The sequence below is a fragment of the Argiope bruennichi genome, chromosome 7, assembly GCF_947563725.1.
Source record: "Argiope bruennichi chromosome 7, qqArgBrue1.1, whole genome shotgun sequence".
NCBI classification, from domain to species: domain Eukaryota; kingdom Metazoa; phylum Arthropoda; class Arachnida; order Araneae; family Araneidae; genus Argiope; species Argiope bruennichi.
Window position 1 is genome coordinate 29,981,988 of NC_079157.1, and position 72,089 is coordinate 30,054,076.

A 72,089-nucleotide genomic window follows, 5' to 3' on the forward strand; every position below is an offset into this window, starting at 1 on the left:
AACAGCGAGTGGGGAACTTGTGCGTCCAGTGCAACGTTTATACCCCTTGGAATTAGACCATGACGATCCTGTGGGTGCGAGAAAAAACGAACCGGTTGCTTCGTATGAAGAAATCGAAATCCCGAGCTCGGAAAATAACGACTATGAAACAAAAACTAGAAGTGGAAGAAAAGTGGTTAAACCTTCACGTTTTAACTAACTTTTAAACTTTATTATGTACTTTTCAAATATGTGCATTTCATGTTTTGATTTCTAAATATTTTGAATGCAATATTTTGTTAATTTTGATTTTGTAACCTCCTAATTTAAAAATCAAAAGGTGGGAGGATGTCACGAGCGCCTTTGGCTAAAAACTAATTTTAACTTTAATCATACTAGAGCTATAACTTGCTTTTACAACTCTAAAATCAGAATTAACTGCGCGCGAAACCAATGTATGTTTTTGTATATGGCAACTAAATATAAATATAGCATGTAAATAGAATTGTAATTTAGATAGATAATAAAATGGAGTCGGATTAATAACGAGTGGATTATTTCACATTACGATCCCACATCTTTGAATCTTATTAGCGGAGAAACGACTGAATGAAATGAAATTCAGGTAGAGTCTCAACAATATTCAATTACATAAAAGTATTAAAATGTAACTCCCTGCAAATGTTTTGGAGGATATAAGTTTTTTTTAATACTGGTTTTATTTAAATTAGGATTTATTTTTCTAGTTATTAAGAAATCATATTATATATAGTTTCATGTTCATACTTGCAGCTTCCTCAGTATATTTCAAAATATAAATATTCTTGAAAGATTAATATAATGGTCTTTTAAAAGATGTTCAGAATATTCACAATATTGCAGCCTGTTACTGACATTCTGAATATAGGAAATGAATAAATCTCTTATTTTTAAAAAATGAAACTACTAAATTTTCCAGTTAATAACTGAAAAAGAAGTGATACTGAACTAATATATTTTACAAATATAGAAAGCCTGAATGTTCAACATGTCACATGTTCTATTTCTAGTAGCACCAATACGTTTCCATGTGAAAACTTTTTTAAAGATGGTTAGTGGAATTTGGCTTCATTCTATTTAGTTGTAGATGCCTCGAAATGGGGAAAGTTATTTTATGGTCACCCTGTAGTTTAATTACACAAAATTTTTGAAATATGGCAAAATGAAGTTTTAAAAGTAAAAATTGGAGCAAAATAATTATAGTTAGGAAAGAATTAATTTTACCTGCTAAATCATGCAGCAGTTATTTTTTTCATGTTTAGGAGTATGGAATATAATATCCTGAAAATTCTACAATTAAATAATGAGCTAATATTGAATTTTGAATTAAGCAATAACACTTGGAAAAATAGAAATATAGTCAAGTATCAAATTCTTATTGGTTTAACAGTATAATATAAACAAATTAACATATGAAATAAAAACTAAAGAAAATAAATAATATATAGCACTGTATTACAAAATTTTTTGACTAAACTTTAATAAGTTAATGTCATAACTAGGCAGTTTTTAGAGTGATGAAAAATATAACGTATCGATTGTTAGCTTTATACAGCTATAAAATGTAAATAAATGTGTTCATGGTAATTTTTTTCAGATTGTTGTTCTGTGACATAAAATCATATTTACAGTGTTTGGGAATAAAGTAATCGTGTTATCTTCCTTTTGTGAATAATTGCAATACTTATTAATTTATTTGAAAAATCTTGGTTGGTTTCATTATAAGAGTCATAAAAAGAAATAGTTATAATATATATAATCCTTATCATGAGAAAGGTTTTATTTGATTTGTCAAAATTTTTCTCATCTAAATCTTAATGCTTTTCTTATTAAAATGATAGTGCAAGTTTACACATTACTAAAGTTTCTACTATTTTAATAACAAAACAATGACAAAATAAGATTCTCATCTTACTGTTTATCAAATAAAATACAAAGATATCCTTACCAAATATGAAATCATGATAAAAAGAATTAAATAATGATTAGCAAGTTCACTTGAATCATAACAAGGAAAACTAAAAGCTAAATTTAGAAGAGCCTACAGAAGCAAACTGTTTTTTGAGATGTAATCTAAATGACATTGCTCACAAATGGTAAAATGTTTAGTATGTAATAAAGTTAAATATAATAAAAACGCAAGACATATTTATTACAAAAACATTGTGTAATGAAACAAACAGAAAATGGATTAATAAAGGACAAGGGAATACTATGCAATATTGAAACATGGCATTGTTTTCATATTTGTTATAGTCTGTTCCATCATTCTGTTATGCATTTCATAGTATATATATTCATATTTGTCACATCAGGTGACCAGTTTGTTCATCAGGAACATTGGTTGTATTTGTTTTTAGATAAATTGTTTAGATATAACTTCATATCAATGAGTCTATCAAATAGTTTAGCATTAAAATTGTGATTTTAACTGACTTACTTAAATATTCTTATTTACTCTGTGTATTGTGATCATAAACTTTTCTGATTGAGACTGTTACTTGACATCATGGCGCTGTTGAAAATGTAAATAACCCTTTCATCTATCTTCTAAATTAGAGGTATTGTAACTTCCCTTTTTCTATTTGTTTTATAAATTGCTCAGATATTAAATATAATACTTCTTTACTTGATTTTCAATAATAGGCGTAAACCATGCGATTAATTACATGATAAAAAAAATGAAAACGATTTGGATTTCAGGGTAATAATGTAACATTAAATGTAGGGGGGGATATTTTTAAAAAAAGCAAATATTCGTTCTACAATTCAATTGATATAATTAAAAAAATTTCAAACAAAATTTCAATTCAATTGATATAATTAAAAAAATTTCAAACAATGTAAAATTTATGTTTGTGCAGTGATATTTTCAGAAATTATCGTGGAAAAACAGTGAATTTCAGCTTAAAATATTATTTAAAATTTCCAAAAAATCGGTCCAAGGTGCACACATCCACCATTCTACATATGTGTCACATTTGATACATGTAGGTCAAATATTTGGCTTGTAGAGCACCAAAACACACACATTCAACTTTATTATTAGTATATAAATATATTTGTTCCACTTTTTTTTATAATTAAATGTTTCGTTATTCGTTCGTTGAAGCAAGTTAGGTATGGAGTGGATTAAAAAATGATTTCGTTTTTATCCTTATAATGTATTAAAATAAAATAGTTAAATATAATAATACTAAAAAAATATGCAAGTGATACCATAAATGAGTTTTTTTTTATTGGTTAGATAATACAGACTAAGATATTTACATAAATACTACAGACAACAACTCTGTGCACGATGACTTGCAATTCTATTATTTGGTTAAATGTTACAAACTGTATTTTGGTTTATATATTATAATTATGCTAAATAAACTAGTGAATCTGTAGAACTTCAGCTCTCAAGAATTGAATAAATTTGATGATAGTTAATGGATATTTTATAAACTTTCTATAGCAAACAACTTTTTTTTTATTATCTTTATTGAATATAGAATAAAAAATGAAATAGTTTCTTTACTTAATATACAAATGAATCTAAATTTTTCAAGGCAGATTTTTTAAAAATTTCAAATGCAATTTAGTTTCTCCATTGGTATATTGTATCTAATTATTAAACAATATAGCATTGTAGTTTTATTAGAAACAAAGAATTTTTCAAAAGCATACAATATATTTCATCAATTGATGAACTTATTGTGCTATTTGACTATAAGAGGCAGAAAAAAAAAAAACTTAACACAAATTAAAAAAATATAATGAAAATAGTTATTTCCATTTTTTTATTAGTATTTATATAAAAATATGTTCTTTTCTATGAGAAGAAATATTATATTTCTATAATTTTATATTATTTATTTTATTGTTTTACAATAAAGAAAATAATAAACACAAAATAAAGTTGGATGGACACTCTAGAAGCAAAGTAAACAGAATGAAAGTAATTTGATTAAAACTTGTTTTTAAATATTTACATAACAGCTCATTTTTGTGAGGCAGTTAAGAAAATAATATATTTGTTTTCATTAGGTTTGCTTCGAAATCATTAAAGAAACCAAAATATGAATGATAAGCATAGATAATGTACTCTCAATTAGCATTGGAACCATTGTGCATTATATATGTAATTTTCATAATTGTGCTATAGGTATAGGAAAAATATTTATTCACTTAAAATATAGAAATGTTACAGTGTTAAAGAATATAGTAAAAATATTTACAGATTGGTTACAGAAGGCTGCACTTAGCTGAATGCCTGCTAAAAATGTCTTTGGTAAGTGGTTAGTGATTAAAAAACATAACTATAATTTGTTATTTATTTTACTGAATTATATAGGTAATTCTCATAATTTATAAGACTAACAATGAAAAACATTTATACATGAATATTTGACCGAGTTAGTCCAACAAACATTGATATTGCATAATAGGAGATGCTTTGGATGTAGAATATTTTACTATATAACTTTCAAAAACCAAATAATAAAAACAGCAAATTATTTAGCATGTAACTAAATTGAAATACTAATATGAAAAAAAATTTTTGTCTATTGAATTGATATATTTGGCTCTAATTTACAATGTAAAATTTTAATGAAAGGAATTAACATTATCAAGAGGGTTTTGCAATGAATAGACACATATTAAATGCACAAACTACATATAAAATACTAAGCAAAATGTGTAAACTTTATTAAGAATGAGAACAACGCATAATATAAAAAAAAAATATTACAACTGAAAAACATAGATACCATAATTACAATTTCAGGATCAATAAAGTAAAGAAAGCGACAAGAAGGAAAAATTTACCTAAGTATTTTAAACACTAGTATATCTTCTCACAAATCATGTGATGTGTCGCATTTTATCGTTAAAAAACGTTCCAAGATTCAAATTGCCAATACTACAATTGATTTTGAATAATCAGTTATTGAATACTTTCTACATTCTAAAAGAGACACTATGAATCTATGTGTGCAATATTTTACTTGGATTTTTTCTTTTTAAAAAGAATTTATCATTGCATAATTATTTTTAGAAACTATATAACTGCAACTTTCTAATGGAAAATAAATGTAAAACATATGAAGTTCCCAAATAATGTCTTAAATTGTGTTTTTATGATATGAGAACATGATACAGTTTTGGGAATGAAATTTTTATTTCAGAAAAAAATTGGTCAGCTATATCTTTAAATTGGGACTGCAGAAAATGCAAAATATCAGAACACATTCTAAATCCATTCCAAATTTATTCTGTTTGAGTTTTATATTCTGAATTAACAACATTCTAATCATATTATAGAAAATACTTCTACAGAAAGATTATATCAGGAAGCATATTCTATTTAAAGTATATATATTTCAGATGCTTCAATTTGTCAATGCCTTTTGTGACTATCTATGGTTTAAAAAATCCAAATTTTAGTTTATATTACAAAATTGAAATGTTCTCATGTCAAATTTTAAATTTAAAAATAGCAGTATACATTTTTTTTTTCCGTTCATGGTAACATATTAAGACAAATAGAAATAGGAAATTTAGGAATTATAAAAAAATAGACATACACTGTTCTGGGAATGAAAAGGCAAATATAACCATTGGCAGAATATTTTTTTTTCTCAGACTATAAAGATATTAGATCCATACAATCATATAATAGGCACATCTTTTTTACTTACTGCAGAAATAGTACATGTTAGATGTAAATGAAAAATATGTTTCCATATTATTGAGAAATTTTTCTGTAAAGGAATGTTATCATATTACAATTAAATTTTTTTCAAAATCAGTAAATTACCAGTTTTGAAGATGATGTATTAATGGAAACATTCGTCGGGTCAAAAGTACTTTTAAATGATTTCAAGATTCATTAATATCAGGAAATTCAGAACCCTATAAAAACAGAATTAGTAATAATAATAAAAAAAACAGTAGAAAACAAGTAAAAGCCACCTGAAAATGAATTGTCTGAAATATTGCTTTTGGTAAAATAAATGGTATTTGTATTAAATATCCATTGAATAAGATGAAGGTCACTGAAAAATATATTTTAAGCTAATATGTCAACACCTTGCTTGGAAAACGCATCCTTCCACTCCAGCGGAAAACGATTCAATTGAAGCGGGATAAGCGTTGAGCTACAACTCAACATTTAAAAGACAACGTTTATCCCTGATGCCCCTCTCGGTCAACGTCCCTACCTGTCGAAAGTATGGTTTGGGATGGATTCGCCCATCCCTTAGGGATAGACGTTGCGATTGAGACGCTAGTAGAAAATTTTCAAGTACCCATTTCGTTCTCTCGCTATCCGCTTCTGGAATAAACAGCCTTTTTTTTTTTACCGATGTTAGAAGATGGTGTTTGGATTGAACTTCTGTTTCTTAAAGTTGAAATAATTGTAAGTAAGTTTTAATTGATTCATAACTCTTTTTTATTTTGAAAGAGTTTATTTTTTTAAGGAATAAAACTTCCTTTTATATGGCTAAAATATGTTAGTTATTGTAAGGAAATTTAGGTTTGTTCTGCAGCTTAGCTGTATTTAAAATTAATACTTGCTTCTACCGTAAATAAAAAACTCGTCAAGTATTGTTTGCACTTTTTTTTTTGAGAATGTAATATATATATAATCAATGCTCAATCAATTCAAATGATGTTGTAAATGAAACTATTGCAAATTTCCTTTTAAGATTTATAATTAAATGAAATTATTCGCAATTAAAATATATCATATGGGCATGGAATAGTGGAGAAAAGAATAATTGATAGTTGGTTTTCCTACGCCATGGTATTGAAATTTTTTCTCATGCTGTTGTTTTGAATTCATGTTGTATGTTATTTTTAATTTATAATTATATTGCTTACTTATTTCATATTTTTAACCGTGCTACATAGATTTCAACATGTAAAATCCTGGAATGATTAGTACATGCATTTTTTTACAAAATCAATTTGGAGCATTATATTAACTGAAAAAGTCGATTTTACAAAATATTTTCAAGATTACCATGATTCTATTTAGGGAATAATTTAATTCTTCAGTTCTTTTAACTGTTATGTGTACATTAACATTATTTCTGAAATGTTTTTTTGTAGGTTATATATTTATTTTGAGTTGGTTCATCTGTTTTTCTCTTAATATATCCATTAAATGAATTCCACTCCACTTCTTTCCTCCTAAAAAAAATGAAATAGTTTAACCATTAAAAAATGCTATTCTAATTCTATTATATTATTAAAATTCAGAATCATTTAATAAATATGAGAAGAAATGATATAAAATGTTTTTAATGTTTAATAAACTTTTCTAAGTCATAATTATAACATTTAATCATTAATCAATATAATATTTAATAATTTGAACTACATAAATTATGAGTTTTTTGTATTAATTACAAATGAGAATTTTGAATATATATACTAATTAAAACTTGTTCATTTCATTTAATAATAGAATATTTTCTTCTATTATTAGGCATCAATCTTGTTTATCAAAAATAATAAAATTGATTTTTATAAAACTATTTTTTTATAAGCAATTAGATACTTTTGATTTTATGCACTAATTATAAAAATTGGTTTACAATTTTCAAATGTCACTTATATAAAATTCAAATTTAAAAAAATGAACAAAAATAAAGATATTGCTCAAAAAGAATAAAAGAAAATTTTGGCAAACTATTTATTCATAAAATGGTAATGCAAAATCTGAGATGTATCATCAACACATACCTGTTTATTACCAATAATGAGCATTCAAATGCTAATACAATCTTAGGCTTAATGTGTAGCTGCAATCAAAAAGTTACAACTCAGAAAATTCTGTTAATGAAAGAAAATATAATGTATTGAGTATTTACATGAATGTCAGAGATATTATATATTTTGCTTTGTGTTATCCAATGGTAAAGTAGAAATATTTGCATGAATTTTTAACTAAAAAATTATTTAAGAATCCAAAACAGGCGAAAGTTCTCACTGGTCTGCTATAAGAAACTGACTGACGACAGCAGAAAGTAATTCATTGCTTATTCTCGAATAGTAATGGAAGAAGGAGTTAGTGTTCCATGCCACTAAAACAAATGTATTGTTTCCTGAGAAGCCCCTATAGTGTCGTGTTTCATTCTAAGATATGCTAAATAAAATGTGAGAACTGCAATAAAAATTTCTAGAATTATATTTCGCAAGAAAGTACCCCAAAATAATTTACATGTTGATGCTTTCAATGGAAATTGAACCAAAAATCTCTGAAGTAGAATATTTCTATTCTGTTATATTAATTAAGAAACATAACATTTTCTTTATGATAAAGAACCTAATTTAGATAAAAGTTATTTATCTAAATCTATTATTATTATTAAAAGTTAAGTTTAGTCAGAGGAAATAATTGGTGAGAAATGTAAATGTATGTTTAAGTGTGGAGAGATTTTTTTTTTTATATCTGGACTTGATTTTTATAATATATAGATAATGATATCTTTTGTTAATTTTTCAGCACTGTATATTTACTTCAAAGCTTTTATTGTAATACTTTTCTGCTTTATCCTCTTTATAATAAGTACATTTTTATTCAAATGGAAATATTATTTTTCTTCAAATATTACTTCTGTTTGAAAATTGTTAATATACATTGCAGGACACTTTTTTCTTAGCTCCTAAAAGTTAAATTTTTATACAAGATGAAGTCAATATTTTTTAAGAAATTATAAATGCTATATTATTAAAAATTAAGCTCTTGCTGTTTATAACTATTTTAATTTTAAAAGATTTCAAAAATTAAAAAGTATTATTTCAAAATGAAAAGGAAATACGTAGATTGTTATTTGTCCTTATAACTGATCTCAAGGTATATTTTTGAAATACTTTTGTAATTAATTCTTATGGAGAACATTCCTTATATATTTATACTTTCTAAAATATTAATCAAGAAAAATTGTGAACTTATAACAAATATTCTGGCTGTTAATAAGAAATGTGTTCTTATTCTGTATGCAAATCAGAAACTCAGCTATTTCATAGTAAATTAGGCAACATAAATAATTAAATGGGGACGTTGCAATACTCGCCTTATAACTAATTTATTTACTTTAATATTTTTTTTCTTCATTATTGAGATGCATATGTTCTATATATAGAGTTTGTGATGTCAGGGAACCTTTGAGACAAAACATTTGTGCATTTGTTTCACTTTCTAAAATATGATGAAAGGGCAAAAAGATGTTCTGCCCTGTATGTCATTTATTTATTTCCTTTAGCCATTCTTGATGTTAAGGAGCAAACAAAATAATACATTTTGCGCTTGCACCAATAACAATCAATACATGTCTGGCAGCTCACTTCCTTATTTTAAATTATTTATCTGCTTTAATTGCCCATTCATTCATCCCCCCCCCCATCTCCTTATTACAGGCATCCCATTTGTGATGTGTATAATGATTCTTTCTTGGGGAAGGGGAAAAAACTTGCCTAATAATTCTATAAATTTTGAAAGAAAATCACAAGTCATATTTCAATTGTTTAATGAAATAGAAAAATACTTTCTTGTTTATTTAGAGTCCTTGTTGTAAGAAAATGTTTTGAGCCTTTTTTGTTGTTGTTGTTGAGATTTAAAAGTTAATTTTAAAGTTTAGAAGTTAGTTATGATAGAAGTGTGTTTTCTTTTTTATTTTTGAACAGAAATGAAAGTTAATGATTAATTACAATGTTTAACAAATTCTTTGGAAGGGGAAGCAAATGATTATTATATTTAGCATTTAGCTAGAATTTTTAAAATATTTTTTGAAAATGATGAAAATTATTATTTACCTTGACAAAGAAATTTTATTTAATTAATAGATTTTTAATGTGTAATTTACATTTTGTTAGGCAAAAAAAAGTATTTTGTTTTTGTTTGTAGGAGAATTTTTAAAATTACCATCTAATTTAGAAGCTGTTTTTCTAATTTCTGTCTTCTCTAGACTTTTATTGACTTAGCATGTTCCATGGTCTTCCAATATAACAAATTACAATACAATTCACTTAAAATACTAAGATTTTAGATAAATAAAGGAATTAATTCTGAAAGTGAAATTTCGCTCTTTATATGTTTCAAATTTCTGATAAATGACACACTAAGAATTTTGACTCCAGTAATGTTGTGTGGGTAGTACTAGTAACTACCCACACAACTAGTGAAAACTATCCCCAACACAACCCAAGTGTAAAATCAACTAAAAAAAATTCATAATAAAAAATAATGGTCTATCAAACTGGAGATTCCATCTTTGCAATTGTGAAACAAGTGAACTTAAATAAAAGAGTATAAACATATTTAACTATTTTGATTTTAGTTTTTTTAAATGCTTTTTTTAGTTTCAAATCTTAAATATATATATATATTTATTTATTTAGATTTTGTGTGTGTGAATTTACAGCTTCTAAATTAGATAGATGCTTATTTCATGAGTAATTACTCGCTAAAACCAGTTTTCAAAACTGTAATTACAAATAATATTCTGAGTTGTGTAATTTAGCTAATTTCAAAAGTCCAACTGTTATTTTGCAGAAAATGATTATCTTTTCGCATACATATGAGTTATTTCCCAAAGTGGAGCATTGATTCCATCTTTCAAAACTCCTAGGAATGATTCCTCTAAACAGTATTGTTTTGAGCTCATAGAATTCCTCCGCACCCCACCTCTCACGGCTTTTTCCATATTACTAGTAAAGGTTATTGTTAAGAGCTCAATTTCTACTACTACTAAAAGCTACGCTAATTAAAAATCAATCGGTTATCAGTATCTAAAATTACTGCAACACAAAAATGATTTTTCCACCATCTTAAAATTCAAAAAATTATAGTTTTTAATGTTGCCAGTTTTGTGCTATACATATTTTTTATAAAGTTAAAAACTGTTTAATAATATTATCAAGCACATTTTACTGCAATAATTTTCATGGTTTTAAGTGGTTTTCAAAGCATTGCCATTATTCTTTTGGAGCTTCCATAAACTATGTTTTCTTTCTTTTTTTTTTTTTTATTTATTCAAGCCATAAACAAGAAGATTTTGTAGATTGTTTTTGCATGTCTTTTAGTGTTTTAGTTTTTGCATGTGTAATTTAGTGTTTTTAGTTTTAGTTTAGTTTTTTTAGTTGTGTTTTTAGTTTGTTCTTTTGGAGCTTCCATCCATAGTTTTACTTTGAAAGTTAATCATAAATATGCCTTCAGTATATATCGATGAAGTATGTTTTCTTTCTTATTATATTTATTTAAGACTAGCCGCCTTTGGCGACCAGCCGGTTCGCCAATCTTAATGTTCGTTTAAATTTTAATAATTAAATAGGTTGAATCGGAGTTTAACCCTCTTCTTTGCCAAGTTGCGATAACGCGCCAAAGCTGGCAATCTTTATTATGCACTATAATTGAACATCTGCTCCTTTGCTTTTGAACATTTCGCAAGGCCATTGTTGGCGATTTTTAAAAATTGCGCTAGCAGGGGGTTAAACTCCGATCGTACCATTAAATATTTTACGCAATTCCAACTTTAATAGATTCTTCACAAAATATTTTAAAACTTCAAATTTTGATAGTCATATAATTCACTCATAATATTATAAAGGCATGTTTTTGCATGTCTTTAATTTTTAGATTAGTTAAATAGTAGAGTTTATCCGATAATATCACAGTTTAGAGTGAAAGATAAATCAGTTTGAAATAATTCATATTTTTGAAAAATTTTCAGTTTTTTTCTTGTGCCAATGGTACATTTAATTATATAGGATATATATCCATTTAATGTGAAGAGTTTTTCTCTACTATTTATTTGTTGAATGAGTTTAATTAAATTAAACCCGTATAGCTCTAACGAAACTCACTGTATTTTACGGGATGTAGCATTTGTTCTAAAATTGTCAAATTTGATGCAAGCATATTTGATGAATGATAAATATATATATTTTCCCTCCTTTTTTTAATACGTAATTTACCAAATATTTACTATTTTTATGCAATAATTTGGTAAAACAGTTTATACCAAATGTTTTGTTTTTATTATATCAGTCAAAAGTACATTTTCTCTGCTCCCAGTTTAAAAAAGCATTTAGTAACAAATTTAAAAGAGAAATCATATCCTTGTGATGTCTGCACTAAGAGTTTTTATCAAATGGGAAGTTTGATAAGGCATTTGCAGACCCATTTGAAAGAAAAACCGTATGTCTGTGATTATCTGCAATAGAGTACTGTTTAGGTTAAGAACATTTTTAAGAGAATTTTGATGACCCAAATGAGAGAAAATTTGAATATGTTTTTTTTTTAATTCGTAAATATTTTTTTTTAAGTTGTAAAATTAAGTTACTCTTTATTGAAGCAGAAAAATACAGCGTAGTTGTAGTTTATAAAATGTTTAATGTATTTTTTTTTTTTTCTTTAAGTCACGAAGTAGATTGTGAATAACTTTTCTTAATCTCGTTGGGGGCCATGATCACATATCGGTAATCACTCTATTCTCCCTTCACGGCCCACGGCGAGATATTTATTTGGTATGTTTTATTAAATTTTTAAACAAAACTAAATGACTGAAATTTTATACAACTTTCATTTGTAACTTTGTATAATTTTTGTTTCCGTGGGTATAGTTGAAAGCTGAATGTTTGGCTGTTTCATTCATTCATTTTATGTTGTAGTCTTTATTTTAATAAATATTAAGTAGTAGTATATTACATACATTATTTGTAAAATTGAAGTCATTATATGAAAACGATGATTTTATGTTTGCAAAAGTCTGACTGATTTTTATTTATTCACACCAAAAATCCCGCATGTCAATGACTTTAGTAAAGTGTTTTTTTAACAGAGAAATTTGAGTAACTGTTACTTATGTATAAAAAAAATAAGAGAAATGAAGCTCATGAGACTTATATTGTGTAGCAAGTGGAAAGTACGCTTTTTGGAACTCTACTTGATTGCTCCCTGCTGAATAATCTAAAAACTAAATTACTGTCTATTTCGAAATCAGTTTTTTTCCTGAAGTACAATGGAGCAATCATATAGGTAAGATCAGATTATAGGAGTTTTTAAGCAATGCACCTTGGATACCCCTATTTCCTTCTCTAACTTTCGTAACTAAATATTTTTGTTTATTTTCTACATACATACTTTCAAATAGGAAATTTTTGCATTTTGAAATAGCAAAACTTTTAATTATGATTTACTTTTTGGAGATTTGATTGCAATATTTTGCGTCTGAAACAATTCAAAATGTGAATTCTAAAGTAATTTTATTTAAAAGTATAAAGAAATTATCACTCTTTTAAATTAATCTAAATTATATTTAATCAGAAAATAATATTTTTAAATGCAATAAAATATTATTAATTTAAAACTTGCACAAAATTATTAATTTGGAAAATAGATCGAATAGCATTCCGAAATTTAAACGATACTTGATTTTAATTTTAATTATTTTGAATACGTTGTCTTTGTAATTTGAACGAAAACATGCTATTAAAATATTTAGAAAACATCGCAAATCTACCGGAAGTTGTCTACCCAAAACTTTCTATTACACTCTGATAAAAATATTATCCACAAAATGCCATCCATATGGTTATATACAATAGCTCCGAAATATTAGTTTTGACGTGAATTGTCAATTTTTTTTTTGTCTGTCGTGTCATTTTTGTCTAATTATATTGACCTTATCATGCAGTTAATAGTATCCGAAAATTGTTTTTTTTAAGCGTTTCTCCCAATCGATTGAAACAAATCTCTGACACAAAATTACCCCTACAGTTACAAAATCTTATACCAATTTTGATATATTTAAATGAGTGGATTTTGAGTTACAAAATTTACATATTCCTGAAGGACAAGGTCGACAGACGATCAACACTTTGTTGAATTTGGTTCAGAATTTGATGTCTTCTATACCATAGACGTTAATTCTGTTTGCCGAATTTTATCTATCTAGCTTTCTTCGTTTTGTAGTTATAGTGTTAAGTTATATTCTGACAGACGGACTTCCTCTGCACAGATGTTGCTCATCATTTGATAAAAATCTACAAATGTGGTTTCAAGACTGTAGACCAAATCTTACTTTTCTAGATCAAAGCTTTTTTGAGTTTTCTTTGTCACAGAAGGACGGTGGACATTTTTAAAAATGTGTTTTCCTAACTCAAGGAAGTCGAAAATGTAGAGATAAAATTTTGAAACTTCTTAGACGTACTTTGAAACCTGAATATCTATTTTTTCCCCCTCCGATATATTGAATTCCGATATATTTTCTCCCTCCGATATACAAGTAATGACGTAACATGAAGTATAATACTGAGTGAGTTCATGGAATTAGAGTACACTGAAAGAAATAAAAACGATGTCGTATAACAACCGAAATTTTTATTGTACTTTGTTTCATAATAATAAATATTCTATGTATCTAGCATTAGCTGTAAATAAAACATTTTTTTTTCTTTGCATTAGAATTTATTATATTTTTTTTCATCATTTAATTCATAAAATCGATAAAACATTTCTTCATCTGCTACTCAGTTAAGCTTTAAAATCTTGTTTTGTATTTAATAATCAGTTTAGTAACAGCAAAAACAAAAAAATATATCAAGCCTTTATGAATACATTTTATCGTATTTTTCACCTAAACAAGATTTAGTTGCTGATTACTTATTTATATTTTTGAAAAAAATATTTCAATTTAGAATTCTAGCTGGGACTTTACAAATGCTAAATACTTTAAAAGTTATTGATGGGTGCAAACCTGATTTCAAATGCTGCAGCAAAAAATACAAATCAACTCCAGAAATGAAAATGAAATTGCTGCAAAGTTACAAAGGCGAATTCGAAACTTTCCAGAACTTTCTGTGGTGTGAACTTAGCATTTTTACTGAACTTGCTGTGAGTATATGTAATTTTGACGCATTTTTGCTGACAAATTGAACCCAAAATTTGGCATGGAACTAAACATTGTATTAACAAGATCCCATATCAAATTTCATTAACTGAAATGATTGCGTTTCCATGCATTTGAAATTACAGACCGACAGACGACCAACCGTTTGACACATGGTTCAAAATGTGATAAAAATCTGTATTTTAATTGCTAAATATGTGTACTAAATTTTATTTATTTAGCTCTTTACATTTTGTGTTTTTCACTTACACTCACACATCCGTATTTCCTCTGAATAGATTTCATTCAAAATTTCACAGAAATCTAAAAATTTGGGTCATAAATCGATACACAAAATTTCATCTTTCTAGCTCAAAACTTTCGTGAGTTATCGCGTTCATAAACAGGCATAATGCATAACAAAACTTATTGGAGTCTAAAACCTAGACATGCGTCAAAATCTCGAATTCGAATTTTTTTCATGATTACAATACTTCTTCTATACTTCGTAGGAAGGGAAAATATATAATCATACTGAGCCTTTCGTCTGACATTGCCGAATTCAATATTGATATATCTTCTTCTTGCACATAAGGTCATTTTTTACAAAAATTTGCTTGTCTTTACACATTGCTTAACATTTCTCACCTTTAACATTAACCTTTTTTCAACTTTACTTAACATTTCTCACCTCTAATAGCACTGGTAATTCCTGTAAATACTAGCTGCGTTAAAGAAATATCTACTGATACATTTGATGAAGAAACATTAAATATTTGACTTATGTTAAAGTATAAGAGGATTGGGCGAGATGATTAACGTGAATTTTCTAAGAAATTTTCTTTGAAGGAGATTTGACGAAATTGTTGCTCTGTTAATCATCTGAGAATAAATTTCTTAATATATGAAATTTTGGCTGAAATACAGATCATATTTGATGTTTCCATTTTATTAAAAAGTATTAACCCGAATGTATTAAGTGATTGGATTTGAAAGCATTTTTCTTTTTAATTTCTTAATACTTTGTTTTTCTAATCTTTTTATTTTACTGGCTAAGTAGATGTTACGAATTTGCTTCTTTATAATTTTGTATTAACGGAGCTTCAGATGTCGCCACGGTTAAATATTGGCGCAGTTCTATTGACCCCAACATCCATCATTAAGACTCAACAGGTTTTTTCTGAAGTTTCGCTGACGAAACTGCACTTAAATTTTAATTTCCGGGAAATTGAAATACCCCTACCCCTTAAATTAAAAGGCCTTTTTTTTAACTGCAGTGTGAAAAAACAAAACACTTGTAACTTTTGTGTGTGTGTGTGTGCTTTTTTATCTTAAATATAAAATATTAATTTAATCAATGTATTAATTGGCATTTTCACAAAAATATTTAATTTTTGTGCAGTCTGTCAAAAAAGTATCTGAATGCTATTCTTTCTTCCGAAACTAATTATTATATAATAAAACTGTAAATGCTTGTCGTTGTAGAAATATCTTCACTATAAGTAAATGGAAGGGGTCGTCTTCAAAATTAGATTTACACAAACTCAATTTTTCCAAACACTCAATTTTCAAATATATATTTAAATTCTCCAAATTAAAGCAGCTTGAATATATAAAACATTTTGTAATTTCAAGTAAATGGTTAATGAGTGAAACAAAATTTTATTTTTTAATTCCTTGTATTCCTTATCAGAGACCCATATGACAACCTTTTTGTCTTTTTAAAATCTGTAGGATTTTATTCCTTGATTTGAACTCATTGTCATGGTTTCGTTCATTTTAATAGAAACTGTTTTTTTAAACTTTGAACTAGAAATAAGTTTCTTTCGCGCAGTATAACCTTCAGATTGTTTCTTGAGCCATAAAACATCAAACCAAACAAACAAACCAAAAAAAAAAAGCTTTATCAACTTGATAGCATTCCCTAACAACGCTGCAAAACGATCGGTTCTCAACTGCAAAATGTCGTGTCAGTTGCTGAATTGTATTGATAACTAGATGCCACTTTACTGTTTTTGTTGTTTTTTCATTCTTGCTCACTGGCTACATTGAAGAAAATAAAGGATTTTATGTCTTATCTACTCAAATAAAAGTGGTTTCTGTAATCTTTTATAATAGAATATTTTTTAATAGTCATCTTTAAGAATGCTACTTAAAATCCATTATCCTTGTTAAGCAAGAAAAAATAATGCACAACAATAATAAATATCACCATTTCACTCCTAGTCATCAACATTGACACTGCAAGTCTAAACATAGGATAGGCCATAATATAATTTTTCACTTTTTCATCATAATTTTCTTTCAACAATGACGTAAACGCGCAGTCATTTTGTCTTTATGTCTTGCTAGGCATCCATAACCCTTTTGTCCTACTTCTACTACGCCACTGATACTATTAAAATTCATACAAATGCAAAATAAGCTTCATATTAAGTTTGGATCAGAGCTATTTTAAAGGCGCATATTTTTAGACATTTTTACTCTCCCGTATACATACATACGAGAAAGTAATATAATTCGTCAAAAACGCTTTGAACTCGACAGTTGAAATTTGGTATACGGTTTTTACACCAACTTTTCTGGTTTCTATTAAATTATGAGTAAAATTTGTTCAGAGAAAGTTCTTCTGTCCAACTGTTCGAATATAAGTTAACATAAAAGCTACCAAACGAAGAGGACTAGATAGATGAGCTTCGGTATGCACATTTGACATCTATATGGTGAAACCTGTCAAAATTTGAACCATATCCAACAATGGATTGATTGTCTATCGGTCTGCACTTTCAGAAATATGTAAACGCGATAGTTCAAAACACCAATGACTAAAATTTTTGTAGTTTGGTATGGGATTTTATTTATTAGAAGTGAAATCTTTTGTTGAATTTTTGTTTCAATCGTTTGAGAAAAATGTGTCTAACGGCTTGCCAGGTATTTATCGTCAAGGATGACACGATAAATTCAGTAAAAATGCTGAAGTCACGAAGTTAATATTTCGTAACTATATCTTGACTTGAGACTGAGCGAGAAAGTTTTGTAAAGATCACTCGCCCTTTTCTTTTACAATTAACTCAGTCATTAAGTACTGTTGCTGATTGTTATTAAGATATTATGTTTTTTCATATGTAAATTAGATAAGAAAGAAAGAGGAGTTGTGCTTAAGTGGGTTTCTAGCTATTTAATTTGGACCCATGTAATTTATTATTCATTTTAGAAAATTTTTCATCAAATTGCTCTTAAGAATCTATCTTATATGAAATTCAGCGCAGAAAAATGAAAAGTTAGAATTGCTTATAATTTTTTCATTTTATTTAACATTAATCACTTTCGACGCCAGCTAGTTCACTGAAGATATTGGTTGTATATTTATAACAAGTAAATCTTCAGATATATTTTGTCCATGTTTCCGCCAAATTGGCAGGCATTAAAATCGTGTTATTTTAGTTATCTTACTTATGTTCTCTTCATTTTGTACATGACCCTTTCTTTGGAGAGCAGTCCCGTAATCTCGTAGCGCTGTTGAAAACGTAATGATGCGATTCCTCTATCATCTAAATATTGCGGTTGTGTAACTTTATTTGTCTTGTTAACCACATGGTTATTGAATAATCCTTTCTATTTATCTTTTAATAAATGTAGGAAATCAAGTGATTAAAGGTTTGATGAAAAAATGGAAACAATTTAAATTTCAGTGCAGTTATGTAATCCACTGTTGGAAATGAGACAAAACGATACTTTTGGAAATTTACCAAAATATGGAAAAATTTTGCATGCATTCTTAAATTATTATCATTTATTAAATTGTATTCGTGAAAATTATTGCAAGGAAACGACAAGATTGAGTTTAATTTTTAATTCATTAAATTTTTTCGAAAAAAATGTTGCTATGTACACATTGGCAAATTTGATAGTTGTACTCAAAATGGTGTAACCTGTAGAGCGCCAATATGCATATCTTCATTTTTATTATTAGTAGAGATAACGATTTTTTTTTAATTACCATTTCAAATTTTGATATAGTGCACTTCGCTTTTCTTTAATTGCGTTTTCTAGAAATACTTCAGAGTCGGATTTTATCAGAATCGTTCCTGAGAATGCGGGGTCAGCGAATTGCATTACAATATAGGGACTAACAGTTCTCATTATTAAACAAAATTTTGTCATTCTCCCTCCATAACTTGCAAAAATATAAACAGCTCAAAAATGATTTTTACGTTATTTTAGTAATTGTAACTAGTTTCAGTGTTCAAATTTTTTAATACATTTTTCATCAATGAAAAAATATTTTAAGCTTATTTTTCAATAATTTCACACTCTTGTAAAGAAATTCATATATTTTTTTTATTGTTGCTATAAATATTTTATTCTGGATTTTTCCTCCATTCTTAAAGATTAAAACATGAAGATATGGCTTATTTTCCTTAACGAGTAATGATTTGTTTAAAGTTTGCTTTTAATAAACTTCTTGAATTTACAGATATGCTGTAAATTCAAACAGTATTATTCAACAGTTGAATTTGCAGCGAAGCTTTATCGCCATAAGTAACAATGGTGAAAAGTTTATGAAATGTGTTCATTTTTATTGCCCATTTTTGTAAAATAATTAGATGCGACAACAACAAAAAAAAAAGAAATCCGTTCTTCATATTTTTCGTTCTTAATAATTTTATATTTAACTTGATTAAATTTGTTGAATAATCCTCTGAGATATTATATAAATTATTAAAAATATTGTATTGAATAATTCTGTTTGCTATATTCATATTTTTAAAAACTTGTTTGGTTTCCGGAAATTTTTTTCTGTTAATTGAAGTGTAATCATTTCCGTTTCATCTTCAAATTCAAATTTTATGGGAGATGATAGAAAATTATTGAAATGAATAATACAATTTAAAGAGCGGTGTATGCCTTCTAAAATGGTGTCGGTTATTTGACTGTCAAAATTTGAAGCTCAAAAATATTTATGTTGGCTTTTAAGATCTCGTTGTCTAAAATATTTCATTAAAGATTTTTAGTGACCATTAATCCCGTTGAACCTGTTGGTTGCCAAAAGTGGTTAGAACTTAATAAAATGGTTTTTATAAAATGCTGTTCAATATTTGTATTCACATTCACTTTATATTATACATATATGCATATTATAAATAATTTTTTGATTTTTTAAACTTTTTTTTATTATTAATCAAAAATATGAGGTGCACTAACATCGTAAATAAATTTCAGTTCTACGATTAAACAAAATATAATAATTATGTAAATTCAAATGATGTATAGAAGTTTTTATTTCGTTACAAAATGGTAATGAGTAAATTTTATATAGTACGATATTACAAACTATTGGTTTTTCTTTAAAGCTGAGATTTTTTTAGATTTATGCTTCATATTAAATGAATAAAAATGATAGAAATAATTGCTTCTACATACATAGCATGAAAAAGAAATTGCCATTTACCATGGTGTGAGTATTTAATTAATATTTTATCATTTTTATTCTACTGATCTGGCACATATATGCATGAAAGAGATTTATTTAGTGGGCTAGTAGTAGAGTATAAGGAAGCGACAGATTTTGTATGAACTTTTATTTCATTGTACCCAAAGTATTGAGAGAAAACATCAATCAATTTAAGATATCTGAATACTTTGCATATCATTGATGAATATTATAAGTATTTTCTTTCAGATGATAATTATAATTTCATAAAGACACTTGTTCGAATATAAACACTTCCTCAGAAATATATCAAACTAATCACCTTTCGCGACTATCTGGCTCGTACAGAATATTGACTGTGTTTCGTCCCAATTTAATATTTTATGCATTACTTTATGTTTATAATATTCTCAACGCAATATTTTTAAGTATCGAATTATTGCAGACATTATTTTAGTTTAATTATATCGATGTCCCGTTTTTAAAGCAACACTAGGGCTATTTTGGGACGGACCTCGTAATTGTGAATCGCGGTCATCTGACCGCGATGACAGCTGAGCTGCCACTCCCACTCCAAACCCCCTCAGGGGCTCACCTTCTTTAGGTGAGTACGGGTGTCCCAATCCCGAGGTACCCAGGGATCTTTACTCCCTTTCAGTTCGCTCTCCTCTACGCCTTCTGCTTTCTGCTGTCTTTCTTTCCCTCGACGGCAAGCGAGGGAGCTCTCCATGAGAAGCTGTCGCCGCTCTGTTTGCTTCCTGCTTCTCATGGACAGCCAAAACCCCACGTGTTGGCCGTGCGTGGCGACCCATTTGAAAGACGGGTGGTGTACTGTGGTCCCCTGTGCATCAATCGGCTGGTAGCTAGTCACCTGAGTGGCTAGTCTGCTATTGATCAAACGAAGGGGCTACTCCTTGGGCTTGGCGTTAAGGGTGGTCACTGTCCCCGGGGGTAGCTCCCAGCGTATAGGTACCAGTTAGCATTATGGTAAGTGCTGAGGCTAGGAACATCTAGAGCCAGTTACTGCCATCCCTTGTAGTTCTCCATGGTGGGCGATGCCGCTGGGCCTGAACCCCCATCAATATCGTATGGGCCGCAAAAACTTTTCTCCCTTCAGTGGGCATCTCGTAGCACCAAAACAATCTGAAAAACCATTTGATACTTTTTTTATTGTCAAGCGAATTTCAACTGAAAAAGAAACTTTCCATTCCGTTTCACCATTTTTGGTAGAAAAATCTTTAACTGGAAGCATTGGAGAAGTTGCATCTGTTCGGAAGCTTCGATCGGGTGACTTACTCGTCGAAGTGTCATCACGACAACAGTCTAATAAAATTTTAAAATTAAAATCTTTTGGACAAATACCGGTTTTTATTACTCCCCATAGCTCTATGAATTCCTCGAAAGGGGTTATTACCTGCGGGGAGTTATTTAATGTTACTTTGGAGGAAATTACCGAGAAGTTGAAAAATCAGGGAGTGACACATGTCCGTCGCATAGCAATCCGGCGTGATGGACAGCTACTTAATACGAAGCACTTAATTCTAACGTTTCACTCACCAAAACTGCCAGATTCAATTAAGGCCGGCTACTTGAAATTACCCGTAAGACCTTACATACCAAATCCTCTTAAGATGCTTCAAGTGCCAGCGTTTTGGCCACTCAAAGACTAACTGCCGCGGGACTTTGACTTGCGCCCGTTGCACAGTAGCTGGCCACGAGAGCACTGACTGCAAATCAAAAGAAGCCTGTGTGAATTGTAAACTGAATCATACATCTTTCTCACGATCTTGCCCTAAATGAAAAGTTGAGAAAGAAACTATAACAACTAAAGTGAAAAAAGATATAACATATCCCGAGGCCAGACGTTTGGTATTAGGACAAATGCCAAAGGAAGGTCGAACGTATGCTTCTGTAACAAAGATACCCCTTGCAACTTCTAGTACACAAACCAAACATGTTGTCATAGTCTCTACTGACTCTGATTCAGATCAACTCTCCAGTCCTAAAAAAGAAAATTCTGCCACAAAATTGAAGAAGAAAAAGGTATCCAAATCACAAAAAGCTTTAACCTTGAAGCTTTCTAAAAAAGGCAACCAGCTAGGGGCATTAAAATCAAGGCGTTCTCTAGCTCTTGATCTAGGCAAAGCTGGTCTTGCTACTAAAGATTTACCCTCATTGTTTGGAAATCCATCTACCACCGAGCTTTTAAAAATCCATCCTTCAGATGAGGACGATTTCCAAATGAGTTGCGAATTATCAGCAACTTCCATTACTGGTATTGACAAAACCCCTCCTCCTGTTAATTAATGGTTTTTTTCGCTTCGTGGAATTGTCGCGGCATTTGGACAAAGCTAACTGACATCAAAGCTCTCATTAATAAATCAAATCCTGTTTGCGTAGCTCTTCAAGAGACATTTTTGAAACCAAATATTCACTTCAAATTAAGAGGTTATAATTGTGCAAGGAAGGATAACGAAACTGGTGCATCATTCTCTGGTGGAGTGTGCATTTTAACCTCCAACTTTTATCCCAGTACTATCCTTAATCTACGCACTAACTTGCAAGCTGTGGCTGTGCAGATTCATGTCAAATCCTTAGTCACGGTCTGTTGCCTTTACTTGCCTCCAAATGAGGTTATTTCGCAGGACGATTTGAATACTTTGGTTGATCAGCTTCCAACTCCTTTCATTTTGCTTGGTGATTTTAACGGGCATAGTACTTTGTGGGGTTCGGATAGCACTAACTCCCGTGGGCGACAGATAGAACAATTCATTTCTGATAACTGTCTCTGTCTGCTCAATAACAACGAAAAGACATACTTCCATGAACCCACTCGTACTTTCCATTCCCTTGACCTCGCTATTTCCTCTCCGGCGATTTTTCCATTATTGAATTTGGCAGTTGAAAGCGATTTACATAATAGTGATCATTTTCCTCTTGTCATCTCTCATGATGATAATAGTAATTTGGTGCAAAGCCCACCAACATACATTTTCCAAAAAGCAGATTGGGCTACATTTACTAAGCTTGCATTGATTACAGAAGAAATGATTTCATTTGCAGATATTAGTGAGGCTGTCCAAAATGTCACTGATTGCATTATTAAGGCCGCTGATGCTTCAATTCCAAAGCGTACCCCTCTTCCACGCAAATTTCGCAAACCATGGTGGAATGATGAATGTCGTAATGCTTATAAGGAACAAAGAAAATGTTGGGGTATTTTCCGCAGGTATCCTACCACGGAAAATCTTGTTGCATTTAAAAGAGCAAGAGCAAATGCTCGTCGAATTCGGCGCCGCAGTCAAAAAGAATCTTGGCAAAGTTTTATATCCACCATCACTTCCAATACATCTAGTGCACAGTTGTGGAAGAAAGTTAAAGCGGCAAACGGAATTTATAAAGAATTCGCTTTCCCCATCTTAAATACAGAAACGGCTTCATATTCCTCGCCACTTGATATTGCAAATGTTATTGGAGAAACCTTCGCTGATGTTTCAAGCTCTGTTCCTAATAATCCGACTTTTCGTGCGATTAAGAGACAAGCTGAACAAGTGCCTTTGAAGTTTAGAACCCGCAGGGTCCTCTCTTATAACTATAACTTTAAGATAGTGGAATTAAGGAACGCTCCTTCTCATATACGAGATACTAGACCAGGTGTCGACGGGATTACCTACAGTATGCTTCGACATTTAGACGAAACCTCTCTTTTGCACCTCCTGCACTTGTTTAACAGAATCTGGAGTGAGCAAACTTTTCCTGAACAATGGTATGAAGCCATTGTGATACCTATCCTTAAACCTGGAAAGGTTCCTACCAATCCCTCAAACTATAGGCCAATTGCTTTAACTAGTTGTCTCTGTAAAACGCTCGAACGCATGGTAAATGCCCGTTTACTCTATGAACTGGAGAAAAATGGGTATATCTCACCTTTCCAAAGTGGTTTCCGTCGAGGACGTTCTACCAATGACAACTTGGTTATGCTTGAATCTCAAATTCGAAATGCATTCGTCCGGAGAAACCATCTAGTTTCTATATTCTTCGATATAGAAAACGCGTACGATCGTACGTGGCGGTATGGTATCCTCCGTACTTTAGGTGATTTTGGTTTTAAAGGTAACTTGCCAGTTTTTATTCAAAATGTTTTAAAATTTCGTACATTTCGAGTCCGTATTGGTAATACATTTTCTCATCATTTTATTCAAAGTGAGGGTGTTCCTCAGGGAAGTGTTTTGAGTGTCACCATTTTTATTCTCCATATAAGCCAAATTATTCATGTTTTACCATCATCCGTTTGTGGAACACTATATGTGGATGATCTACAAGTCTCCTGCCAGGGGTCTAATATGGTTTTAATAGAGCGACAACTTCAGAGGGCTGTTAACAAACTAATTTCATGGTGTGATGAGAATGGATACACGCTTTCCCCTGAAAAGAGCCGCTGTGTACACTTTTGTCGGAAACGGAGTCTCCATCCTGATCCTGTAATACAAATTCGAGGTGTTGATATTCGAGTCGTTGAGGAAGTACGTTTCTTAGGGGTCATATTTGACCGGAAACTCGCTTTCCTTTCGCATGTTCTTCATCTGCGAAAGAGGTGTGAAAAATCCCTCAACATCCTAAAAGTTCTCTCGACTACAAGATGGGGGGCAGATCGAACATCTTTACTTCGTATCTATCAGTCTGTTATTCTGTCGAGAATTGATTATGGATGCGAAATATATGGTACAGCTCGTTCTGGTGTTCTCCGAAATTTAGACACAGTACACAACAGTGCTTTGCGTATATGTTCTGGAGCTTTTCGTACATCACCAGTTCATAGCTTGAATGTGATCTGTCATCAACTTCCACTTTATCTGAGACGGAAAAAATTATCTGAACTATATTTTTTCCGTATTGTATCTTCTATCAATCACCCTATTCGTAGAATTAATTTACCCATTGGCCTGGGACGATTATATAATGCACGTCCTTCTAATATCCTACCTTTTCGTGAAAGGGTAAAAAGAGCTTTTGCTGATGTAAATATTTTAAATCTGCAGATTCATAATACTACTGCTCTTGCTTTGCCACCCTGGGATGTCCCAGAAATATATCTTAACCCTTTTCTCACCTATGACAAGTCTACCACTTCATCTATTGTCTTTCAACAACTTTTTCTATATCACCGCAATGAATACTCTACGCACATTCCTGTTTTTACGGATGGCTCAAAGACAGCTTATCATGTGGGTTGTGCTGTCGTCATTGCTGAGGACACAAGCAGTTTTCAATTGAGTACTTTGTGTTCGGTTTTAACTGCTGAACTAATGGCAATTATGATTGCTCTTGAAAATATTTCTAATCTTAGTGACCATAAATTCTGCATTTATTCTGATAGTATGAGTGCTCTGGAGGCCCTCAGCCATCCTCATACTAAAACACATCCACTAGCTATAGATATCCTACATCTTTGGAGAAATTTGCAAACTCGGAATTACCAAATTTTATTTTGTTGGTTGCCAGGCCACGCTGGCATTTTTGGCAATGAATCTGCCGATGCTGCAGTAAAGGCAGCATCCACTTCTCTACAACGAGCTATTCCATACAGAGATTTAAAAAAATATATTTCTCAACGTATTTTTTATTTATGGAAAGAATCATGGGATTTGCAGATTTCTAATAAGCTGCATTCTATTCAGCCTGACATCACTTTGTGGCCGGTAGTTCCAGTACGCGAGTTGGACGTCAAATTGACTCGGCTTCGCATTGGCCATACTCGCCTCACACATAAACATCTTCTATTTGGTAAGCGATGTCCAGTCTGTAATGCGTGTGATGTTAATTTAACTGTCATTCATATTTTATCGGAACGTCCAATTTTTAATTCTCATCGATTACATTTATTCGGTACATCATCTTCAAACATTCGTGACTTGGTGGGAGAACATCCCCATCCAAATATTTTTACTTTCTTGAAAGAAATTGGTTTTTTCCATGTTATTTAACTAGTAAAATTTTATCTCCACATTTCTTGGTTTTGCAAATTTTACTTTAACTTTTTAGAACTCCACTGAATATTTTTTATATTTAACCATATGTTTGGCGCAGCTTAGCCAGATTTGGCTCTTGTGCCACAAAATCCAAAATAACTCACTAACTCCCACTCCAAACACCACACCAGCGGGAGGACGTTTGGCCTCGCTGGATTTACCGTGCATCAAACCCGCTTACATGATAGTTCTTCGGTCGATTCTGGTCTCAAACCTGAAGCCCTCCGGTTCCAAAGAAGAGATCTTACCACCGCAGCCATCACAGCCGTGTTATTTCGGAAATATTGTCCTGTTCTGTTTTTTGTGTATAAAGTTCTAAGTAGTCATATTGTTGTTAAATTTGGCTCCATTTGTTTTCTAACATTTGATACTGTAACTTCACTTAGTTATTTCTTAAGCACTTTACTCAAATATTAAAATCTTTCTTTCTGATATTTCAACTATGAAATCACACGATTATATAGTTGATGAAACAGTGAAAACGATTTGAGATTTTTTGCAACAAAATGTATTAATAAATATTAGATTTAAAAAAAAGAAGCTATTTTGACTAAACCACCAAAAAAAAATGTCAATATTCAGGGGAAAACAATTGCACAGTAAACAAACTGGCATTGTGGAAGAAAATTTTTATATTATAATTAAAAAATATTATATAAATCAATTTAACAGAATAATATTGTCGAAAGTTTTCAGGAAAAATATCGAAATTTTGTTTTATTTTCAATTAATTAAAATTTTTAAAAAACATTATTTGGTTGCACATTCTAACCTGACAAACAATATTTCTGTGATATATTGTTTCCCTTGAACAAACAATTTATCTAGTGGCACGCCAGACACACATGCGCGTTCTCTTTTATTGTAATTAGATATAAGTACTGCAGTTAATTTTTTTCTAATGAAACTGAATGTTAGTAACTTAAAGGGTGCATTATTTCTTCTACAGCTACCAAATTTCTTTCAGTGTTTCTTTTTTTATTTATTTATCTCTCCCTCTGCGCGCGTGTAAGCGTGTGTGTGTGTGTGTGTGTTTAACTACATTAAAATCTGCTATTTTTTAGGATTATCTTAACAAAATGTAATTTTTCAACAAGTTTCTTTACTTTTGTTTAAAATTCAATAGCTTAATATTTACATTAATTCAATTAAATGCATAATCTAATTTTAATGTTTTTAAAGGGAATTTTTAATAAACTATACTATGAGGCATTGCCTTCTTGAGGTGAGATCCAATTGAATTTTATTTATTTTATTGTTATTATTATTTTCATATATATACAAACATTTATAATTAAGATGTGAAAGTATTGTGCGTTATATGTATAGCACACATTACAAAAAATTAATTGCATATTACGTTGAGTGCTAAAAAGTAGATTGCGTAGTATGTTATACACATAATACATATTTGAATAAATTGTAATACATTATTAAAATATTTTTATTTAATGTTTGTTGTATTGAAATGTTATTTTTGAAGATTTAAATTCGGGTGTAAATATTAATAAAATTTTCTTTTTTCAGGTTATGGAAGCAACGGAAACAGCAAAAATATTGCTTATAAATCATAAACAATAAAAGCAAGTAGTCCTCTGAAAAATTAAAAAAATATAATCTGTCCATTCTTGTAAAATTCAAGCAGCATATCACAGCAGATCTAATTTTTGTTGCAAAAGATTTTCTAAGAAGCACACTTTAATAAGGCATTTTCTAGCGCCCGTGAAAGAAAAGCAAATTTTTGGATCATACAATATAAAATATTTTTTAATCTGTGCACTCAAATTTGGAATATATGCAAGCTTACGGAAAAATTCTGCAAAATGTGTAGCAAAGTCTTTTCTTTGCAGAAATATATGATGCCACAAATATTGACGGATATTAAAGAGAAATCATTTGTTTGTGATGTGCGCAACAAATGTTTCTCTCTCCCAGGAAATTTAAAGAAACATTTACGGATTAATACGAAAGAGAAACTGTATGTTTATGAGATTTGCAATAAAGCGTTTTCTCTGCCAAGCAATTTAATGATACATATAAGGATCCATACGAAAGAGAAACCGTATGTTTGTGAGATTTGCAGTGAAGCTTTTTCTCAAAAAAGAAATTTAATGAGCCATTTACGCACGCATACGAAAGAGAAACCGTATGTGTGTGAGATTTGCAGTGAAGCTTTTTCTCAAAAAGGAAATTTAAGGAGCCATTTACGAACGCACACGAAAGAGAAACCGTACTTTTGTGAGATATGCAGTAAAACGTTTTCTCAACGATCAAATTTAAAGACACATTTACGGACGCATACGAAAGAGAAACCATATGTTTGTGACATTTGCAATAAAGCGTTTTCTGAGCCAAGCAGTTTAAAGATGCATATAAGGACGCATACGAAAGAGAAAACGTACGTTTGTGACATTTGCAATAAAGCATTTTCTTTTCCAAGCAGATTAACGACACATATAAGGAGCCATACAAAAGAGCAACCGTATGTTTGTGAGATTTGCAGTAAAGCTTTTTCTGAAAAAGGAAATTTAAAGTGCCATTTATGGACGCATACGAATGAGAAACCATATATTTGTGAGGTATGCAATAAAGCGTTTTCTCGAAGAGAATGTTTAAAGAGACATTCAAGGACGCATACGAAAGAGAAACCGTATGTTTGTGAGATATGTAGTAAAACGTTTTCTCAAAAAGGAAATTTAAAGAGCCATTTACGCACGCATACGAAAGAGAAACCATATGTTTGTGACATTTCCAATAAAGCGTTTTCTGAGCCAAGCAATTTAAAGATGCATATAAGGACGCATACGAAAGAGAAAACGTACGTTTGTGACATTTGCAATAAAGCGTTTTCTCGAAGAGACTATTTAAAGATACATTTAAGGACGCATACGAGAGAGAAACCGTATGTTTGTGAGATATGTAGTAAAACGTTTTCTCAACGAGGAAATTTAATGAGCCATTTACGGACGCATACGAAAGAGAAACCGTATGTTTGTGAGATTTGCAGTGAAGCTTTTTCTCAAAAAGGAAATTTAAAGAGCCATTTACGCACGCATACGAAACTGAAACCCCTGTGTGCAATAAATCATTTAATGGAAAAGGAAATTTTCAGTCCTATTTACCGATCCATTTAAAAGAGTAGCTACATGTTCGTCGCGTTTGTAATAAAGTATTTTCTGGTCGAATCATTGTAAAGAGATATTTATTACAAAATTAAGTCACATATTTGTAACATGTGGAGCAAAACTTTTTTCTTGCGAGGAAATATGAAATTGCCTTTATGGGCTCATATGAAATGGAAATATGAGCTATAAAGAATTTTCTGAACAGGTGAGTTTAAAGACACATTTATTGACGAATAGGGGGAAACAAAACTTGTTTCTGATGCATGCAAGAAAACTTTTCTCGCCGAAGTATTCGAAAATATTGAGTAACTGTCGCGAGTTAAAAAAATCAAAGTGTACACCCTATTTCCTATAGGGGAATATAAAGGCGCATTTACTGATACATACAAAAAAGAAATCTTATATGTACGATTATTTGCAACCTAGCTCGAGATTGAAGAAATTTTTTCATAAAAATTTAATTATACATATTGAAACAAAATTATATATATACCATTTTTTAAAAATTCTTCTATAATCATAATTGATTGAGAATTTAATGAAGTATACAATTAAACCTGAATTGTGCGTCTTTGAATCGCTTTCTATAGCTTATTTTAATGATGCAGATTTTTGTCGGGTTTACACTCGGCCAATTTTAAGACGGGCAATAGGCAACGCATGCGCAGAGAGGGACTGATTTATGTTTGGGATAATTTCATAAAATATATTCAGGCATTCCATCCTTGGCTATAAATTGCTGGTTTGGAGTCCCTCAATTTTTCTTTTCCATTTGGTATCGTATTAAAATGGAGGATATTTACTAAAAGTAACATGGTAAAATAAAATAAAAGGTCAAATTACAAAAAACTATAGAAAAAAAAACTCAAATAAATTCAGAAAAAACTCGCATCAGAAAGAACAAAGAGTAAAAAATTTCGGAATTAATCTTTGTTAAGTAATCTAAAGCTTAAAAAAAAAAAAACAAAAAAAAAACGCTAGATTCTTTAAACGCACGCACAGAAATAAAAAATACAATACAGCGGCATGTTGTTATTCCATCGGGACAATTACTTTCCATTGACCGAACAGCATTTTTCAGCTTTACTACGCATGCGCTGCCTACTTTCAGTCTTATAACTGGCCGAGTGTAAACCCCCCTTAGGATGTTATTTATTGACTTTCTCAGTCGAAACATAACCTGACAGTTTAGAAGATTAAAAACCTTTACACATCCGAAGATGTTTTTACTAATGCTGGCCTACAACTTTGATATCCTGTGAAGCTTTACCACAGAAACCCATTTCGTTTTTCTTTTAACATTTAACAATAAATGTTAACTAAACGAATAAGAATTTTATGTTGAATTATTTTCCATGAAAGAAAATTCATGGACATATTTGCTGACAAATTGAGAGGAGAATCATTGTGAATTTAACTTCTTTTAAAGAATTTACTGTAAAAAAAAATTGATTACGCATTTACTGACCATTATGAAAAAAAAAAAAAAAAAAAACCGTTATGTATATATATATACATACACACACAATTGGTGATGTTACATACAACATATTTATATCATGAGTTGTGATGTACATTACTCAAAAATGTATTACCAGTTATGTATGATACAAAAATATCAAACTACTTGAATTAATTTGAAATGAAACCTAACTGCAAAATTCTGTAGAATTGCACAAAACTATCAAATATTTATATGAATCAATATTTTCTTGTGAAAATTAAGGGAAAAAATCATATTTTAATTGGTAATATATAAAAAAGGAAGTTCTGTCCTCTTGAAAGCAAGAATGTTCAATAGATTACCTTAGATAAAATTGGAATAATGCTAATTTAATTTCTTTCTTTCAAAGGGTTATCTTAATAATTTTCACGTAATGAGTAAAAATAATGAATTTCATTTAAAAATATAGAAAACCACTAAGGTTTGATTCTCTTTCTTTCTGAACAACGCTTACTTAACTTCAATCAATTTTCATTCAAATTCTACTTATCCAAAATTGGTGCAAAACAAAGGAAATTTGATGATTGCTGTGGCAGTCAGAATATTAATTTGACCACTAAACAATAAATTTTATAACAATTAGCAAATGTGGATATTAATGTGTTGTTCACATTACACTCAGATTTTTAATGTTATCAGATGCATTTTTATGGAGTTTTGTTGTCTTATATTTCAAATATAGAACTAAATCTGCAGATATATCGATTGTTTTATTTACATTCTTAATATAGAAATTAGATTCGCAATCTAGATAAAATATAAATAGTAATAGTAAGTTTTAACTACTCTTGGAAATTGCCAAATTGGTTTTTTAACATTATAACTTTAATAATAAAAAAATAAATTTAGGACAGCACCAAACAAAAGAATTATTCACTATATATCTGTCACTAATAGTGACAATATTTAATGCTATAAATAAATTTGGTACACTCCTTGCATCGTCCTATTTATTACTTGATTACTTTTATTGAAATGTTGTTATTATCATTATAATATTAATATATTATTTTGTTAGTTATATTTAAAGATTTATTTTAGATGTATTTCAATAATAAAAAACATGCATATTTTTAGTATTCTTTATTATGTGCTGTGAATTGTAATCAATAAATTTTGAAAAAAAGTGATAGGGTTAATGTTAGAGATTTAGTCACATTAAGAAAAAAATTAAAATTAAAGTTTCACTATGGATGTTAAGAATTCAGTTAACCACGTAGTCTTCCTGGGCTGGGCTAGCTGCCAATCATGTAAATATCACAAGGTCTCCCTGTTGATGTTACTGTATTTTTTCTTTTCGACCAGAAGGAAACTTGACTCCTGTACTTGAGGAAGTGTGATCTCGGCTCTCTGTCTCCCAAGAAATTTTATGTGTAGTTCTCTAGGCCTACTACACTATAGCGTAATCATATGCCTTTTGTTGTTGATGTTACCAATAAACTACATAAAAGACAACATGCGTCTTCAAATCATTTCACCCAGACCACAATCTTCACTATTAAATGACTTATTGTGTAATGATAAAATGCAATAATTTTTTAATGGATGTCTGATTAAATGTCACCGAATCATGTCTACATTATTCTGTTGCAAATTTTACTGGCTTTCGGTTCACTATAAAATTTCTTTTAGAATGTTTTTAGATTTTGAATATAGAGTAACAGTTTCGACAACTTTTCAAAATTCTTAAAAATAATTAATTTAGATACAAAATTAAAATAGAAAGATAAATTTTATAATCAAAGTAATTATTTTTAGAATTAACATTTATTTTTGAATGCCTTTAGATGAAAAATTTGTTTTCCTTAACAAAAATCTTAACATTTTAGTTTACATAACACATATTTTATATAAAATATTTTTACAAATCTCTTGTTGTGAGAAAATTAACTAAATAAATTGTAAATGCTACAAAAGGATTTGCTTAAAGTGTAGGAATCTTTATTTAGTTAATCCTACTTTTGAAGAAAAATATATTATTTTATTGTATTGTTATTTAAATTTTAAAAGTTAAGTAATATATATATCTAGTATTTCTATTTAATTTCCTCATTGTATATATTCTTTTTTCTTGGAACTTAAATTTTTAATATAACATTTTTATGAATACATAAAAATAATGATTTGTCAATTATATATGTTTGAATTAAATGAAATGTAAAGTTAAATAACATAATCAGTTACAATATATAAAGTTATTACATAAAATTTTAAATAAATTAATATCAATAATGAAATGTGAAATAACAAGTATACATTTTAAGCAGAAAAAAAAATCCAGGGGTGTGTGTGAGAATTTGAATACTATTCGAGAAATATTTTTGTTACTCATTCGTAACATCTTGCAGGAAACCATATCTTTTATTTACGATAAGATTCTCAATATGCCGAAAAAATAAAATCTATTAGAATAATAATATTGAATAAGGCCGGGATAGCCTGGTTGGTTTCGCATCCCTTTTTTTGTGAGTTCGAACCCCCAAAGACTCGCCGTGTGTGGTATTGGCTGGCGCACGTATAAATCTGTCGTGGTCACAAAGTCCTCCATGTCGAGAGTAATACCATAGGGGTACTGGATCGGAGGTGATCGTTCTCTGGTTCAGGTCTAAATTACGATCTGTGGTTGAAGGAATGAAGTCCGCCTTGTAAAAAGTGTTTTGACGCTTGAGTAGCTAAGTCGTACTCTTTGCCCCTAGACGGCGCTACTGAAAAACAAGAAACGCAAAAAATTTCGGCTTAAATTCAAGAACTTGGTCAACGGGCTTGTCTATGACAAGTGCCATCAGAAACAACAACAATATTGAATTAACAAGTTTTTATACAAAATATAGAATGAGTAGTATTGACTTGATTAAAGGATAGCGTATTGAATTTTAGATGATAAAACTTTTTATTTCAGATTACAATTTAAATATTAATATGAGCTAATGACAATCTTCAAAGCTCAACACATATTTGCAAAGGAAGTTTTATGATATTTTAAGAATATATGTGACACCTACTTATTTTTTTATACCCCTATTTACAATTTAAATAGTAATGAGGCGAATGTTTACACCCAAAAGATTCAAACAATGTCTATAAGGATTAAAAATATCTGAAATACATAGCAACTATTTGTAACCAAAATTTATTTGTTCAAATGCATTTAATGTATAAATTTATTACTTATTATTGAAGTTAATTATTTATATTATTGAAATTACTTATAATATATGTAATTTACTACATATGTAAATTTCATGCATTCTTGTGCTCATTACATAAAGAAAGAAATTCTGCATTACATAATTTTAGAATTAAAGCTTCATTTATAGACAACCAAAAGGAGAAGAAATAAGATTATATCTATATAGTATACCTCAATTTTACTAATTGGAGTTTTTATAATTTGTTTCATATAATATTTTTTTGCAAATACATTCGTCAAGTCATCTTTAGATTAGCATAACTGTAATGATTCATTGATTTTATGTGAAGATTGATTTTATGGTATAATAATTACAAAAAGTCTTTTGACAATGAAAAATATAAATTAGTTTTTTGCTTAAAATTATTAAATATCATAAATTGAAATTATTAATAATATTTAAAATGATTTTACCCTCTTTTACTTGTCAATAATATTCTTGACATTTTTATAGATTACAATTTTTGCCTTTGCAGGCAGTAGGCAATCTGTAAATAATAAAAAACATTTACTAACCTACAGTTAGAACACATAAAGAAAATATAATTTTTTGCTATTTTCATATTCAAATGTGAAACGTTTAAAATTTATATTTACATTCTAAATCAGGGTCTTTATTTTTTTCTTTTGTACTTCACTCCTTTCGTCATCAACATAAATTGAAATTATAAATAATATTTAAAATATAACCTTATTCTCTTTTACATACCAATAATTTCCATGACATTTTTGTAAAATCAATTTTTGTCTTTATTAGTGATTGGCAATCTGTAAAAAGAATGAAAAAAAAAGACATTATTAATTTATAGTTATATCAGGTAAATAAAATATATACTTTTTGTTATTTTTTTGTTTTTTATAAAATATATACTTTTGCGAATGTTAAATATTTAAAATTTTATTCTTGCATTCCAAATCATTTTTTTTTATGGATTCTGCTTATTATATTTTTTTTTCAGACCTTACACAATTTTTTTTTCTGAAATATAAAAATTAATTAAACATTAACTTCAATGGTGTGAATTCTTAATCCCAAATCTGGTAATAATTTTTTTATGGATTTAATTTAAAGGACTTGCTACCCACTAAATTAACTATGTTAAATTGTACAAATTCATACACCCGTTTTTAAAAATGCATTAAGTTACAAGTATATACACTCCAACAGCTACGGAATTTTTGTAGTTGCTATGAAAATTTGGTGAAAACTACGGAAATTATTAAAAACTAGAAAAAGAGATTATATATATATTACAGAAAATTGCAAAATAGTCTGAAAAATGCCGCTTTCCAGATTTCTGGCTCGCAGCAATGCAAATAGTGGAAGTATTTTAGAAAGATTAGGGGAAGAAAAATAAACCTTGTTACAGCATAAATACAAAAACACTACAGTCGCTCCTCATAACAAAAAAGAATATGGAAGTTTGTATGATGTTAAACTGATTAATGATGACTTAAGAAAGCAAAAGTACATGCTCCTTAATGACAATATTATTTGTTATTCAAAAAATCTTGGATTAGGCATCTGTACTTTCCAGTGAAGCCTCGCACTTTCCGGTAAAATCACCGCTCCGATAAATTTCAGTGATATGCAATTCAATGATACGATACGATAATTCCAATAACCGGTCCGTTCACTTTTCAATCCAATCACAGATTTCTTTCGAGAGCTTCCATTGGAAAGATCGTATCGATTGTTACTTTCCAGTGAAGTCACCGCTCCGGCAAATTTCAGTGATATCGTATCGATTGTTACTTTCTATCGTGATCCAAAACCTGTAATCGAAATATCATCAGTAAGATCGTATCAAGGATTTGAATCACACCTCTCTTTGAAAAGTATTGATCACTTGTATTTGTGACTTTTTGATATTGGTTACGTAATAACCGCTCTTAAAATATTCGTCATCCCTAAATGTGTGTAGTGATTGGATTTTGAAGCGTTAGGAAATAAACGTTCATAGATGGCACTAGACAGCTAGCGCGAGTGTAATTAAAAGAGTGATGTCATTCGAATGTTTGCTCTTGGAGGAGAAGGAGTTACTGAGCAGAGTAACTCGAACGAATCTGCAATAAATTTTTTGTTAATTTTTCAATTTGCCTATTTATTGAAAGCACTCACGAACTAGCCACGACAATGTAGTCGTCTCAGAATCTATTGACGAACAGTATTCACCAACAAATAATTTTATTGGACTTATTTTAGGGGTAATATATACCTGGCCACTCTAATCGATACATCTTTGTGATCACTCTGCCTTGATATAAAAGAATGTATGAACAATGGCATTGTTTATTTCGAGAAACGTGATTGCTATTTGCATTACGCTTATAGTATGCTCAGATTTCTCTTCAAACACCCTCTAATCATTCAAAAAATATTTTTAAATTCAAATTATTGCGAAATCATCTGGTGAATTTCATAGGGAGGAACGTTAGCATGAACAGATTCCAAATATCACAGAATACTATGATATTTTTGGAAGAAAATTGAAAAGTAACTCAAAGTTATATCAGCATCAAAGAAGATAATAAATAATCACAAACAAAAAGGAATTTAGTGTGCCTTAATTGTTCAGTTTTTTTTTTCTATTAAAAAAATAAGAAACATTTGTAAAATCATGTGGCGAATTCCTTAAAATCTTCTACCTTAGATTCCCAATGAGAAAAAAAAGTTCTCTATGATGATAACCCTAACTAGAATACTTATTTATATTTTCGATTTCTTACTAAACAACAGGATGAATATTACTCGTTTTCTCCAGTCAAATCTGAGCATGCGCAGAAAAACGGATTCCAGCTCAGAAAATAGAAGTCCGTTAACATCGCTTGATCCACTGTTCTCTCGCTATCCGCATCTAGAAAAACAATCTGTATTTGTTACTGTTGATAGAAGGTTGTGTTTAAATTGAACTTCTGTTTCTTAACTTTGAAATAACTGTAAGTAAGTTTTAATTGATTCATAACTCATTTTATTTTGAAAGAGTTTATTTTTTAAGGAATAAAATGTCTTTTTATATGGCTAAAATAAGATAGTTATTGTAAGGAAATGGAGGTTTGTTCTCCAGCGTAGCTCTATTGAAAGTTTAATGCTTGCTTCTACCGTAAATAAAAAACTACTGAAGTATTGTTTGCATTTTTTTTTTTTTTTGAGAATGTAAGATTATATTTATATATATAATCAATGTTCAATCAATTCAAATGATGCAGTAAATGAAACTAATGCAAATTACCTTTTAAGATTTATGGTTAGAAAAAATTATTCTCAATTACAATATATCATATGAGAGTGAAACAGTGGAGAAAAGAAGAATAATTGATGGTTGCTTTTCCCACACCATGGTATTGAAATTTTTTCTAATGCTGTTGTTTTAAAATTATGTTGTATGCTATTATCAATTTATAATTATATTACTTATTTTATATTTTATATTTATTTTATGTTTTTAACCATGCTACATAGATTTCAACATGTAAAAACATAAAATGATTAGTAAATGCATTTTTTCAAAATAAATTTGAAGCATTATGTTTACTCAAAAAGTTGATTCTACAAAATAATTTCAAGATTACCCTGGTTCTATTTAGAGAAAATTTAATCATTGAGTTCTTTTAACTGTTATATGTACATTAACAGTATTTCTGAATTGTTTTTCTGCAGGTTATATATTTATTTCGACATGGAACACCTGTTTTTCTCTTAATAAATCCATTGAATAAATTCCACTCCACTTCTTCACTCCTAAAAAAATGAAAATAGTTTACTATAAAATAATGCTATTCTAATTTTATTATATTATCAAAATTTTGAATCACTTAATAAATTTGAATGGAGATGATATAAAATGTGTTTAATGTTTAATAACTGTTCTAAATCATAATTATAACATTTAATCATTAATAGTATAATACTTAAGAATTTGAACTACATAAATTGTGAATATTTTTTGTATTAAATACAAATGAGAATTTTAAATATATATATATCCCGATTGAAACAATTCTGTTCAGTTCATTTAGTAATAGAATAATTCATCCTAATATTAAGTATCAATCTTGTTTAACGAAATCAATAAAATTTATTTTTATAAAACTGTTCTTTTATAAGCAATGAAATATTTGTGATTTTATGCTCTAATTATAAAAATTGGTTTATTATTTTCAAATGTCACTGATATAAAATTTAGCATTAAAAAAAATTGAACAAAAAGCGAAGATATTTTTCAAGAAAAAACAAAAGAAAATTATGGTAAACAATTTATTCTTAAAATGGTGATGCAAAATCTGAAATGTTTTATCAAAACATACCTGTTTACTACCAACAATGAGTTGTCTAATGCTACTACAATCTTAGGCTTAATTTGTAGCTGCAATCAAAAAGTTACAACTCAGAAAATACTGTTAATAAAGGAAATTAAGTGTATTAAGTATTTGCATGAATGTCAGAGATATTATATATTTTGTTTTATGTAATCCATTGGTAAACTAGAAATATTTGCATGAATTTTAAATGCAAAAATTATTTAGGAATCCAAAACATGCAAAAGTTTTTACTGGTCTGCAATAAGAAACTGACTGGCCACAGCAGAAAGTAATTCATTGCTTATTCTCGAATAGTAATAGCAGAAGGAGTTAGTGTTCCAGGCCACTAAAAAAATGTGTAGTTTCCTCAGAAGCCCCTATAGTGTCTTGTTTCTTTTCAAGATATACTAAATAAAATGTGAGAGCTGCAATAAAAATTGCTAGAATTATGATAAAGAACCTAATTGTTCATTTTAGATAAAAGTTATTTATCCATCATCATATCCATAGTTGTTTATCCATTATCATCTTATCATTATTTCATTGGTTATATTAGTAAAACCTCATTTCCTACTGTGCATATTTCTATAAAATTTATTTTTAAGATAATGCAAATTTCTTTTACTTGGTATATTAAAACTCTCAGAAGCCAAATGTGATAGAGTTAATACCTATGGCACAAGATTTGTTCATTAAAGATGCTTGCCCAGATGGTTTTGGTGACAGAAAAGTTTTTTGAGAATTCTCATTATTGCTGTGTTTGAAGATTAAGATAATTTTTCTTACATTTGAAAGAGAAACTTGTGCATTCCAGTGTGCTGAAGAAAATTGAGTTTCAATTAGGTTAGGAATAAAAGGGTTTAAGAAATAGTTATTCAAAGTGCGAAATGTTGCATGTGTTTATGAAAAGTACTGCTTAAGTAAAAGTACTATCAATTTCAAAATATTATTAAGTTATGAAAGTCACATTTTTGCTGTAAAACTTTTTGCAATATAGTATCTCATTTCATGTTGTTAAAAAATATAAACAGTTAATTCTATTACTCTAAGTGAAATGGTATCTAATTCTAAGCTTGTAAAAACAAGGAATAGAAGTTTAATTATTTCAGAAATCATATATATTTCACTTCTTAAGTGAAGATGACTGCAAGTTGATAGAGACTGACCTGCAAATAGGATATTGAAAATACTTATTTTTTCTGCCATTAATACTTGTTAAAAATTTGGAATAATTTGGTTGAATTCTTTTGAGATTTTATTATGAAAAAAATTCTGATATTTCTGCGATATCCAAATTTGATAACATTCTAGATATAATATGATAGTAGATGTTATTTGAGGAAATTTAATGTTGACAGGCAAATGGGAGCTTTATCAATATATCTTTTTACTGTTACTTTTGTTTCACTCTATTCTGGAAGTTATAAAATTGAAAGTACATGCAGTTTTTATTCTTTCAAAGAAGATAAAACAGCTTTTGAAAGAGTAGAAATTGTATTGCTTTCTTTTGAAAACTTGAGGGAGTTTCCACTATCTCCTTTCAAGTTGAAACAAATATATTATGTAGTGTTTGCATTACTATTCATTTCTTTACTTCAACTTTATAGACCAGTTGAGCGTGTCTTAGATGTTAAAATTTATTATTTATGTTTAAATGCTTATAAGTTTGTTTTAATTCTAAATATTTGCTAAAGTTTATTCATTGGGAAAATTTTATGTGAATTGTAAATATATGTGGAAGTATGGAGAAATTTTTCATCTCACTTGGTTTTTATAATATGTAGATAATGATTTCTTTTGTTAATTTTCCAGCACTGTATATTTATTTCAAAGGTTTGATTGTAATGCTTTTCTGCTTAATCCTCTTAACGTACATTGCATTATTTTCTTTTTTCTTAGCTCCTAAAAGTTTAAATTTTTATATAAGATGAAGTCAAGATTTTTAAGAAATTATACATGCTAAATTATTAAAAATTCAGCTCTTGCTGTTTTTGGTTATTTTAATTTTAAAAGATTTCAAAAATTAAAAATATTATTTCAAAATGAAAAGAATAGGAAATACTTAGATTGTTATTTGTCTATATAACTGATCTGATTAAAAGAATTAAAGGAATATTTTTCAAATAGTTCAAGGAAGACTTTAGTAATTATTATTGAGAACATTCCTCATATATCTTTACTTTCTAAAATATTAACCAAGAAAAATTGTTATTTATACATTCTGTCTGTTAATAAGAAATCTGTTCTTATTCTATCTGCAAATAAGAAACTCTGCTATTTCATAGTAAATTAGGCAACATAAATAATTAAATGGGGAAGTTCCAAGTCTCACCTTAAAACTAATTTATATACTTTAATATTTTTTTTTCCTGCATTATTGAGATGCATATGTACTATATATAGAGTTTGAGATGTCGGGGAACCTTTGAGACAAAACATTTGTGCATTTGTTTCACTTTTTAAAATATGATGAAAGGGCAAAGAGATATTCTGCACTGTATATCATTTATTTACTTCCTTCAGCTACTCTGATACTTACTTCCAGATAATAAGGAGTAAAAAAAAAAAAAACCATTTTCTTTTGCACCAATGACAGTCAATACACCTCTGGCAGCTCACATCCTTATTTTAAATTATTTCTATGCTCTAATTGCCCATTCATTCCCCTGTCTCCTCAATTCAGGCATCCCATTTGTGATGTGTATAATGATTCTTTCTTGGGGAAGGGGGGAAAATTTGCATAATAATTCTACAAATTTTTAAAGAAAAACACAAGTCATATTTCAATTGTTTAGTGAAATAGAAAGATACTTTCTTGTTTATTTAGAGTCCTTGTTGTAAGAAAATGTTTTGAGCCTTTTTTTTTTTTTTTTTTTTGAGATTTAAAAGTGAATTTTAATGTTTAGAGGATAATTATGATAGAAGTGAGTTTTATTTTTTTATTTTTGAACAGAAATGAAAGTTAAGGATTAATTGCAATGCTTAACAAATTCTTTGGAAGGGGAAGCAAGTGATTATTAAATATAGCATTTAGCTAGAATTTTTAAAATATTTTTTGAAAATGATGGAAATTATCATTTACCTTGACAAAGAAATTTTCTTTAATTAATAGGTTTTTAATATGTCATTAACATTTTGTTAGGCAAAAAAAGTATTTTGTGTTTGTTTGTAGCAGAATTTTAAAAATTACCATCTAGTTTAGAAGCTGTTTTTCTTATCTCTGTTTTCTCTAGACTTTAATTGACTTGGCATGTTACATGGTCTTCCAATATAACAAATTACAATGCAGTTCACATAAAATACTAAGATTTTAGATAAATAACGGAACTCATTCTGAATGTGAAATTTTGCCCTTTATAGGTTTTAAATTTCTGATAAACGACACACTGAGAATTAAGACTCCAGTAATGCTATGTGGGTAGTTCTAGTAAATTAAGTAAGTTATAAAAACCACTCTTTTGTAAATCTTCTAAATAATTTTGTTTTTATTTTAAATTTTTCTGATATTTTATTTATTATTTCAAGTGTGCCATTTGGAAACTGATTTTTCATATATTCTCTATCCTTTTGAAACTCATATATAAAATTAAAATAAAATATCAAATTAATTAATAATTAAAGAATGTATTGATTAGTATTGACTTCAAAGAGAACTAATTGTACATAATTTGAAAACAATCCCCAACTCAAAGCAAGTAAAAAATCAACTAAAAAAATTCATAATTAAAAATAATCGTCTGTCAAACTGGAAATTCCATGTTTGCAATTGTGAAACAAGTGAACTTAAATAAAAGAGTATAAACATATTTAACTGTTTTGATTTTAGTTTTTTTAAATGCTTTTTTCAGTTTCAAATCTTAAATGTTTTTTCTTGAGATTTTTTTTTTTTTTTTTTTTTTGTGTGTGTTTGTGTGTGTGTGTGTGTGAATTTACAGCTTCTAAATTAGACGCATGCTTATTTCATGAATAATTACTCACTAAAACCGGTTTTCTAAACTTTAATTACAAATAATATGCTAAGTTGTGTAATTTAGTTACTTTCAAAAGTTCAACTGTTGTTTTGCAGAAAATGATTATCTTTTAGCATACATATGAGTTATTTCCCGAATTGCAGCATTAATTCCATCTTTCAAAACTCATGGGAATGATTCCTGTAAACAATACAATTTCGAGCTCATAGAATTCCTCACCTCTCACAGCTTTTTCCATATTACTAGTAAAGGTTATTGTTAAGAGCTTGATTTCTTTTACTAAAAGCTACGCTAATTAAAAATCAATCGATTATTCTTCCACTTCAGTATCCAGTATTACTTCAACACAAAAATAATTTTCCACCATCTTAAAATTCAAAAATTTATATTTTTTAATGTTGCCAGTTTTGTGCTATACATATTTTTTATAAAGTTAAACACTGTTTAATAATATTATCAAGCACATTTTACAGCAATAATTTTCATTGTTTTAAGTGGTTATCAAAGCATTGCCATTGTTCTTTTGGAGCTTCCATCCATAGTTTTACTGTGTAAGTTAATCATAAATATGCCTTCAGTATATATAGATGAAGTATGTTTTCTTTCTTATTATATTTATTTAAGCCATAAATAAGAAGATTTTGTAGAATGTTTTTGCATGTCTTTAATTTTTAGCAGAGTTAATCCGATAATATCACAGTTTAGAGAGAAAGATAAGTCTGTTACGTAAGCATGTTGCCCCTCTTCTCACTTGTAACGCCCTCTAGCGGTATATGTAAAAAACCATCAGTCTTTGTAACATCATCGACGTAGCAGCACGCTGAAAGGCAAAGCTCAAAGAAACTCCCGAAAGCGGAGAAACAATAAAATCTTTAAAATACAAAAAAAAAGGTCCGTCATCATTATTGAACCTCTCCATTCTGGTCCTAGCGATCCGGAGACGAATTAGCGAAAATATGGAGAAAAATAAAATTCAAAAAGCCAAAGAGTTAAATAGAATCCGTGGAAGGACAAAGGCAAAAATTAACTAAATTAGTACAACAAGTTTGGAAAAATTGGAAACGTGATTATTTGAATAATTTACATCTTAGAAACAAATGGCAGTTTGCTATGAATAATGTAAATCTTAATGATATGGTTGTAATCAAAGATCCAGATTTACCTCCATATAAATGGAGACTGGGTAGAATTCAAGAATTAATAAAAGGTTCAGATGGTTTAGTCAGAGTTGTTGTAATAAGAGTTTTGAATGGTGTTATTAAAAGAGGCATTAGTCAAATATGTTTACTTCCAAAAAATTAATTGGATTTATATGTGTATATGATTGTAAATAATATATAGAGACTTTAACTCATTTGTATAAATGTGTATATATAAGAATTATTTCAGTATTTTTTATTTGTTTTTACATTTATTCATTTTTTATAATAATTCTGTCGAATTTAATGTAATGTGTGAAATTCATATAGTGTCTGAATGTTCAAATTGTGCAATTTCAAGGCGGGAGTATGTTACGTAAGCATGTTGCCCCGCTTCTCACTTGTAACGCCCTCTAGCGGTATATGTAAAAAACCATCAGTCTTTGTAACATCATCGACGTAGCAGCACGCCGAAAGGCAAAGCACAACCAAACTCCCGAAAGCGGAGAAACAATAAAATCTTTAAAATACAAAAAAAGGTCCGTCATCTTTATTGAACCTCTCCTAAGTCAACTTGAAATAATTCATATTTTTGAAAAAATTTCAGTTTGTTTCTTGTGCCAGTGCTACATTTAATTATATAGGATATATCCATTTAATGTGAAGAGTTTTTCTCTACTATTTATTTGTTGAAGGGGTTTAATTCTACCACATTAAATCCGTATACCTCTAATGGACCTCACTGTATTTTACGGGATGTAGCATTTCTTCTAGAATTGGCAAATTTGATTCAAGCATATTTGATGAATGATATATATGTTTCCATCCCTCTTTTTTAATACGTAATTTACCTAATATTTACTATTTTTATACAATAATTCTGGAAAACAGTTTATACTAAATATTTATTTTATTAAATCAGTCAAAAGTACATTTTCTCTGCTCCCAGTTTAAAAAAGCATTTAGTAACACATTTAAAAAAGAAATCATATCCTTGTGATGTGTGCACTAAGAGTTTTTATCAAATGGGGAGTTTGATAAACCATTTACAGACCCATTTGAAAGATAAACCGTATGTATGTGATTATCAGCAATAGAGTACTGTGTGGTATAAGAACATTTTTAAGAGAATTTTAATGACCCAAATGAGAGAAAATTTGAATATGTTTTTTTTTAATTCGTAAATATTTTTTTTAAGTTGCAAAATTAAATAACTCTTTATTGAAGCAGTAAAATACAGCACAGTTGTAGTTCATGAGATGTTTAATAGTTTTTTTTTTTTTTTTTTTTTTTTTGTCGTCATGAAGTAGATTGTGAATAAATTTTCTTAACCTCGTTGAGGACCATGATCTCATATTGGTAATCACTCAATTCTTCCTTCACGGCTCACAGCGAGATATTTATTTTGGAGGTTTTATTAAATTTTTAAACAAAACTAAATGACGGAAATTTTATACAACTTTCATTTGTAACTTTGTTTTCATGCGTATAATTTTTGTTTCCGTTGGTATAGTTAAAATCTGAGTGTTTGGCTGTTTCATTCATTTTATGTTGTAGTCTTTATATTAATAAATAATAAGTAGTAGTATATTACATATGTTACTTGTAAAATTGAAGTCATATGAAAATGATGATTTTATGTGAATTTTTTTTGTAAAATTAGGCCTAACTGCGAAAACTGCGTTGGCCCGTGGTGACGCTCTACTTCAGAGCGTTCCGGACCTGTGAGAGCGCTTCGTTCTCTACGTCCTACTTCTGAAGGGGTTAAAATTTGCAAAAGTCTGACTGACTTTTATTTATTCACACGAAAAACCCCGCTTGTCAATGACTTTAGTAAAGTTTTTTTTAACAGAGAAATTTGAGTAACAGTTACTGATGTACAAAAAAATAAGAGAAATGAAGATCCTGAGATTTATATTGTATAGCATTTCCTTGAAGAAGACACAAAAACGATCTAGCTGTGCAAGTGTATAACTTTGTATATTTCTCAATGAATAAAGTATGTATTGATGGAAATAAGGCTGAAAAAACAAATACGGTTATGATTTTTATGTTAAAAAATTCTTATCTGGAAAGAAATATAAGCTGCTGGCACATTACGGAAATTACCGAGAGCCATCAAGTGCAAGTTCTAGTTTTAATCAATGGAAAGAAAAATAATCGGCCTAAATAAATAGAGGGTATTTTCATGCAAAATAGAAAATGCTCGTCGAAATATTTGCACCTTGAAAAATGAGGCAATCATGAGGCTGGTGCTGAAAAGCAGAATTAACCCTCCTTTTGAATTCAGATTACGTCATACTGTTAATATAATATACGAATTCACATAAACCTTTTTTTCTTTTTATTAATTTATATGTGAAATATATTCCAAAATAAATTGCCTGTCATAAAATTTACATAAATTTTACCTGAATGTGTTGTTATGTGATAAAAATTTAGAATATTTTTTTTTATTTCAAGTTGTTTATTAATTATAATTAGTAAATGTTAATAAATTTCAATTACATTTTTTACATGTTTTTAGTTTGAGATTTAAAAAAAAATTTTTTTAACGAACAGAGACAGATTTTGTTTATGCTGAAATTCTAATTGCATAAATTCTTAAAAATTTACTAATTTTAAATTCAAATGATAATAATTTTAAATGCGCAGTAAAAATAGTTTTGCAACAACAACAACAGAAAAAAAGAAACACAAGAACATCTCAAAATTATTACATATTGCATTAGATATTTTTGTGAACTACATAAAATTATTTAATGGACAATTTTAAAAAGAAAAAGAAATGAAAAATAATTTAGTTCAACTCCTGCTGAGTAATCTAAAAACAAAATTACTGTATATTTGGAAATGTTTTTTCCTGAAGTACTATCGAGCAATCATATAGCTAAGATCAGATTAAGCTTTATAGGAGCTTTTAAGCAATGCATCTTGGATACCCCCTTTTCCTTCTCTAACTTCCGTAACTAAATATTTTTATTTACTTTATTTTATTTCTACACACATAGTTTCAAACAGGAAATTTTTGCATGCTGAAATAGCAAAATTTTGTTTATGATTTAATTTGAAAAATAGATCGAATAGCATTCCGAAATTTAAACGATACTTGATTTTAATTTTAATTAGTTTGAATGCATTGTCTTTTAATTTAAACGAAAACATTGTATTAAATTATTTTGAAAATATCGCAAATGTGTACCGGAAGTTGTCTACCCCAAACTCTCTCCTTACTCTCTGATGACAATATTATACCGAAAAGGCCATTCATATTATAATATACATTAGCTCCGAAATATTAATATTTGACGTGAATTATCATTTTTTTTTTTTTGTTCTGTTGTGTCAATTTTGTAAATTATTTTGACCCTATCATGCAGTTAATAGTATCCGAAAATCGATTTGTGTTTTAGAAGCGTTTTTCCCGATCGATTGAAACAAAACTTTAACACAAAACTACTCCTACAGCCACAAAATCTTATACCAAATTTGGTATATTTAAATCAGTGTGCTTTGAGTTAAAAAATTTACATATTCCTGAATGACAAGGTAGACAGACGATCAACACTTTGTTGAATTTGGTTCAGAATTTGATAAGTGTCTACACTATAGACGTTAATTCTATTTGCCGAATTTTATCTATCTAGCTTTCTTTCTTTTGTAGTTATAGTGTTAAGTTATATTCTAAACTCTGCACAGATGTTGCTCATAATTTGATAAAAATCTACAAACGACCGTGTCAAGACTGTAAACCAAATCTTATCTTTTGAGATCAAAGCTTTTTTGAGTTATGTTTGTCACAGAAGGACGGTCGTATATTTTTAAAAATGTGTTTTCGGAAACTCAGAGAAGTCGAAAATGTGGACATAAAATTTTGAAACTTCTTAGACGTACTGTGAAATCTGAATATCTATTTTTTTTCCCCTCCGATATATTGAATTCCGATATATTTTCTCCCTCCGATATACAAATAATGACGTAACATGAAGTATAATACTGAGTGAGTTCATGGAATTAGAGTACACTGAAAGAAATAAAAACGATGTCTTACAACAACAGAAATTTTTGTTGTACTTTGTTTCATGATAATAAATTTTCTTTATATCTAGCTTTAGCTGTAAATAAAATTTTTTTTTTCTTTGCATTAGAATTTATTATATTGTTTTTGATCATTTAATTCATAAAATCGAGAAAAGATTTCTTCATCTGCTATTCAGTTAAGCTTTAAAATCTTGTTTTGTATTTAATAATCAGTTTAGTAACATCAACAACAAAAAAATATATCAAGCCTTTATGAATACATTTTATAGTATTTTTCACCTAAACGAGATTTAGATGCTGATTACTTATTCTTTTTAACAAAATGAAAAAATATTTCAATTTAGAATTCTAGCTGCGACTTTACAAATGCTAAATACTTTAAAAGTTATTGATGGGTGCAAAGCTGATTTCAAATGCTGCAGCAAAATATACAAATCAACTCTAGAAATAGAAATGAAATTGCTGCAAAGTTACAAAGGCGAATTCGGATCTTTCTAGAACTTTCTATGGTGGGAACTTAGCATTTTTACTGAACTTGCTGTGCGTATATGTAATTTTGACGCATTTTTGCTGATAAATTAAACCGAAAATATGGCATTGAACTACTCGTTGTATTAACAAGATCGCATATAAAATCTCATTAACTGAAATGATTGCGTTTCCATGCATTTGAAATTACAGACCGACAGACGACCAACCGTTTGACACATGGTTCAAAATGTGATAGAAATCTGTCTTTTAATTGCTAAATATGTGTACTAAATTTTATTTATTTAGCTCTTTACATTTTGTGTTTTTCACTTACACTCACACAGCCTTATTTCCTCTGAATAGATTTCATTCAAAATTTCACAGAAATCTAAAGATTTATGTCATAAATCGATACACTAAATTTCATCTTTCTAGCTCAAAACTTTTGTGAGTTATCGCGTTCATAAACAGACATAATGCATAAAAAAAACTTAGGGGAATCTAAAACAAATCTCGAATCCGAATTTTTTTCCCGATTACAATATTTCTATACTTCGTACAAAGAAAAAAAAGGAAAGAAAAAAAATCAATGAAAGATCGCTTGAAAAATAGTAAAATATTATCATAGCAAACCATCGCCCCCGGAGGCGGGCCTCGAAATGAGGATGAGGTGCTTCCGGCATGGTCGTGCATCTCGCTAGCCTAGCGGGTACATGAAAAAGTGGAGATCTAGCTCCTCCCATCGATTACGGAACGTAATCGATTACTTCTCCCATCGATTACGGGATTGTACAGTGGCCGGTGATGGCCCTTAGCACTCAACCACATATCCTGCCATTGTTGCTGTATAACGCGTGCCTTCGGGCGGTTGGAGAGTCAGTGATATGACTTATCATACTGAACATTTCGTCTGACATTGCCAAATTCAATATTGATATATCCGCTTCTTGCACATAAGGTCATATTTTACAAAAATTTACTTACCTTTAATAGCACTGGTAATTCCTGTAAATACTAGCTTCTTTAAAGAAATAACTACTTATATACATACTACTGATACATTCGAAGAAGAAAAATTAAGTATTTGACTTATATTAAAGTATAAGAGGATTGGTCGAGATGATTAATGTGAATTTTCTAAGAAATTTTTTTTGAAGGAGATTTGACGAAATTGTTGCTCTGTTAATCATCTGAGAATAAATTTCTTAATATGTGAAATTTTGACTGAAATACAAATCATATTTCATGTTTCCATTTTATTAAAACGTGTTCGAATGTATTAAGTGATTGGATTTGAAAGCATTTTTCTTTTTAATTTCTTAATATTTTGTTTCACTAACCTTTTTATTTTACTTGCTAAGTAGATGTTACGAATTTACTTCTTTATAATTTTGTATTAACGGAGCTTCAGATGTCGCCACTTTTAAATATTGGCGCAGTTCTATTAACCCCAACATCCGTCATTAAGACGCAACAGGTTTTTTCTGAAGTTTCGCTGACGGAACTTCACTTAAATTTTAATTTCCAGGAAATTTAAATAAGAAATTTATTATTATGAAAAATTTGCAATTTACTGAAATTAAAAGGCCTTTTTTTTTAACTGCAGTGTGAAAAAATAAAACACTTGCAACTTTTTTTTTGTGTGTGCTTTTTTATCTTAAATGTAAAATATTAATTTAATCAATGTATTAATTGGCATTTTCACAAGAATATTTAAATTTTGTGCAGTCTGTCAAAAAAGTATCTGAATGCTATTCTTTCTTCCGAAACTAATTATTATATAATAAAACTGTAAATGCTTGTCGTTGTAGAAATATCTTCACTATAAATGGAAGGGGCCGTCTTCAAAATTAGATTTACACAAACTCAATTTTTCAAAACACTCAATTTTCAAATATATATTTAAACTCTCGAAATTAAAGCAGCTTGAATATATAAAACATTTTGTAATTTCAAGTAAATGGTTAATGAGTGAAACAAAATTTTTATTTTTTAATTCCTAATATTCCTTATCAGAGACCCATATGACAACCTATTTGTCTTTTTAAAATTTGTAGGATTTTATTCCTTGATTTGAACTCATTGTCATGGTTTCGTTGTGATTTTTTGTCATATATTATCGTTTTAGCAATTGTTATTTTGGTATCATTTTAATGGAAACGGTTTTTTTAAAACTTTGAGCTAGAAATAAGTTTCTTTTGCGCAGTATAACCTTCATATTGTTTCTTGAGCCATAAAACATCAAACCAAACAAACAAACAAACAAAAAAAAAAAAAAAAAGCTTGATCAACTTGATAGCAGTCCCTAACAGCGCTACAAACCGATCTGTTCTCAACTGCAAAATGTCGTGTCAACTGCTGAATTGTATTGATAACTAGATGCCACTTTGTTGTTGTTGTTGTTGTTTCATTCTTGCTCACTGGCTACATTGAAGAAGAAAAAAATGATTTTATGTCTTATCAAGCAAAAAAAGTGTATTTCTGTAATCTTTTATATAGAAATAATATAATTTGCCAAAACCTATTTCTATTATTTCGTTAAACGTTTTAAAAAATAAAGATAATTGAACATAATTCAATGCATTACATTTTAGTTCAATTGTCTTTAAAGCAGTGTATAGCTTTGGAGTATTTCTGCAAATAGTATTGCTGTCATGAGCATTCAAATCTCCAAAATGCACTTTTTCCTAAAGATTTCCACAATTTTGGCCACTACTGTGTATATACATGTATCAATTCTTGCCGCAAACGAGATATATAGAGAATACAGACATTACCACTGAATGAACATGGATAAAATTGTATAATATTAATAAGAGATAAACAGTAACAGTATAAATAACAAAACAGTATAAATATTACTTTTCATAGTTACAATTACAAAATGATGAAAGATATACAAATATTGTTAAGATTAATTTAATCAAACATCAAAACCTAATAACGATAGAATATTTTTTAATAGTCATCTTTAAGAATGCTACTTAAAATCAATTACACTTTGTTAAGCAAGAGAAAATAATGCACAACAATAATAAATATGACCATTTCACCCTTAGTTATCATCATTGACATTGCTAGTTTAAATGTAGGATAGGCCTTAATATAATTTTTCGCTTTTTCATCATGATTTTCTTTAAACAATGACGTAAATGTGCAATCATTAAATTTGCTTTATTTCGTTCGAGGCATCTATAACCCTTTTGTCCTTCTTTTGCTATGCAACTGATACTATTAAAATTGATACAAATGCAAAATAAGCTTCATATTAAGTTGTGGTCAGAGCTATTTTAAAGACTCTTTATCTTTAGACGTTTCTACTTTCTCGTATACGTACATGCGAGAAAGTAATAAAATAATTCGCCAAAAAATTCGAACTGGATCTTTTGGCGAATCTCCACGTTCTAGAACTACCTGAATTTGAATAACGCATTTTTGGAAAATGTCTGTCTGCCAGTCTGCAACAAAGATAATTCAAAAACACTCTGAGCTAGGCGGTTGAATTTTGGTATACCGTTTTTACACCAAATTTTCTGGTTTCTATTAAATTTTGAGTAAAATTTGTTCAGAGAAAGTTCGTCCGGCTGTTCGAATATAAGTTAACACGATAGCTACTAAACGAAGAGGACTAAATCGGTAACCTTCGATATACACATTTGACATCTATATTGTGAAACCTGTCAAAATTTGAACTATATTCAACAGTGAATTGATTGTCTATCGGTCTGCACTTTCAGAAATATGTAAACGCGATATTTCAAAACCCCGATGACTTAAATTTGTGTAGTGTATAAATTTGGTATATGGTTTTATTTATTAGAAGTGATTTTTTTTTTTTTTTTTTTTTTTTTGTCGAATCTTTTTTTCAATTGGTTGAGAAAAATGTGTCGAAAGCACAGATTTGATTTTCGGATATTATTAACGGCTTGCCAGGGATTTATCGTCAAGGATGACACGATAAATTCAGTAAAAATGCTGAAGTCACGAAGTTTACATTTCGTAACTATTGTACGCCAATGTCATGCACTGGGATGATATCTTGACTAGAGACTGTGCGAGAAAGTTTTGTCGAGACCATTCCCGCTGTTTGTTTCACAGTTAACTCAATCATTAACTATTGTTGAGGATTGTTATTAAGATATGTTTTTTCATATGTGAATTAGATAAGAAAGAAATAGGAGTTGTGATCAAGTAAGATTCTAGCTATGACTTTTGTCCCTTGTAATTTTTTATTCATTTGCGGATATTTTGCTAAATATTGCGGTTGTGTAACTTTATTCGTCTTGTAAACCACATGGTTATTAAATAATTCTTCTTATTTAGCTTTTAACAATTGAAGGAAATCAAGTGATTAAAGGTACTTTTGGAAAATTACCAAAAGTGAGAAAAATGTTGCATGGATTAAATTGGTATCATTAAAAAGTTTTTTTTTTTTAATTTTGAAACGGTGTAAAATTTATTTCTGAGCAATAATATTTTCGCAGTTGGCTCAAAATAAAAACCTTATTCATGAAAGTTATTGCAGGGAAACGAGAAGATTAAGTTTAATTTTTAATTCATTAATTTTTTTAAAAAAAATGTTGCTATGTACACATTGGCAAATTTGATAGTTGTACTCAAAATGGTGTAACCTGTAGAGCGCCAATACGCATATCTTCATTTTTATTATTAGTAGAGATAACGATTTTTTTTTTTTTTTTTTTTTTTTTGAGGACCATTTCTAATTTTGATATAGTTCACTTCGCTTTTCTTTAATTGCGTTTTCTAGAAATATTTCACAGAGTCGGATTTTATCAGAATCGTTCCTGAGAATGCGAGATCAGATAATTGCATTACAATATAGGGACTAACAGTTCTCATTATTAAACAAAATTTTGTCATTCTCCTTTCGTAACTTGCAAATATATAAACAGCTCAAAAATGATTTTTACGTTATCTTAGTAATTGTAACTAGTTTCAGTGTTCAAATTTTTTAATACATTTTTCATCAATGAAAAAATATTTTAAGCTTATTTTCAATATATTTCGCACTCTTGTAAAAAAATTCATATATTTTCATATTCAGCAAAAATAAAAAAATTCATATTTTTTTATTTTTGCTACAAATATTTTATTCTGGATTTTTCACCCATTCTTTGGAGGAAAAAATTTAATAAATTTTTGGATGGAGGATTTTTTTTCCATCCAAAAAATGGAATATTTTCCCTCCATTCTTGGCTTATTTTCCTTAACGTGTAATTATTTGTTTAAAGTTTGCTTTTAGTAAACTTCTGGAATTTACAGATATGTGGTAAATTCAAACAGTATTTATGATTCAACAGTTGAATTTGCAGCGAAGCTTTATCGCCATAAGTAGCAATGGTGAAAAGTTTATGAAATGTGTTCATTTTTGTTGCTCATTTTTGTAAAATAATTAGATGCGAAAAAAAAATCGTTCTTCATATAGCTTTCTTATTGTAGTAAAGTAAATTTTATATTCAACTTGATTAAATTTGTTGAATAATCCTCTGAGATATTATCAAAATTATAAAAAATATTGTGTAGAACACGAAACAATTGAATACTGAACAATTCTGTTTGCTATATTCATGTTTTTAAAAACTTGTTTGGTTTCCGGACATTTTTTTCTGTTCATTGAAGTGTAATCATTTCCGTTTCATCTTTAAATTCAAATTTTATGGGAGATGATAGAAAATTAGAGAAATGAATAATTCAATTTACAGAGCGGTGTAAGCCTTCTAAAATGGTGTCGGTTATTTGACTGTCAAAATTTGAAGCTCAAAAATATTTATGTTGGCTTTCAAGACCTCGTTGTCTGAAATATTTAATTAAAGATTTTTAGTGACCCGTAATCCCGTCAGACCTGTTGGTTGCCAAAAGTGGTTAGAACTTAATAAAATGGTTTTTATAAAATGCTGTTAAATATTTGTATTCACATTCACGTTATATTATACACATGTGCTTATTCTAAATAATTTTTTGATTTTTTTAAACTTATTTTTATTAGTAATCAAAAATATGAGGTGCACTAACATCGTAAATAAATTTCAGTTCTACGATTAAACAAAATATAGTAATTATGTAAATTCAAATGATGTATAGAAGTTTTTATTTCCTTACAAAATGGTAATGAGTAAATTTTATATAGTACGATATTACAAACTATTGGATTTTCTTTAAAGCTGATATTTTTTTAAATTTATGCTTCATATTAAATGAATAAAAATGATAGAAATAATTGCTTCTACATACATAGCATGAAAAAAAAATTGCCATTTACCATGGTGTGAGTATTTAATTAATATTTTACCATTTTTATTGTACTGATCTGGCACATATATGCATGAAAGACATTTAATTAGTTGGATAGTAGTACAGTATAAGGAAGCGATAGATTATGTATGAACTTTTATTTCATTGTACGCAAAATATTGAGAGAAAACATCAATCAATTTAAGATGTCTCAATTGTTTGCATATCATTGATGAATATTATAAGTATTTTCTTTCAGATGATAATTATAATTTCATAAAGACACTTGTCCGAATATAAACATTTCCTCAGAAATTATATCAAACTAATCACCTTTCGCGACCATCTGGCTCGTACAGAATATTGACTGTGTTTCGTCCCAATTCAATATTTTATGCATTACTTAATGTTTATAATATTCTCAACACAATATTTTTAAGTATCGAATTATTGTAGACATTAGTTTAATTATATCAATGTCCCGTTTTTAAAGCAACACTAGGACTATTTTGGGACCCACCTCGTAATTGTGAATCGCGGTCAGATGACGACGACGACAGCTGAGCTGCCACTCGCACTCCAAACTCCACACCAGCGGGAGGACGTTTGGCCTCGGTGGATTTAACGTGCACGAAACCCGCTTACACGATAGTTCTTCGGTCGACTCGGGTCTCGAACCTGAAGTTCTCCGCTTCGAAAGCCGAGATCTTACCACCTCAGCCCATTGCAGACATTTCAGCCGTGTTATTTTGGAAATATTGTCCTGTTCTGTTCTTTGTGTATAAAGTTCCAAGTAGTCATATTGTTGTTAAATTTGGCTCCATTTGTTTTCTAATATTTGTGATACTGTAACTTCACTTAGTTATTTCTTAAGCACTTTACTCAAGTATTAAAATCTTTCTTTTTGATATTTCAACTATGAAATCACACGATTATATAGCTGATGAAACCGTGAAAACGATTTGAGATTTTTGCAATAAAAGGTAATAATAAATATTAGACTTATAAAAAGGAAACTAAACCACCAAAAAAAAATGTCAATATTCAGGCGAAAGCAATTGCACAGTAATCAAACTGGCATCGTAGAAGAAAATTTTTATATTATTATTAAAAAATATTATATAAATCAATTTAAGAAAATAATATTGTTGAGAGTTTTCAGGAAAAATATCGAAATTTTGTTTTATTTTCAATTAATTAAAATTTTAAAAAAACATTACTTGGGTGCACATTCTAACCTGCCAAACAATATTTGTTCCATATTTGGTTTCCCTTGACCAAATAATTTATCTTGTGGCACGCGAGACACACATACGCGTTCTCTTTTATTGTAATTAGATATAAGTACTGCAGTTTATTTATTTCTAATGAAACTTAATGTTAGTAACTTAAAGGGTGCATAATTTCTTCTACAGCTACCAAATTTCTTTCAGGTGTTTCTTTTTTTATTTATTTATCTCTCTCTCTGCGCGTGCGTGTGTGTGTGTGTGTATTTAACTACATAAAAATCTGCTATTTTCCAGGAATTTCTTAACGAAATGTAATTCTTCAACAACAAACATTTATAATTAAGATGTGAAAGTATTGTATGTTATTTGTATAGCACACATTATAAAAAATTAATTGCATAATACGTTGAGTGTTAAAAAGTAGATTGCATAGTGTGTTGTACACATAATACATATTTTAATAAATTGTAATACATTATTAAAATATATTTTTTTAATGTTTGTAGTATTGAAATGTTGTTATTTTTGAAATTTTAAATTCGGGTGTAAATATTAATAAAATTTTCTTTTTTCAGGTTATGGAAGCAAGGGAAACAGCAAAAATATTCCTTATAAATCATAAGCAATAAAAGCAAGTAGTCCTCTGAAAAATTAAAAATATATATTCTGTCGATTCTTGTAAAATATATATCATGCACAAGCAGCATATCTAATAGATACCTTTGCCAATAATAGTTCTTTTATGTTTTAATAAGATAAAAATCAAGCAGATCTAATTTTTTTTGCAAAAGATTTTCTAAGAAGCACACTTTAATAAGGCATTTTCTAGCGCCCGTGAAAGAAAAGGCAATCTCTGGATCATAAAATATAAAATATTTTCTAATCTATGCACTCAAATTTGAAATATATGCAAGCTTTCGAAAAAATTCTGCAAAATGTGTAGCAAAGTAATTTCTTCGCAAGAATATATGATGCCACAAATCTTGACACATATTAAAGAGAAACCATTTGTTTGTGATGTGTGCAACAAAGGTTTCTCTCTTCCAGGAAATTTAAGGACGCATACGAAAGAGAAACCTTATGTTTGTGAGATTTGCAATAAAGCTTTTTCTCAAAAAGGAAGTTTAAAGTCTTATTTACACACGCATACGAAAGAGAAACCGTATGTTTGTGAGATTTACAGTGAAGCTTTTTCTCTAAAAGAAAGTTTAAAGAGCCATTTACGGACGCATACAAAAGAGAAACCGTATGTTTGTGAGATTTGCATTAAAGCTTTTTCTCAAAAAGGAAATTTAATTATACATTTGCGGACGCATACAAAAGAGAAACCGTATGTTTGTGACATTTGCGGTGAAGCTTTTTCTCAAAAAGGAAATTTAAATTACCATTTACGGACGCATACGAATGAGAAACCATATATTTGTGAGATATGCAATAAAGCATTTACTCGAAGAGGATGTTTAAAGAGACATTTAAGGACGCATACGAAAGAGAAATCGTATGTTTGCGAGATTTGCAGTGAAGCTTTTTCTCAAAAAGGAAATTTAAAGAGTCATTTATGGACGCATATGAAAGAGAAACCATATGTTTGTGACATTTGCAATAAGGCGTTTTCTGAGCCCAACAATTTAAAGATGCATATAAGGACGCATGCGAAAGAGAAACCGTATGTTTGTGAGATTTGCAATGAAGCTTTTTCTCAAAAAGGAAGTTTAAAGGCTCATTTACGCTCGCATACAAAAGATAAACCGTATGTTTGTGAGGTTTGCAGTAAAGCTTTTTCTCAAAAAGGAAATTTAATTATACATTTGCGGACGCATACAAAAGAGAAACCGTATGTTTGTGAGATTTGCAGTGAAGCTTTTTCTCAAAAAGGAAATTTAAATTACCATTTACGGACGTGTACGAATGAGAAACCATATATTTGTGAGATATGCAATAAAGCATTTTCTCGAAGAGGATGTTTAAAGAGACATTTAAGGACGCATACGAAAGAGAAACCGTATGTTTGTGAGATTTGCAGTGAAGCTTTTTCTCAAAAAGGATATTTAAAGAACCATTTATGGACGCATACGAAAGAGAAACCGTATGTTTGTGAGGTTTGCAGTGAAGCTTTTTCTCAAAAAGAAATTTTAAAGAGCCATTTTCGGACGCATACAAAAGAGAAACCGTATGTTTGTGAGATTTGCAGTGAAGCCTTTTCTCAAAAAAGAAATTTAAAGTGCCATTTACGGACGCATACGAATGAGAAACCATATATTTGTGAGATATGCAGTAAAGCGTTTTCTCGAAGAGAAAGTTTAAGGAGACATTTAAGGACGCATACGAATGAGAAACCGTATATTTGTGAGATATGCAGTAAGACGTTTTCGGAGCGAGGAAATTTAAAGAAACATTTAAGGACGCATATAAAAGTGAAACCGCACGTTTGAAATGTATGCAAGAAAACATTTTCTAGTGGATGCTTTTTATGGAAATATTTTCCGACGCATACGATACAGAAAACTGTGTGTAGTAAAGCATTTAATGCAAAAGGAAATTTGCACCCCCATTTACCGATCCATTCTAAAGAGTAACTACATGTTCGTTGTGTTTGTAATAAAGCATTTCTGGTCGAAACATTGAAAGGAGATATTTATTGAGGCATGCAAAATTAAATACACATATTTGTAAGATGTGCAACAAAGTGTTTTCCTTACGAGGAAATATGAAATTGCGTTTATGGGTTTATATGAAATGAAAATATGAGCAATAAAATATTTTCTGAACATTTGAGTTCACACATTTATTGACGGATGGAAGAAAAAAAAAACCTTGTTTCTGATGCATGCAAAAAACCTTTTTCTCGATGAAGTATTTCGAAAATATTGAGTAACAGTCGCGAGTTAAAAAAAATCAAAATGTACACCCTCTTTCCTATAGGGGAATACAAAGGCTCTTTTACTGATACATACAAAAGAGAAATCTTATATGTACAATTATTTGCAACATAGCTCGGGAGTAAAGAATGTTTTTAAAAAGAATTTAATCATACATATTGAAACAAAATTATATATATACCATTTTTTTTTAATTTTTCTATCATCATAATTAATTAAGAATTTAATGAAGTATACAAATAAACCGGAATTGTGTGTCTGTGAAGCGTTTTGTATAGCTTATTTTAATGATGCAGATTTTTGCCGGGTTTACAATCGGCCAGTTATAAGACTTGCAATAGGCAACGCATGCGCAGAGAGGGACTGATTTATGTTTGGGATAATTTCATAAGATATATTCAGGGATTCCATCCTTGGCTATAAATTGCCGTTTTGGCGTCCCTCAATTTTTCTTTTCCTTTGCGTATCGTATTAAAATGGGGAATATTTACAAAATGTAACATGGTAAAATAAAATGAAAGGTGAAATTACAAAATACTATATAAAAAAAATCAAATAAAATGAGAAAAAACTCGCATCGGAAAGGACATAGAGCAAAAAATTTCGGAATTAATCTCTGTTAAGTAATCACTTTTTTTCAGGCAAAAAAAAAAAAAAACATGTATTTGGCCAAGTGTAAACTCCCCATAGAATATTAATTATTGACTTTCTCAGTCGAAACTTGACCTGACAGTTTAGAAGATTAAAAACCTTTACTCATCTGAAGATGTTTTTTCTAATGCTGGCCTACAACTTTGATATCCTGTGAAGCTTTACCAAAGAAACCCATTTTGTTTTTCTTTTAACATTGAACAATAAATGTTAACTAAACGAATAAGAATTTTATGTTGAATTATTTTCTACGAAAGAAAATTTATGGAAATATTTACTGACAAATTGAAAGGAGAATCATTGTGAATTTAACTTCTTTTAAAAAATTTACTGTAAAAAAATTGATTGCACGTTCACTAACACTTATGGAAAAAAAAAGAAACAATTATATATATATATATATATTTACTGTAAAAAAAATTGATTACACATTTACTGATACTTATGAAAAAAACACCGTTATATATATATATATATATATATATATATATATATATATATATATATATATATATATATATATATATATATATATATATATATATATATATATATATGACACTTATGAAAAAAAATACTGTTTATATATATATATAACAATTGATGATGTTTTATGCAACATCTTTATATCATGAGGGGTGATGTATTTTACGCAAAACTTTATTACCAATTATGTATGATACGGAAATATCGAACTACTATTTTCACGATGGATAATTGAATTAATTTGAAATGAAACCTAACTGCAAAATTCTGTAGAATTACACAAAACTATCAAATATTTATATGAATCAGTATTTACTTTTGAAAAAAAAGAAAAAAAATCATATTATAATTAGTAATATAGTAAAAAGGAAGTTCTTACCTCTTGAGAGCAAGAATGTTCAATAGATCACCTTAGATAAAATTGAAATAATGCTAATTTAATTTCTTTCTTTCAAAGGGCTATCTTAATAATTTTCTCGTAATGAGTAAAAATAATGAATTTCTCTTAAAAATATAGAAAACCAGTAATGTTTGATTCTCTCTCATTCTGAACAACTCTTACTTAATTTTTCCATCTTGAAATCATCACAAATGCATCCAGAAAATAGTTGATTAGGATACGATCACTCAAATTCTGCTTATCGAAAATTGGTGCAAAACAAAGGAAATTTGATGATTTTGTGGCAGTTAGAATATTAATTTGACCACTAAACAATAAATTATTATAGCAATTAGCAAATGTGGATATTAATGCGTTGTTCACATTACACTCGGATTTTTAATGCTATCAGATGCATTTTTATGGAGTTTTGTTGTCTTATATTTCAAATATAGAACTAAATCTACAAATATTTCGATTGTTTTATTTACATTCTTAATATAGAAATTAGATTCACAATCTAGATAAAATATAAATAGTAACAGTCAAAGTAAGTTTTAACTTCTCTTGGAAATTGCCGAATTGGGTTTTTAACATTATAACTTTAATAATAATAAATAAATTTAGGACAGCACCAAACAAAAGAATTATTCACAATATATCTGTCAATAAATGGTGACAATATTTAATGCTATAAATAAATTTGATACATTCCTTGTATCGTCCTATTTATTACTTGATTACTTTTATTGAAACGTTATTATTATTATAATATTAATATATTATGTTGTTAGTTATCTTTAAAGATTTATTTTAGACTTATTTCAAAAATAAAAAAACATGCATTATTTTCAGTATTAAAGTTTCACTAAGGATGTTAAGAATTCAGTTAACCACGTGGTCTTCCTGGGCGGAGCTAGCTGCCAATCATGTAAATATCACGTGGTCTCCCTGTTGATGTTACTGTATTTTTTCTTTTCGACCAGAAGGAAACTTGACTCCTGTACTTGGAGAAGTGTGATCTCGGCTCTCTCTCTCTCTCTCTCTCTCCCAAGAAATTTTATGTGTAGTTCTCTAGGCCTACTACATTATAGCGTAATTATGTGCCTTTTGTCTTTAATTTTACCAATAAACCACATAAAAGACAACATGCGTCTTCAAATCATTTCACCCGTACCACCGTCTTCACTATCAAATAAATTATTGTGTAATCATGAAATGCGATAATTTTTTTAAAGGATGTCTGATTAAATGTCACCGAATCATGTCCACGTTATTCTGTTGCAAATTTTACTGGCTTTCTGTTGATTATGAAATTTCTTTTCGAATGTTTTTAGATTTTGAATGTATAGTAACAATTTCGACTATTTTTCTTAATTCTTAAAAATAATTAGTTTAGATACGAAATTAAAATAGAAAGATAAATTTTATAATCAAAGTAATTATTTTTTGAATTAACATTTATTTTTGAATGCCTATGGATGAAAAATATTTATCAATTTTTTTTTCCTTAACAAAAATCTTAACATTTGTTGTTACATAACACATTTTTTACATAAAATATTTTTACAAATCTCTGGTTGTGAGAAAATTAACTAAATAAATTGTAAATGCTACAAAAGGATTTGCTTAAAGTTTAGGAATCCTTCTTTCGATTAATCCTACTTTTGAAGAAAAGTATATTATTTTTGTTAGACATTTAAAGAAAAACCATGCGAAAGTTATTTTCGGACCCGAATGTTACGGTCCTTGTGTTGCTTTTCCAATCCCGTTCCATGATCTCAATGAAAGTAAACAAACCGATGATTCGAACCCGACCTTTTTGCGAGTTTTGTGGTTGGCAGCAATCGCAATGCAAATCGAGCGACTATTTTAATTTCGGCTCGTGTCGTAGTTTTGGGAGAAGAGAAGGAGATGGAATATTGGAAATGTGCTGTTAGCTCTAACACAGAGAGCGTCGACGGTTTGGCTATGCAACTGTATGTTGCTTCAACATTTTAACTATGCCGATTAGTTATTTTAGACGGTTCGAATCTGAGGTCTGGTAATGTTGATTTAAGTTTTTATTATTCAACTTATTATTTTGTTTGCTCCAGTTACGAGCACATTGACTTTATTCTTGATTTTTAATAAAAGTCATTTTTTAAGAAACTGCTTTCATCTTTATGCCTTCTTGACACAAAAATTTCACTGCTTGCTTTACTGAAGTTTGGGTTAGTTTACCCTAAAGTGAAACAGAGTTGATTATGAGCCTAGAAGGATAACAGTTGGTTATAGGCCCAGAGGTTTGACAGTTTTATTGTCAACTCCTTAGACATTCAATTATTTTTTTAATCTAATCATATCTTTAAGTATGGAAAAGGAGGTTGTGAAACGATTTGGCGGAATTTATATTTAAATTTTAAAAGTTAATTAATATATATATCTAGTATTTCTATTTAATTTCCTCATTGCGTGTATTCTTATGTGTTGGAACTTAAATTTTTAATTTAACATTTTTATGAATACATAAAAATAATGACTTGTCAATTATATATGTTTGAATTAAATGAAATGTAAAGTTAAATAACATAATCAGTTAAAATACATAAATTTATTACATAAAATTTTAAATAAATTAATATCAATAATGAAATGTGAAATACCAAGTATACATTTTAAGAAAAAAAAAGGGGGGGGACTTGAATACTATTCGAGAAATATTTTTGTTACTCATTCGTAACATCTTGCAGGAATCCATATCTTTTATTTACGATAACATTCTCAATATGCCGAAAAAAGAATCTATTAGAATAATAATATTAAATAAGGCCGGGATAGCCTGGCAGTTTCGCATCACTTCGTTTGCGAGTTCGAACGCGCCAGCCAAAGACTCACCGTGTATGGTATTGGCTGGCGCACGTATAAATCTGTCGTGGTCACAAAGTCCTCCATGTCGAGAGAAATACCATAGGGGTACTGGATCGGAGGTGATCGTTCTCTGGTTCAGGTCTAAATTCGATCTGTGGTTGAATGAATGAAGTCTGCCTTGTAAAAAGGGTTTTGACGCGTGAGTAGCTAAGTCGTACTCTTGGCCCTAGATGGCGCTACTGAAAAACAAGAAACGCAAAATATTTCGGCTTAAATTCACTAACTTGGTCAGCGTGCTTGTCTATAATTAGTGCCATCAGAAACAACAACAATATTGAATTACAAGTTTTTATATAAAATACAGAATGAGTAAAATTGACTTGATTAAAGGATAGCTTATTGAATTTCAGATGATAAAACTTTATATTCCAGATTACAATTTAAACAGTAATATGAGCTAATGACAATCTTTGAAGCTCAGCACATATTTGCAAAGAAAGTTTTATGATATTTTATGAATATATGTGACACCTACTTATTAATTTTTTATACTACTATTTACAGTTTAAATAGTAACGAGGACAATGTTTACACCGAAAAGATTAAAAGAATGCCTATAAGGATTAAAAATATCTGAAATACAGAGCAACTATTTGTAACCAAAATTTATTTGTTCAAATGCATTTAATGTATAAATTAATTACTTATTATTGAAGTTAACAATTTATATTATTGAAATTACTTATAATATATGTAATTTACTACATATGTAAATTTTATGCATTTTTGTGCTCATTATATAAAGAAAGAAATTCTACATTACCTAATCTTAGAATTAAAGCTTCATTTATAGACAATCAAAAGGAGGAGAAATAAGATTATATCTATATAGTATAACTCAATTTTACTAATTTGAGTTTTTATAATTTGTTGTATATAATATTTTTTTGCAAATACATTCGTCAAGTCATCTTTAGATTAGCATTACTCTGTAATGATTGATTGATTTTGTGTGAAGATTGATTTTATGGTATAATAATTACAAAAAGTCTTTGACAATGAAAAATATAAATTAGTTTTTTGTAAAATTTTTAAATATCAGAAATTAAAATTATTAATAATATTTAAAATATAATTTTACCCTCTTTTACTTGTCAATAATATTCTTGACATTTTTATAGATTACAATTTTTGCCTTTGCAGGCAGTGGGCAACCTGTAAATAATAAAAAACATTTATTAACCTATAGTTAGAACATAAATAAAATATAATTTTTTGATATTTTCATATTTAAATATGAAACGTTTTAAATTTATACTTACATTCTAAATCAGGGTGTTTATTTTTTTATTTTGTACTTTACTTCTTTCGTCGTCATCTTTAATTGAAATTATAAATAATATTTAAAATATAACCTTATTCTCTTTTACATGCCAATAATTTCCATGACATTTTTGTAAAATAAATTTTTGTCTTTATTAGTGGTTGGCAATCTGTAAAAAGAATGAAAAAAAAAGATATTATTAATTTATAGTTAGATCAGATAAATATAATAAAGAAAATATATACTTTTTGTTATTTTCAAATGCAAATGTTAAATATTTAAAATTTTATTCTTGCATTCCAATTTTTTTTGGGGGGGGGGGATTCTGCTTATTATATTTTTTTCTTCAGACCTTACACAATTTTTTTTTTCTGAAATATAAAAATTAATTAAACATTACCTTCGATGGTGTGAATTCTTAATCCCAAATCTGGTAATAATTTTTTTATGGATTTAATTTAAAGGACTTGCTACCCACTAAATTAACTATGTTAAATTGTACAAATTCACACACCCGTTTTTTAAAATGCATTAAGTTAAAAGTACATACACTCCAACAACTACGGAATTTTTGTAGTTGGTATGAAAATTTGGTGAAAACTACGGAAATTATTAAAAACTAGAAAAAGAGATTATATATATATTACAGAAAATTGCAAAATAGTCTGAAAAATGCCCCTTTCCAGATTTCTGACTCGCAGCAATGCAAATAGTAGAAGTATTTTAGCAAGGTTAGGGGAAGAAAAATAAATCTTGTTACAGCATAAATACAAAAACACTACAGTCGCTCCTCATAACAAAAAAGAATATGGAAGTTTGTATGATGTTAAACTGATTAATGATGACTTAAGAAAGCAAAAGTACATGCTCTTTAATGACACAGAATTATAAATGGCTAACAAATAATGTATATTTATTTTATAAATAAAATTGTGTTGTGTGATTTTGTTAAAAAAATTATCTTACTTATATATTTAATAAACAATAAAGTTTCGTTAAATAATTTATTACTATTGTTCGAAAATATTTGTTTTAACTATTTAAAATTCTTTTGTAATATCTATTCTTCAGTAATTTGCTGATATTACGTTATATGTAATATATCGGTAAGAATTGCTAGTGATGACTAGATAAGCAGTGGTGGAGGGTATGAAATTTATTCTACAGTTTAAATAGACATTTATCTCTGTAGAAGTGAGATTTTACAAAAATATAACTTAGCATTGGTTCACATTTGCTCAAACATTTCAACCGATAGGGTCACAGATTTCTCCAAAAAATAAATGTCCTTATATTAACTTTTTTAGCACAAAGTTAAATTATTTAATAAATTGATTAAAATCTAGGTACAAAAAAAAGGGCAAATAAATGTACTCTTAATATTTTTTTTTATTACAGCAAAGTTAATCTTACTAGCAGGTCAAATATTAAACACGGACGTCTTTTTGTACTCACTCAAATGAACTCACATTTCTACAAATGAATGAGACACACTAAAATCGTAAAAAATAATACGTGAGAAATCTTCTAGCTACCATAAGCACTACCAGAATTTATTTTCTTTTGTTTTCCATTAGATTACAAAAACATTGCCATTCCTAGAAAAAAAAAGTTTTACAGCTGAGTTGAGTTTTAAACTCTGCTCAGTTTACAGTTAAATTATTTAATAAATTGATTGAAATCCAAGTACAAAAAAATAAAAAAAAATCATGTTGCTACACAACAAGATATTGTAAATAACAATAGGATTTAAAGAAAATGGGGGGGGGACCCATAAATAAGCCTTGCAAATATTTAAATATATTTACAGTTAAAATGTAGCTTTTGGTAAGATTTATCATTATACGATTCTGCGACAATAATGCCGGGTTTACACTCAGCCAGTTATAAGCCGGCAAGTAGGCAGTGCATGCGCAGAAAGTGCTAAAAAATGCTATTCGGTCGATGGCCAGTAATTTTCCCGACGGGACAACAACAAGCCACTCTATTGTATTTTTTCTTACTGCTCATGCGTTTGTAGAATTTTTTGTTGTTGTTGTTGTTGTTTTTTGGCTAGAAGAAAATGAATAATTATCATAGATTAATTCCGACATACTTTGCTTTTTTCTCTTTCTGATGCGAGGTTGTGTTCTTTTTTATCACTTTATTTCTATATTTATTTTAATTTATTATTTAATTCTAATTTATTTGTCACTTCTTTTCTATAGTTTTCCAAATTTAGGTATCTTGACCTTCCTTTTATTTTACCAAGTTTCTTTGTGTAATTATCCATAATTTTAATAAACTAATATGGATCATTTCTGTGGAATTTCAGTGCAAATAATTTAATTTTTATTATTAAAAAATTATTCCAAACGAGAGTTAGGAAAATCTACTATCTTGTTATCAGCTATATTCCCTTTGTAAATACCTGATTTTAAGAAGCAAATGTGTATAATATCTGGTTAGTAATTTCAGTTTATTTAATAATTAAATAAATTGAAAAAATTAAATGATTAAATTTTTTAAATATTCGGATAGAAATCATTCGTTTATCGAATATTCTATATCGAGGCTTAAAGGAACCTCCCCCCCCCACCAAAAAAAAGCAATAATTCTAATCAATATCTCTATTAATTTATTTACAATATTTCTAATTTTAAAAAGACGAAATAATATCTTCTTTTGTAAATTATTACTTTGTTAATTTTATTTAACTATTGATTATTAATTTTATTTAAATGAATGCGTTTGCAATGTCGGAACATTAATGGAATTTTATATCAACATTCTAAATCATTTAATCACATTTAGAATTGCTTCTGGTTTTAATTGGTCATGTTAATACGGTTATCACATTTTTCTGAAAATCTTTATTTCTACCCCTGATTTCTCTTATTTGCGGTTTAAATACAATACTCAAATGTGAGGAATTTTTCCAATTTTTTAAGGAAGGTTGCAGAATGAATAATTAAGTTTTTAAAATATTTTTTCTTCATACTAAAATGAAGTGGTGGGATAACGAGACATGCCAGTTTGTTTCATTGTTGCGAGAGCATGAATGCTTGTGGAAACTGGATTCCGCTGAATATAAAAACAAAGCCATGAAAGGTAAAGCTATTGCAGTATTAAAGGTATTGCGGCTGGAATTCAGTTTGATGACAACAAAAGATATCAGGCTGAAAATCAAACATTCACCCATAATTTGGAGCTCTCAAAAATAAAAAATAAATCATGGTATCTGGAATGGCAGTAGAGAACATGTACAAGCCAAACATGAGATGGTTTGCTTTAATGCGTGATTTTCTGAAAACCGTTACAGAAGGACGAATAACAGTAAATAATGTAATAAGCATGCGCTTTATGATGTATTTATTATATAATTTGTTTGTGCCTATAAAAAAAACTGAATAAACTAAGCTTATGTACTTTTATTTACAACTTGTTCCCTATTAATAAAGTTGTAATATTTTAATGAATGTTTAATAACAATTGATTGAGTAATGAAAATTTGATTGTGTCCTGTTGGTTTTATGTGATAAAAAAATTGAGGGGAAAAAATTGAATTAATTTTTTTATTTTAGTTAAGCAAAAAAAAAAAAAATGTTGGCGTACATTGTTTTTATGGAAATTAATGCCTTTAATATTTTTAGTAGGCACAAGAAACGATAGATTCGATGTCAGAGAACCAAGATGCTCTTGACACCGAGTCTATTTTAGGCTCCTCCGTACCCCAGATGCCCAGGGGGCAGTTGCAAAATGGTAGAAAGAATGCTGAGCTGTTAGCAGCAGCTAAGTGTTTGGATATTATTGCTGGGATGGGAATCGGATCTCCTGAGGATGAATTTGATGCATTTGGAAGATCCATTACCCACAGCTTAAAAAATCTTAAGCCAGAATTGGCTTATTGGAGAACTTGATACTTTAATGAATTTTTGTATGCTGCCACACAATAGAACCTTCCTTACCTTTAGATTACCTTTTCAGATTATTCCTGTAAAGTTTTGCAAGTTTAGATGCTTTACGATTGCGAAGAAAAACATCCTCAATATTGTACAATTCAGTTATCTCCGATCTCCATCGACCAGGAATAACCTCACCACATTCCTTATTTTCTTAACTCACAGACCCCTGAGAAAAATAAAATTTTATAGAAGTTTTGCACAGCCAGTTGTGCGAAGCACAAGTGGCGTTAATTATTTTATCAGTTGTTTGCAACTGACATTCAATCTCTCTAGTCAAAATTCTAAAACGACTTACTAAAATGCCAAAAGCATTTTCAGCCACCCGTCTAGCTCGACTCAGCATATAATTGAAAATTTTTTCATCATTGGTCAGGGGATGAATTTTATATATTTTCATTAAATAGGATTTCAATGTAAAAGCATTATCTCCAACAATGCATCCATCAAGACCAAACAGAGATTTTTGCTCTAATTCTCTATATAATGATCTCTGAAAGACTCCTCCCTCAGACACAGCCCCATTGCATCCTACATCAATGTAAATGAATGAGTAATCCCAGTTAACTAATGCTAGAAGAGCAACACTGTGACGTCCTTTATAATTGTAAAACAGGGATCCACAGTTAGGAGGAGCTTGAATTAAAACAGACTTCCAATCAATGGTTCCATAATAATTTGAGAAACTCCAACTGTTAAAGAAACCTTCGCTAACTGAACTCCATTCACTGTCTCATGAAGGAACCAGTAATGAAACAAATTTCTATATTAATTAAATTGACAAAAAATGTATTTATGTTTCTTCTAAATATTCACAAATTGTAAATCACTAGAAAATTGTTGCAATATTTTTTTAAGCATTCCAAATCCTTTTTAAGACTAATTCTAAAAGAAATGTATATGTTACAGTGAAAACCCAAAATCAGTCAAAACACGAATTAAACAAGGAAAATCGGTTTTAACTAACAGAGCTAGTGAAAACCCGAATTAACTAGTAAAAACTCGTTCTAACTGACAGCGTTAGGGGAATCCGTTTTATTATTGTTTTGACTAATTTGCTAAACGATATAATTGAATCCAAAATTATTGTATTAAACTATACTTGCAATGTTTTAGGAAAGAATCCGTCATTGAATAAAAAATACTTTACTTGAATATTATTTAATACAGTACCGTTATTACAAATTACTTATTTCGACATGGCAAACTGCTGTGACACTTAGAATTGCAAAGAGAACCATTTTGATACAGAAACGTCTCTTTGAAGAACAATCTTTTTTACTTGAACAGCAAGAGAACCCTTGTCCGATTCCTACAGTTCCTTTTCTTCCTGATATTCTCAGCGAAATGTTCTGATTCAGTACTCGTTCTTGAGTTAAGGAAATTTGAGGCGATATATCGAATCGAGATCCGAAAATCAGTGAATATATTAAATTTCTTTGTCAAATTTGTACCCTGATTAGCTGTAATCTACAGTATAAATAGTTATCAAGTTAATGTAAGTAATAACCATATATTTATTGAATAAAAACTGAATTAATTAAATTTAAATATAATTTCTTACCTCGAATACAATTTTTTCAGAATTCCATCTTTCATTCCAGTTTTGAACAGACCACCTTAATTTTTCTCAAGCACTACACCGATGAGATTTCGCAAATCAGCTTTTACTCTATCAACATCTGGAATGGAAATATTGACATAACCTCCAATATCAAACTCGGGATCTGTTGCAACGGATATCTTTTTCATTCGTTTGGCGTGTTTTATTAAAGTTTATTTGGCTTCCTCTCTAATTAGAAAATTATTGGTCTATTTACTAGCAAACATTTGCTACCCTGATTGTGCTTGTTCAATTTCTTGTTCTTCTGCATTCATGTACTCGAAAATTTTCTGTCGTTCATCCTTGTATTCGATATTTTTTATAATATCTGATTGCAAGGTTGAGGTTGTCATTCCATCTCTTGGTTCAATCCCAAACATAGATTTGTATGGTAATTGTTTAATTCTTGAATGTAGAGCTCTGTTAATCGTGAATTGGACAAAGTGAAGACCATTAGACCACTTTGTAGTTGGATTATCCCTCATCCATGAAACCAGCATATTTTCTACATCTTGGTTGGCCCTCTCAACCGATCCCTGTAACTGGCGGTCCCGAGGTTTCCCATGAACAATCTCCAATTCTGGTCATTACGCACATAACTACTCTATAACGGAATCTACACATTCTATTTCATTATCAGATTACAGTATAGAAGGAGCCCCTAATGTCAAAAAGATATCAAGTACTTGCAAAGCTACCTCTTCCGTTCTTTTGCTCTGAAGTGGTTGTAGTAACACAAACTTTGTTAAATATTCCTGGTAAATCATAATAAACCTAAATTCATTATCTGCCTGAGAGTGCATGTCAATCAAATCCACTTAGCAACATGTATTCATTTCTGAGTGAATAGTAGGTTTAGAAACCAAAATTTTCAATTTTTTTTTTTTAAATACATCGATAAAAATATGTGTATCCTCTCAGTAGTTATGTTAGCAAGTTTTCTTGGATTTTCAATTATGAGCACATTTGAAGAAACAAACTTTTTTACATTCAAGAATCTCAAAACTTTTTTATCTGCGGTACTAGAATGAAATCTTGCTAACAGCACATTTTGCATCTTCAACCGGAGTGTTGTATTCATCATGCGTAATAGCTTTAAAGTTATTCTGGGGTGTGTTTTTTTTAATGTAAAAACTGTAATTGTTCAAGAAATTTATTTATCCCATTTTGGCGTATAAAGCATTAGCATTTCCTTCACTTATCGTAAATAAACCAACTGCAAAAATAAGTTCCAGCTTAAATAAAACTAGAGGACAGCACTTATTTTGAAAATTTCAAAAACAAGAAATCTAGCTTCATATGGTTTCAATTGGACAACACCTGAAGTAACTAGAGAAAAAGGATTCTTCTTAGCGCTGTCAGTTAAAACGCGTGTTCCCTAGTTAATTTGAGTTTTCACTAGCGTTGTCAGTTAAAACGCGTTTTCCCTAGTTAATTCGGGTTTTGACTGCTTTCGGGTTTTCACTGTAACAATAATTAACGCAAAATATTCAACAGAAGTGAGGTGCTCAAATTGATGGAATTTCATAATTACACATACATGATCCTAGCTGAAGTCTATTGAAATCCATATTTACCCGATTTTTCAATTTTAAGAACTGAAATTAAATCTTCCAGTCAAATTGAAACAGAATAATGAAATTAAATTTAACAAGATTTTTAATAATTTCTTAAAAATGTTTATAAATTTCTAGAATTATATTTGTTTAACATTAAACTCTTTTTATTTTTATAATTAAAAAAATTTTAGACAAATTTCACATGTCACATACAACTTTATAATACTTTATCGGAATTCATCTTCTTACCTGAATGAATTCTTTCAGATATTCTGAAATGACATCTAGAACTTCTGGAAGCATCTTGCTTATGGTGGATTTAGGAACACGAAACAGATGGCTCAATATTCTGTAGTTGTTACCGCTGGCTAAAAATTTCAATTGCTGGGATAGCTTCCCTTAAAATTGTGTCTTGCCGGTGGATACTAAAGGAAACTCTGCTTAGTAAATCTCCAAACTTTTCTGTTGACATCCTTAATAAGGATTTATACTCTGTAGGGTCTATAACGGCTAATGGTAAAAGTGAATTTTAGTGTGCCCCTTGAAATGCCAAGTCGCCAATAAAGATGGCGGACAAAATAAACAAAAACTTCCGCGGAACAGTTACGGTTACCATTTACCATGAGGACTGTGTGGATAACAGGAACAGTACATAACCGAAAGAAAAGAAAGAACGGAGGAAGAAGCAATCGAAATATTCTCCATACAAAATTTCAAACAAGCATCCTTTTCCCAACTTCCTCAACTCGTAAAAAAATAAATTCCACTGCAGCTGTCTTTTAAAGTAAGAATGCATACGATTTCGTATATTAAGAATTCAGACGATT

At 29.1% G+C, this 72,089-nt stretch overlaps 2 protein-coding genes across 5 annotated transcripts; both read left to right on the plus strand.

Annotated features, from left to right (window-relative positions):
• Positions 1-359: 359 nt before the first annotated feature.
• On the plus strand, positions 360-32,440 carry LOC129976136 (zinc finger protein 569-like). Of its 2 annotated transcripts, XR_008785088.1 has the most exons (3): positions 360-604; positions 27,894-29,696; positions 32,301-32,440. XR_008785088.1 is itself a non-coding variant. In XM_056089545.1 (2 exons), exon 2 carries the CDS (start codon positions 28,190-28,192, stop codon positions 29,498-29,500), a length of 1,311 nt encoding a protein of 436 aa, XP_055945520.1. In that variant the 5' UTR covers positions 6,344-6,424; positions 27,894-28,189; the 3' UTR covers positions 29,501-31,004. The 2 variants fall into 2 exon arrangements, 1 of the variants encoding a protein (XP_055945520.1); XM_056089545.1 differs by lacking the exons at positions 360-604; positions 32,301-32,440 and adding an exon at positions 6,344-6,424 and having other exon boundaries at positions 27,894-31,004.
• Positions 32,441-37,026: 4,586 nt separating this feature from the next.
• LOC129974858 (zinc finger protein 84-like) lies at positions 37,027-59,378 on the plus strand. 3 transcript variants are annotated; one of them, XM_056087622.1, is made up of 3 exons: positions 37,027-37,129; positions 41,848-41,923; positions 56,166-59,378. In XM_056087622.1, exon 3 carries the CDS (start codon positions 56,526-56,528, stop codon positions 58,020-58,022), a length of 1,497 nt encoding a protein of 498 aa, XP_055943597.1. In that variant the 5' UTR covers positions 37,027-37,129; positions 41,848-41,923; positions 56,166-56,525; the 3' UTR covers positions 58,023-59,378. The 3 variants fall into 3 exon arrangements, with proteins under 3 accessions (XP_055943597.1, XP_055943599.1, XP_055943598.1); XM_056087624.1 differs by lacking the exon at positions 41,848-41,923 and having other exon boundaries at positions 37,056-37,125; XM_056087623.1 differs by lacking the exon at positions 41,848-41,923 and having other exon boundaries at positions 37,103-37,129.
• The last annotated feature ends 12,711 nt before the right edge of the window (positions 59,379-72,089 follow it).

Coding starts and splice junctions, on each gene's coding strand:
- LOC129976136 (XM_056089545.1), top strand. CDS start 28,190: ATGTGTAGCAAAGTCTTTTCTTTGCAGAAATATATGATGCCACAAATA.
- LOC129974858 (XM_056087622.1), top strand. CDS start 56,526: ATGTGTAGCAAAGTAATTTCTTCGCAAGAATATATGATGCCACAAATC.